The sequence below is a fragment of the Crocodylus siamensis genome, chromosome 5 (assembly GCF_052110815.1).
Source record: "Crocodylus siamensis isolate JL-2025a chromosome 5, ASM5211081v1, whole genome shotgun sequence".
Classification (NCBI taxonomy): domain Eukaryota; kingdom Metazoa; phylum Chordata; order Crocodylia; family Crocodylidae; genus Crocodylus; species Crocodylus siamensis.
The window spans coordinates 90,994,224-91,065,557 of record NC_143399.1 but is presented as its reverse complement, the minus strand read 5'-3'; the positions used below and the strand labels follow the sequence as shown (position 1 = coordinate 91,065,557).

The window sequence follows — 71,334 nt, the reverse complement described above, 5'->3', positions numbered from 1 at the left end:
GTTGAAATATTTTTGACAAAACTGTTTTCTATCAAAAAAGGCAGGTTCATTGAAATGGAATGTTTTGTAGAAATGTATCATTTTTGACAAAATGTTAGATAGGAGAATGGAGAAATGAACAGTCTTGACATTCTCATTTGTTTCAGGGCTAAAAGAAATACATTTTACTTGTAGGTGGGATGGGAAGACCCAATGGTTACAATGCCCAACCCTTCTTGGCTTGTGACCACACTTCCAGTCAGCTAATGACCCTACTTATGAGCTAGGGACAGACATTCAAAAAGCCTGAGCCTGAATTGATTCAATCCTTGCAGGTTAGTCTAACCTGGCTAGGATAAATCACTTTATAACTGGACAGACATCCCAGACATGCAGGCACATGCCTGCAGTGGCTTAGGCCAGAAGCCAGGGAGCACTAGAGCATCCCTCCCTTCTCTTTTGCAGGGCTGAGCTAAGTGGGGCATGGTCAGGCCCCAGCAGGATTAGGGAGGGGTTCTCCCCCTCCTTGATAACAGAGCGTTTATCAGCTCTGTTATCAGCATTTATCACCCCATCAGAAACAGCCTCGCTCAGTTCAAATTCTTCTTGAACAAAGAAGGAATAGAAGGACATTACCAGCTGAGCTGTTAATTAGCTCCAAAAGCCCAATTTGCCATAGCATGGACCACAGCCAGCATGTGGTCTGCTAGCTAATGCTGTTTGCCTGTGTAGGCAGAGGTGGATCCCTGCTTAGCAGGGAGTGGTGAGGGGAGGGGGAGAGCAAGAGGAAGCCAGGCAGACACTGCTGTGCCTGCAAGTCTCTGCCAGAGCTCCAGCCAGGGAGGAGAGGGGAGGGGCCAGCCCTGCTGTGGAGCAGAGAGACCTGCCCAGCTCAGAGAGCATGCTGGGATGATGGGGGTGTCTGTTTTATCTTAAAACAGCAAGGGGTCTGGGACAGACATTACACAAACCAGTTTCAGTGAAATCAATTAAGTCTGATATTATATTCAACCAGGTATATCTCAAACCGGTTTCAGTCATTTTCAAACCAGTTTATGTGCACTGAACATCTGTTCTGTTACAGCTTTAAACCAGTTTCTGATCACTTAAACCGGTTTATGTGTAATGTCTGTCCCCAGCCATGGAATCAACCTGGCTTTGCCAATTGAATTTCCATGGTATTTACACCCTCACTTGTAAGTGGCAAGACCCCATATGGCCAGAACCCCTAATCTGGGTGCTTCTGGGTTTATGGTATTACTCTGGGGTGTAAACTAGGGTTTATTTTTCTGCTCTGCTGTAGACTACTTTATGATCCATCTGTAAACATGGAGGTTTGATTTTGTGAAGATAAATGCTTTAATGTGTGTGAAATGGTCAGGTATACATTAAGTAGACTGGAAGGGGAAATATCCGGAACACCATAATTGTGAAGCCCCAGACTTCTTTCTACCATAATCAGTTTTTAGAATGGAACTCTAATGTTGGCCCACAGTGTATTTATTTTTTAATTAAATGAGGTTTCTTTTTTTCTTTTAATGATATATAAGGAAGACCTGAAAAGTTTTCTTGGTTTTTTTTTAAGGATTTTTTTCCTGCTTAGTTTTTACCTTAAAAATATCTAGAATAGGAACAAGCAGGACGAACTTGCCCTCCTGCTAGCTAACACAAGGCTGGACATAGTGCGGCTCATTGAAACCTGGTGGGATTCAACCCATGATTGGGCGGTAAACATTAGGGGCTACAGACTGTACAGGCGGGATAGAACAGGGAGGAAAGGCACTCTACAATAAGCAATACACATCCTCAACATACAGGACGGGGTCAGAGGAGGGGTAGACTGAAGTGCTCTGGGTAAGAATACAAGGGAGTCATGGGGAAAGGGCTTAATGGTGGGTGTCTACTACAGACCCCCCAGCCATGGGGAAGAGCTGGACCAGGAATTTTCAGGTCAGCTCACAGAGGCAAGGGATGTGGTCATCATGGGTGACCTAAACTACCCAGACATCAGTTGGGAGGAGCAGTCAGCCAGGTCTGACTGCTCACATAGGTTCCTAGCTGAGATACTGGACCTCCACCTAACCCAGGAGGTGCACAATCCCACCAGGGGAAATGCCTTGCTGGATATGGTCCTGGTGAAGGGACTGCGGATTCTCAACCACTTGGGCGATAGCGATCATTGCCTACTGGAATTCACTATCCAGCACCGGGTGCCTTGACTTCAGGAGGGCTGATTTCAATGAGTTAAGGAGATTAGTAGGGAGGCACTGAGGTCCCAGAGGGCAGGGAAGTGGTCATTCCTTAAGGAGACGATCCTCTGAGCCCAAAAGGTAACAGTCCCAATGTGAATCAAAGTGTACAAGAGTGCTCAAAAGTACTCACGACTCACCAAAGGCATTCAGGAACATCTGAAAGCCAGAAAGGAGGCATGCATCCGGTAGAAGGGAGGGGCTATCACAAAGGAGGATTATACCTCCATTGCTTGAGACCGTAAGGGGGCTGTTAGGAAGGCTAAGGAAGAGACGGAACTAGGACTAGCAACCAGGATCAAAGTTAACAAGAAGTCCTTTTTTTAATACATAGGGAGTAAAAAGAAGGCACAGGGTAACGTGGGGCGCCTGCAGGACACACTTGGCAATCTGGTGGTTGCATCAGATCGTAAAGCTGACCTCTTTAACAAATTTTTTGCCTCCATGTTTCTGAGAAGGGACCTGGACATCTCTCCTACTGGGATTCTGGAAGGACTCAGGATAGGCACCGCCAGGCCCAGGGTCAGGGAGGACCTAGTTAGGGAACTTCTGGTGGGGCTGGGTGTGTTTAAATCAGCAGGTCCAGATGATCTCCACCCCAGGGTGCTGAGGGAATTGGCAGGGGTCATTGCAGGACCCCTGGCACAGCTTTATGAGCACTCATAGTGCTCTGGCCAGGTGCCAGAGGACTGGAAAAAGGCCAATGTGGTCCCCGTTTTCCAAAAAGGGAGGAAAGAGGATGCAGGAAACTATAGGCCCATTAGTCTTACCTCAGTCCTGGGGAAGCTCTTTGAGAAAATTATCCAGGAGCACATCTGCGAGGGACCAGAAGGGGAGATGATGTTCAGGGGCAACCAACATGGGTTCATTAGGGGCAGGTTCTGTCAGACCAACCTGTTTGCCTTTTAGGAAGGCCTTTGACATTGTCTCTCCCTATTCTCATTAAAAAATTAGGCGACTGTTGCACTGATGTCTACACAGTCAGATGGGTCACAAATTGGCTAGAGGGCAATACCCAGAGAGCGGTGGTGGATGGGTCATTTTCAGCCTGGAGGGATGTGGTCAGTGGAGTTCCCCAGGGCTCAGTCCTTGGGCCCGCACTGTTCAACATCTTCATCAGTGACTTGGACGAGGGGGTGAAAAACACCTTGTTCAAATTCAAGGATGACACTAAGATGTGGGGAGAGGTGGGCATGACTGAAGGGAGGGACAGGCTACAACTAGATCTGGACAGGTTACAGGGGTGGGTAGATGAGAATAGGATGGAATTCAATACTGACAAGTGCAGGGTACTGCACCCAGGGAGAAAGAACCAGCAGCATACATATAGGCTGGGGAACTCCATTCTTGTCAGCACAGAGACAGAAAGGGATTGTGGTGTCATTATTGATTCCAAGATGAACATGGGCTGCCAGTGTGAGGACAGAGTCAGGAAGGCCAACCGCACCTTGTCATGCAACCACAGATGCATCATGAGCAGGTCCAAAGAGGTGATCCTTCCCCTCTATGCGACACTTGTCAGGCCGCAGTTGGAGTACTGTGTCCAGTTCTGGGCATCACACTTCAGGAGGGATGTGGACAACTTGGAAAGGGTCCAGAGAAGTGCCACTTGCATGATCAAGGGGCAGCAAGACAGGCCTTGCGAGGAGAGGCTAAGAGAAGCTGAGAGGGGATCTGGTGGCCGTCTATAAACTTACCAGGGGGGACCAGAGGGGAATGGGAGAGTCCCTGTTCTCCTGAGCACTACCAGGAATAACTAGGAATAATGGCCACAAGTTGATTGACAGTAGGTTCAGGCTATACATCAGGAGGCCACGGTCAGGGTGGCTAGGATCTGGAACCAACTTCCAAAGGAGGTGGTGCTGGCTCTTACCCTGGGGGTCTTCAAAAAGAGGCTAGATAATCACCTTGCCAGGGTCGTTTGACCCCAGCATTCTTTCCTGCCCATAGCAGGGGGTCAGACTTGATGATCTGCCAGGTCCCCTCTGACCCTACCAACTATGAAACTATGAATGCTCGATCTATATCTCCTCAGTTGTGCTAGCGGATTTCCATGTGGTGGAAGCCTGAAGAGGTTTACGCTGAATTCAGTTCTCACCCTTTTGAAAGAGCAAAGGATGTTGAATCCTAACAAAGATATCCTTTCTCTAGAGTGTTCACTAGACATTAGAATTAAATACATTATTTGTTCACCACACATACCACACTGGCTTTTTTCCCAAAAATTAGTGAATGAAAATTGGGTTGTGCATCTTAAACAAGGAAATTGAATATGAATGGTTAGGTTAAAAGGAAAAGTCCTTTTTTCTTCATTTTGTTTTACTAAAGCTCCGCAAGAGAAGGTTGAGAGGCGACCTGGTGGCTGCCTATAAGTTCATCAGGGGGGCACAGAAGGGAATTGGTGAGTATTTATTCACCAAGGCCCCCCTGGGCATTACAAGAAATAATGGCCACAAGCTAGAAGAGAGCAGATTTAGATTGGATATTAGGAGGAACTTCTTCACAGTTCGAGTGGCCAAGGTCTGGAACGGGCTCCCAAGGGAGGTGGTGCTCTCCCCTACCCTGGGGGTCTTCAAGCGAAGGCTAGATGTGTATCTAGCTGGGGTAATGTAGGCCCAGCACTCTTTCCTGCTTATGCAGGGGGTCGGACTTGATGATCTATTGAGGTCCCTTCCGACCCTAGCATCTATGAATCTATGAAAGCTGGGTATGTATCTTTTAGGGGGATTATGGGGACGAACAAACCAGGTTGACTCAGTTGCTCCCAGGCAAAACACTGAAAGTCCATTAGGAATGTAGTAACCCTAGGGCCTTCAGTGACAGAGAAGACCTGTATTCTAATGTAACAAACAAGCACCAAATGACTTTGATGAATACCTCTCAAGTCCTCTTCAGATACCTTAGAAAGAAAATAAAAGGCCATGTTGCCCAATTACTTCCCCCCTTCTTTTCTCTGCAAAACACCTGTAATGCTCTGGAATGTGAAAGATAATTACATTAATGAAAGAAAGTGCTATGTGATAAGTCTTTCCTCTGCAATTACGTCCTTTTCTAGTAATGTGTTTTTATGAGAACTAATCCCCAGGAAGTTCAAGGGGTCAGGAGCCCAAGAGCTGTATTTTTAATTAAATGCCCCAAGGACAGTTCTGCCAGTTGCGTTTATGGGTTTCAGTAAAACCTGAGGAATGTCTCCAGCCAATGAGCTGAAGTTGTGAAAAGATGGTCATTTATTCAGGGCTGAACCTGTTGTGAAGCAAATGAGGTCATAAATTGGGACAAACAGAGCTTGGTTTTCCATCTGCGTAAAATAAGAAAGGGGTTTTTCTATGAAGACAAGTGTAAAGTGAGAGTTAAAATATGCTGTTAGGTAGACAGAGATGTGCCTTCAGAGAAGAAAAAAAGTGTATGCAGGGCATTTGGGAATCCTGGCAGAGCCTGTTCCCAGGGACACTCTTACAGAATTTTGCGTATTCCTAATCTCCAGAGACACAGGTCACACTATGCTCTGTAGGACTGAGTGTCTAAAAGTGTCATCAAACTCATATTCCTCACCACAGAGCTATCCAATGACAAGAACAGAATCTTATTGGCTAGGGATCATGATGTGGTTATTTTATACTTCTATCTCATTTCAATTTCTTTACTACATTATAAAGGTATGTTCATTCAGCGTTGTCTTGAGACACTGTTCTAATCAGAGTATGTCCAACACAGATGGAGCTGTCTGAGTCCATTAGTTGTGGAGGCAGGAGACGTTTTGTAAAACAAGCTTCAGAGCATTGCAAAACCTTTGGCTTTTTCCAGCATAAAAAGAGGGACTTTATTACAGAAGTGTCACATGGAAGTATCATGCTATAGCACTTCATGTTGTGTTGTATGGACGGGTCCCAGACAGACTCAGTATTTGATCAAGGTACATGGAAGAATATCTAACAGAATCATTCCTGTACTTGTTAGCATTTGAAGTGAACTCAGCAGTTGGAAAAGTAAGGTATGCTATGATCAGCTAAATTGGTATTGGCATGCCAAGCTGCAAGTGCCAGCCCTCAAAACTGATGTGTCCATTGTCATGGTACAAAGGACATACTGGGGTATGGGAACAATAAATGGACTCAACAGTAAACGAAAGAAGCATTAGGTTAAGCCTGGAAACTGCATCTCACCTGGAAACTGCATCTCACATGGAAAGGAATTTGTAAAAACTGTGTTTCATAGATTCATAGATGTTAGGGTTGGAAGGGACCTCCAGTAGGTCATCGAATCTGACCCTCTGCCCTGGGCAGGAAAGAGCACTGGGATCAGACAACCCAAGCTACATGCTTCTCCAGTCTCCTCTTGAAGACTCCCAGCATAGGGGAGCGCACCACCTCCCTTGGAAGCCCATTCCAGATTCTGGCAACCCTTACTGTGAAGTTCTTTCTAATATCCAACCTAAATCTGCTCTCCGTCAATCTGTGGCTATTGTTCCTAGTTACTCCAGGCGGTGCCCTAGTAAATAGAGCATCTGCTACCCTCACCTGATGAATTTATAGGAAGCCAGAAAATCACCTCTCAGCCTTCTCTTGAGAAGGCTGAAGAGATCTAGGTCCCTCAGTCTCTCCTCATAGGGCCCTGCCTGCAGGCCTCTGATCATATGAATGACCTTCCTCTGAACCCTCTCAAGATTCTCCACATCCCTCTTGAAGCGTGGCACCCAAACCTGGATGCGGTACTCCAACTGTGGCCTGACCAGTGCTGCATAGAGGGGAAGCATCTCCTCCCTGGACCTGTTTGTCATGCATCTGCTAATGCAGGATAAAGTGCAGTTAGCCTTGTTGATCACTTTGTCTCATTGACAACCCATGTTCATCTTGGAGTCAACTATGACTCCACAACCACTTTATGCTGCTGTGCTGCTGAGAAGGTCCTCCCCCAGCTTGTAAGTGTGTTGGTGGGGTTTTTTTGCCCAGGTGCAGCACTTTGCATCCTGTTTTGTTCTGCCCATTTTTCCAACCTGTCCATATCTGCCTGGATTTGTTCCTTACCCTCTGCCATGTTAACTCTGCCCCATAATTTGGTATCATCTGCGAACTTGGACAGGGAGCTCTCTACACCCTTCTCCAAGTCACTGATGAAGACACTGAATAGCACCGGTCCAAGGACCAAGCCTTGTGGGACTCCACTGCCCACATCTTTCCAGGTTGATATCAACTCATCCACCATCACTCTCTGGGTGCAACCCCTAAGCCAATTTGCCACCCACCTGACCATGTAATCATCTACATCACCGCCTGTCAGTTTATTTACGAGAACAGAATGAGATACCATATCGAAGGCCTTCTTAAAGTCTAGGTAGATGACATCTGCCTATACTCCTGTGTTTAAGGATTTTGTGACCTGGTCATAAAAAAACCGAAGGTTAGTCAGGCAGGATTTACCTCCAATGAATCCATGCTGATTTCCTTTCAGCATTATTTCCTCTGCTGGGCTCCCACAAATGTGATCCTTAATGATTTTTTCCAGAGTTTTTCCAAGGATAGAGGCGAGACTAACTGGTCTATAGTTTCCTGGTTCATCCCTCCTCCCTTCTTGAAAATAGGGACCACATTGGCCCTTTTCCAATCCTCTGGGACCTGACCAGAGCACCATGAGTGCTTGACCAGCCATGCCAGTAGCTCTGCTATGACACTGGCCAATTACTTCAGCACCCTTGGATGAAGTTCATCTGGGCCCACTGATTTGAACATATCCAGCATTGTTTTAAATGGAGCTTTATACCAATGTGCTTAAAAAAAATTCCATCCAAAATAGAAATAATAATTTGTTCTTGTCTTTCATTGGAGAATTGCAGCACACTTCACAAATATTGATGAAATATTTTTCACATTAGCTTGTGAATGAGGAAAGTGAAAAAATGTTGTGGGTTTAGTGTCCACTAACCATGGGTTAAACACATAGAAGCAAAGCAGTAGGGCAAAATGAGGCAGTCAAGTAGTGAAATAACTTTTGCTTAGGTCACCTAGGAAACCTTTGGCCAAATTAGGAATAGGAATAAAAGTATGATTACTTGATTACCTGGCCTGTGCTCCAGCTGCCAATCCACCTTTCTTGAAAGTACCCTGTAAACATAACAGGATTAGAAACCAAGAAACTCCCTAGTGTGGATTTGCTGGTGCAGTTTCAACAAACTTTAGCTGCTAATAATAAACAAGCAGCAAAATTCCATTTCTCTTGGTGTTTCACATTAGGCCATCAATTTATACCATCTGATTACAGTGTGTGGATTAATCAAATCTGCTTGCATGTTATGAAACATGCAAAAATGTTTCTGATAATCAATTAGCATTTAATTACACTAAGACTGATGAGGTGCTGGGAGAAAGAAGGGCAAGGTCCCAAACCTGGCCACAGTTTCAGCTCCAGACCTGGCCCTATGCTCCTGAACCAGCAGAACCACAAGAACTCCCCAGGGACAAGTAAGGAGGCATGAGGGGCACTGTGTTCAGAGTGTTCGTTGTTTTCTATGTGACCTATATTTTCTTTTGCTTTAGTTTTTAATAAAGAGCAATTGTGTTGAAGCCTATTGCCTGCCCCTGAAGAAGTAAACGGTGATTTCAGAGTGTCCACAAACTCAGAGTTCTGGGAGAGTTGGTGTTTAAACTTCTGGAGTGCTCTGCAGCTCAACGCTGGCGCAGAGCAGTTGTCCTACAGTGCTCCATTTCCAAAAGGGGGTAACAGACCTGGGCCAGAAAATGTGCTAGGCCAAAGGAAGAAACTGTGCAGAAGCCTACTGGGATCCAAGGAAACGTAGAGCATATGGGCCCAGTGAATGGGACCAAACACTCCCCAGGGGTGTGTGTGTCAGGGGCAGCTAAACCAGATCTTGTTTGTTTTGTAGGTCCAGATAGGCTTGGGTAGTGTCTCCAGCTAGTGACTGGTTCCAGGACTTGTGGCATGGCATATGAAAGTTCCAATAATTCACTGGAGCTGTAGGATTAATAAGCATTGTTTCCTTGTGGCTAGATCAGTGAACTTGTCCTTCATTTGGAAAGAGTCATTTTTCATGACTCTTTCATTTCTTTTGTTATTTATCGCCTTACTGAGGACCTTTGGGAAGAGTGATTTCTGGGCAGGCGATATTCCAGGCTACCCTATCCATGGAAAGGTGAACCTATAAACAAATAGGTGGACCTATAAATACACAGGGGGTAAAAAGAAGGTACCGGGTAATGAGGGGCCTCTGCAGGACACCTCGACACAGGAATAGGGGTTGATATTGTTTACTTAGACTTCAGGAAGGCCTTCAATATGGTATCCCATCCCATACTGGTGAACAAGTTAAGAGGCTGATTACACAGTCTGGTGGGTGGCAAATTGGCTAGAGGGTCGTACCCAGAGAGTGGTAGTGGATGGGTCAGTATGGACCTGGAAGGGAGTGGGTAGTGGGGTCCTGCAGGGCTCAGTCCTTGGACCTATACTCTTCAATGTCTTCATCAGTGACTTGGACGAGGGAGTGAAGTGTATTCTGTCCAAGTTTGCAGATGATACAAAATTGTGGGGAGAAGTGGATATACCGGAGGGCAGGGAACAACTACAGGCAGACCTGGACAGGTTGGACAAATGGGCAGAAAACAATAGAATACAATTTAACAAGGAGAAATGCAAAGTGCTGGACCTAGGGAGGAAAAATGTCCAGCACACCTACTGCCTAGGAAATGACCTGCTCGGTAGCACAGAAGTGGAAAGGGATATTGGAATCCTAGTGGACTCCAAGATGAACATGAGTCGTCAGTGTGATGAAGTCATCAGAAAAGCTAACTGCACTTTATCATGCATCAGCAGATGCATGACAAACAGAACCAAGGAGGTGATACTTCCCTTCTATCGAGTGCTGGTCAGACTGCAGTTGGAATACTGCGTCCAGTTTTGGGTGCCACACTTTAAGAGAGATGTGGATAACCTGGAGAGGGTCCAGAGAAGGGCCACTCGTATGGTTAAGGGCTTGCATGCCAAGCCCTGTGAGGTGAGACTAGGTCACCTGGACCTTTTCAGCTTCCACAAGAGAAAGTTGAGAGGCAACCTTGTGGATGCCTATAAATTCATCATGGAGGTGCAGAAGGGAATTGGTGAGGTTCTACTCACCAAGGCACCCCTGGAAGTCACAAGAAATAATGGCCACAAGCTAGCAGAGAGCAGATTTAGGCTGGACATTAGGAGGAACCTCTCCACAGCTAGAGTGGCCAAGGTCTGGAATGGGCTCCCAAGGGAGGTGGTGCTCTCCGCTACCGTGGGGGTCTTCAAGAGGAGGTTGGACAGGCATCTGGCTGGGGTCATCTGAACCCAGCACTCTTTCCTGTCTATGTAGGAGGTCGGACTCGATCATCTATTGAGGTCCTTTCCGACCCTAACATCTATGAATCTATGAACCTACTTCCCTACAGTCATAATATGACATCAGGCTTATGGAGAAATACAGAATAGCCACACAAAGTGTACCACAGACTATAAGAAGGTGAGATGCTGCTGTATGTCAGCTGCTTAGTGGTAGCTGCCTGCATGCACACTTTTGTCCCATCATAAATAGAAAGGAACCCACAGAAGCTTCACCCTTTTTCATTGAACCCAATCCTGAAACCCTTACACCAACAAAGGCTTTCCACTGGTGCTTTGACAGAGCAAAGACTGTAGGACTGCAAGCCAAATAGTCACCATCCCCATCTTGTTTTGTGAAATGCACATATGTACAATTGCCATTACTGGTGTTCCAAGATGCACAGCTCAGCATATTCTGAAGTGGAGGACAAGCATGAACCCTAAATATTGTCACTGGTTCTGAGAATATGAGGGAAGGGTAAATAGAGCCTTCAGAAATCTCCCTGTCTTGTCACCCTTCTTCCCTAAGCCTTTAAAATAATGTGTTTGAACTTCCTTTGTGTTTGTAAGCTTGACAAGGCAGCTCAGTATTTCCACAGTATCAAGTGTTTGACGAGGCATGGTCTATTTGGGATCCAAATGAAAATGAGAAAGTAATGCCTTTTGCCCAGGAAGTCCGAACCAGTTTTGGATGTCCATATTTAAGGATAAAATGTGCAGGGATACAGTATGCACAAGGAAGAAGCATAACAAAGTAGAGACAAGGGCCTCGATGCGGTCTTATTTTTCCTTATTGTATACTAAATGGTATTCATAACGACTTACAGGTGGCTTAATGGTATGGCTCTTTTTCCCTCTCTAACTCCATTCCTTTTAGTATTGGGACTCAAAGGATCTTATTGTAAGTGGATTGCTACCAAGTGGGCTTATAACCCTGATTGGTGCTATGTTGTAAGGAAATAAATTCCCTATTGGGCATGGGTGTAGCCTGTGGAGCCATGGCAGACCTTCCTGTCTGTCCATCTGCCAACTGCCTCAGTTTCAATCTGCTGCCTCCCCAGCCAGGAAATACCGAGCTTCAAAACATTATGTCAGAATAGTCAAACTTGCTCACAAGTAGCAGATCCATTAAAAGAGTATTTTATAAAACTCATTCACATTGGCTATAACAGCTATGACATTCAATAACTGGTAAGGCAAGGCTGTTATTTAACATCAACATTGAAATGCGCATATCAATAAATGTTATAGCTTTACAAGCATAAGCATTTAAAAGACTGGGAATATAAAGTGAAGAGGAACAGGATAAACATTTAAAATAACTTTCATGCATCTTTAATAAATGTGTATACCTAAAACCAAGTTCAGTGCTGCTCCAGAATGCCTGTCTGCGTGTATAGGTACTCATATCTCCATCTTTGTTTTGTATGACATGTTCACATACTGTTTCTCAAAAAGGACATTACCAAACATTTTTTTCTAGAACCCTGGATATATGGTTTTGACATCTAAAAGTAATCCTAGCCAGCTTCTGAAATTATATAGCACAGGAGCCTACTGTTCCTCTTTGACAAACTTTAATATGTTAAACCTGACTTAACCTACCAAAATGACTTTTCTTTTAGTATCAGATAGTTGAATTGCTGCTGAAACATGGTTGCACAAGAGAAGGGTGTGAACATGTGATAGCATAACATAAGCCATACTAACTGGCAGAAATCATGTGATACTGTTGGGGTGATGTTGTATTCATGGTCCAGGAAAAACATGACAGCCAAGGATTTCTGTGGGTATAATATCTTAGCAAACTATTGGACATTTCTTGTCCATTGGACATTTCTGGATTTTGCAGAATAGTGGAAGAGTTATAGCTCTTGCATCAGTAGCTGCAGCTGAGGTCAGTGGGGACTTTTACTGCTTTGCAACAAAGGCAGTGCTATCTGCAAGTAGAAGCATTAGCTTGAGAAGTGGGAGAACCTGATTTCTTACCATTACTTTACTATACACCCTCCAGCCATCCACTTTTCTGGCCCAGTTCCCTACCTCTTAGAGGGGAATAATGATGATGTTCTGCCTTCTCCCACTGGAATTATAGAGGTAAGGCTGTGAATGTTTATGAAGTAAGATAATAATAGACAGTAAGATAGTAATAAACGATTCTTTTAAACCTAGTCTTTACGGGTAAAATAAATTGCCCAGTATTAATGTGTGGTACAGCTCAGTTACTTCTTTCATCTCCTGCAGTACTGCACAGTTGAAATCCTTTACCAAGTCAGGAGGCCAGGGGTCAATCCCACTAGTCTAGTAGAATTTGTGCTGCACATATATTGTAAAAATAATGGAATGTGGAACCACATTAAAGAGCACTTGCATTCATATCTTTGCTGAGAAGTAGGGAGGCTACCCAGTCTTATATGTGCACAGTAGAAAGTGTAACAGAGTGAAAAGTAAATTAACAGTGCCTACCACATTTGAATTAAAACCTCAATAGAACAATGGTCTAGAAATATGCCCGCATTATTGTAAGTGGCAACACCCAGGGTTCTGCAAATTCCTTTTCCATAGTGCTCTTCTTGGAGGCTGTTCCTGAGTTTCTTCAAGAAAACAGGAAATCTCTGCAAATTATACTCCCTTGTGTGCACATAGTATCCCTTTCTCTGTCTTACTCCCTCATTTTCCTCCCCACAACTAACCCCCCATATTTTTATTGTTAGTACTTTTAAAATGCAGACAGTGCTCCCAGTTACCTGTATGGTATTATTTTCTACAGGTACAAAAGTGAAAGGTACTATGCACATTCACTATAAAACATGGCACCAAGCAATTTCCAAGCTTATTATGTCTCACTGACTATATCAGGTTTGCTTCATATTCCCATTGATTTGAAGTTGACCGGACTTGAAATCAATGGAACTACTTAAAGACTTGAAGTTAGGTATGTATGTATGTACTTTACTGGTTCAGGGCATAAGTTTTTTCATTGCTGATTCTTGATTTACATGTTAGCAATGTAAATTGTGGGTAATCCTCTTTCTTTTCCTTGCTGTTTTAGCTCTTCAGGGCTAAAATAAATAAAAGCAGTAAAAGCCCACTTCTGGCACACATAAGGTAGATATAGTGAGCAAGGAAGTGTCATTTTCATACTCATTTTTTCAACAAGAATGAGTGTACATATATATCATACTTGTCGCTCATTTCAATATTTCATTTCCTTCTTCACAATTCTGCATTGCCTTGTTCAGTACTAAAATAATGACAGCTGTGTTGGTAAGTCCACCCTAATAGTTTTGAGAAAGATTTGTGGTTTTGACAGCCGTATTCAGCAATAGCAATGGTTCTCTGTTGTGTGCTTAGAGGCCACCAATATGGTAATTACATTGAGCTCCTTTCAGAGGGATTCCTTTAACCTCACACCCATCTGTTATCTACCTTCTGACTTTTATTCTCTTCCTTAGTTTCATGTGAGTTCTGATGTTCATTTTAACTAAGTTGAGCTGGGGAAAAATTATATTTACTGCCTGTGAAATGTGAAAAAATCCTTGTTAAAATATGCTCTAGAATGTAACTACGGTGAAACGAACAGGTTTCCTAGAAACCGAAATTGCAACATTTCCTTCAGCTGACATGCATCTCCACTTTTTAGCCACTGCTGGGCAAGCAGGTGGAAGTTCGGGTTGTTCAGAAGGTGTGTACTTGTATGATTAGAGTAAGATGCTGATCTGCTCCAGCAGCTGAGTCTCCTTATTGGCCAATAACCACTCAAGATTTCTTTAAAAGGTTGCTTTTCCCCTCTCATATTTTTAAATGTGCTAAAATGTACCTGAAAATGATCGAGTATATGAATGATGATAATGTAACTGGCAGATTTCAATGGGAGTGATGTATCTAAACCTGGACCTTTGCTCCCTAACTATCCTGACCATCACTTCTCAACTTGATGGAATTTCTAACTCATACATCACAGAAGGAAGCATCTAGGTCATCTAATGCAACCTGTATGGGGTCTCTAAGAGGGCAGACAGCTTTTTACTAAAACATCATAGCAGCTCTATCTTTGAAGTTGCTGTATGACTAGACTTCAAATTAGTGCACCACTGTGTTTAGGCAGACTCTTTCTTCCTATTTCATTTGGCCAGGCTATTCAATCTAAAAAAAGCTGGTGTGAATGTGGAAGAGAAGAATGAGTACAATCTGAAAAGACAATGGACATTTTGCTGAAGGAAAAAGTGTGCCTTCCTACGCCCATAAGAATAGCAAGTGTTGTGGGCATTGCTTTAGTCTGATCTAGCTCCACCTGGTGTCAAACCAAAGTATAGAAATGCAGCATTTGAGTGTTATCCACAGGCAGCAAAACTAGAGCATTTTTCCTCTCCAGGCTTGAAGGAAAGACAGCATTACAGCCAAGGTTCCTTTTCCTTGAAAATGTTGTAATATATCTTTTACAGTCATTGTCATGTAACTGGAGGATGCTAATTCAACTCTTTTTTTTTTGAGCAGAGGCTGACAGTACCTCCTCCAGAACCAAATGTGCTCAGTGTGAAAACAAGGGGAATTTGCCACTGACTTCAGTGGGGATTTGCATGCCAAAATTAGCCATTTTGTAGCTTAGTGTAGTTAATACAAGCAGCTGACATTTCCAGGTAAGTACCAATAAACCTCTGACTTGCACCAATTATGAAGAAGGAACAGCCCATTTGTTTAAGCACTGTGTTCTGACAGTTCCAAAATAAACTGTAAATTTTATATTTGAAACTGATGGTTAAAAATCAGCAGTCACGAGCCTTGAATACATGAAGCATGATTCTACTCTGAAAAGGGATGAGGTTAAAAATGGCACTTTCCTCACTCATCAGATCTTCTTCCTGTGCATGTTTGGAGTTACAGCTGCTTCTTGCAAGAGGCCACGCATTTCCTGTTAATTCCTCTGTTGTTTGAAAGAACCAGCACTACTTAAGGCAGCAGGATTCTCTTCTGCCTTATGCATCACCAACAGCATTGTTGATTTTCCAACTGCAGGTCCAGTCCTATGCTCAGGACTTCTATAACTGCACTGAAGGCAGTGGGCAATTCATAGGTGTCACCTTAGGAAGATTCTGCTAAGCAGACTTGTTCTTACTGATCTTTATTCACAGTGTCAGAAAATGCAGCTTGGCAAAGATAATGATCAGTACTTTCTTCCAGCACTGAACAAGGAGCTTTATGAGACTACAGCATTTTTACCCTTTGCACTGTCTGTCTCCCTTGGTCTGCTTCATGGCAGCATCTGGCTGAGATCTTCCCCTATTGCCAGGCTTCCCACTTTGTATGTAAGGACATTGGGCAAGTATTCTTATAGATGCCAGGCTGCAGGTGCCACCATCCTGATATTTGCAGGATAGGCTAAAATGAGGAGATCGGCTCATCTCTCTGGGCTGTGGAAGAGCCACAGTCTTTGTTTTTTCAGATGTATGATGGCTCACTCTGTCCTCTACAAAATGCCCTGGAGCCTACTAAAGACCATATCAGGAGAACTTAAGTACAAACACCCTCCCACCCCCCTGGTTCTGAGTGCTGCTAATACAGTGATTCTCAGCCTGGGTGCCATGGCAGCCCGGCTTGCCTTGAGATCCTTTCAAGGGTCCTACATAGCTCCACACTGTTAGCACTTCGGTGTGCAAACATGATTCACAAGATAAACCCAGAGGGCGTCTATACATGTGCTCTGAGGTGGAGGGGAGGTGCTTTAATTAGAGCAGCTCTGAGAGCCGCTTTAGTTAGAGCACCTCCAGTGTCATGTGTATACAGCTTCCCATGCTTCAAAATGGTGGTGGGGTGCTTTAAATAAAGCTTGTCAGACAAGCTTTAGTTAAAGTGCCCATGCTGCTAATTTGAAGCATGGGATGCTGAATACATGTGAAGTGGAGACTGCTGGAGCATGCTAGTTAGCATGCTCCAGCAGACTCAATTAACTGAGTCTGCTCCAAAGTGTTCTAATTAACACACATTGAAACAGAGGTCCTGTAACAAAACCCCGTTATTCTTTTTTTAAAATTTATTTTAAAATGCATTCCCTCCCCTTCCCCAACCATTTCTGACTTTTTTTCTTCCCCTCTCTATTCCCTATAGATAAGAATAAGTTAGCTCAGACTTAGGATAAGCTTTAAACAGTTTTATCTTGGTAGCAAGTTTTTGATTTTGGATATCCACTGTTTTATAGTGTATTATTATTAGTTTTGTATTGATTCTTACTGCTGTATATTGTATTATTATTTTCATATTGATTTTTGTTTCATATGGATATTGTATGGTTTAGGTCTGTGTTTGTAAGTGAACCAAAGTCATGTCAAGTTTCCATTTTATATGTCAAGCTTCCATCTTGTGTCCTCTGCCCGGGCACCCCCTGTGTTGCAACTGTGTGAGTCAGGTATCCCTCCCACATAAACTGGTTCCTGGATGAATGAGTGTGATTGGGACTGATTGAAATACAATGGTAGCAGGCCTCTACTGAATGGCCTGTAATGACTAGGCCATCACCTCACATTGATTCACCCAGGAACAGAGACAAGAACCCAGCATTTGAAAGACAAAAGCAACTCTCACCATTACAGACACCTGAAACTGCACATCCTGCATGGAGCACACATGCTCAGTATGCCAGGGGCTAACCCTTGCCTGGGCATGCCTCCTATCACTAGGGTCACACAAGGTCTGGCCCTATAAAAAAGGGGCAGTGAAGACAGACCCAGTGGGATGCCCTCTCCATCTGGACCAGCACCATGCCACACCATCTATCCACCCAGAGGCCCTGACAGCAACCCCACTCTGGACAACCCTTTCTGGACAAGGACCCCTTTCCAGCCCAGATAGGTAGATATTACCTACACACCTCCTCCTACAATTTGGACTCATTATCCCTCTCTCTCTCGCTCTCTCTCTCTCTTCCAGACTTCAGTGGACTTCAGCCCCTGCATCAAGCCTCTCTAATCCCTGCTGCCATTGTGTGTGGGGGGGGTGCAAGGGAACCAATAAGACATTGTGTCACCATCTCCCCTGTTCAATAAAACTGCTGTCATTTGCAACCCTGAGTTGGGTCATGTTTTACTAAACCCCAGTCCCTTCCTTATCTTAAATTCCAGCCTCATTCTCTCTCTCTCAGCTTTAGCTCCCACCCCTCCCCACTAGTTTCCCAATCTCTTCTCAATTCCTACTGCCTTTTCCCTGTGACTTTCTGCTGCCTTTCTCTGCTTTCCCATTGCCCCGCCACCTTTCAGTCTCTCCTGCCGATTTTCCTGTGATTTTTCTGCTGTCCCCCTGCTTCCACGCTCCTACTGCCTTGTCCCTGTGACTTTCTACTTTCTTTGCTTTCCTGCTGCCTTTCAGTCTCTCCTACTGCTTTTCCTGTTTTTCTGCTGTCCATCTCTCTGTTTTCAGGCTTCCCCCGCACCTTCTGTAGTCATCCCCCACCCAGCTTCCCAGCTCCTTGGAGAAAACTGCAGGACAGCCACATCTCCCAGCACCTACTACCACTCCCTGCAACTTCTCTGGCTCCCTGCATCCAGAGCCCCTTTTTAACACCAACACTTTCCCTTAGTCCCATTTTCCCTCTACCCACCTACCTTTTCAGCTCCCCATAGCTCTGGCTCTAGTCCCAGCCTCTGTGCCAGCATCACTTCCCTGTTTTGCAGGCTTTCGTGTTGTCTTTTAATCAATTAAGATCAATTAACCTAAAGTTACCCCCAGCCTCAGTTCTTCAGCCCAGGCCCCTGTAGTCTACCAGTTCTAATCCCAGTCCTGGTGACTTTCATTTCCAGCAACTTTCACTCCTTACACTTCTACTTTCTTACCTTAACCTTTCCCCAGGTATCCCACGTACACCAAGCACATACATACATATCACAATACACAACTTAGGAACTCACTTGTGTACATGTAGGTGGGTGGTATGTGTGTAAATTAGTGAATACACACATATATAGATATCATTGTGTGTGTGGTATATAAATTAAGTAATCCACATATGTGTATTGAATGTGCAGGTGTTGGTAACTGGTGACTGATTCTGTCTAAATTTGGTGTGTGTAGCGTGTATGGGCTTAAACTGGTGATAGGTGTGCATGAACCTAGTTATTTTGAACATGTATGTGTCTGAGTTGCTAGTGTGAGTGGTGTGTGTGCATTTTATTTATATATGGCATTGTGTTCATGATATACAAATTAGTGATCTGTGTCTAATTTTTGGGGTGTATATTGTATGTGCTTGAATTGGTGACAGGTATGCATGTGCCTAGGCTGGTTTGGATGTGTATGTCTGAGCTGGTAGTGTGCGTGTGTATGTACCTAATTGATTTGTGTGTTTGTATATGTGCAATTGTGTCACACCCTCCTGTCTAACAGCGAAATATTGTGATCCTGAGAGTTGGCCTGACCCCACAGGCCAACATTCCATCACATGTATAAGTGTCCAGAGATTTCAAATATGAATCCATAGTGTTAAAACAATTCTGACGTGTGTGTGGTCTTTCAGAATTGTTTGCAACAGAAGGATTGCTCTATTATTTTTCTGCAGTCAAAAAAGAGTAAAAATTAAGAGCTGGCGTATTTTGAGAGGTGCCTTGAACCTAATTAGGTTGAGACCCATTGTTCTAATGTTTCTATTGACTTCACAGTCCTCACTGAGCCAGGATTCATTTCCTGCAGGTAGGCAAGTATCTTTTCTTCTGTTTTACAGATAAGTTAGCTTTCTGCCAGCTTTCTCTCCCACAGTCAGTCATGCTGCCTATCAGAAAATGGGTGGTCTTGGCTATCCCCTCTGAAAACATTGCTTTTGTTGGGGACAGAATCCAGGGATCCTGATGCCAAACATTCTGTGGTTTCTTCTCAAGTAGTTATGTTGCCCAGGGGAACGTGCATGTTGTCTCTTGCTGTGGGTTGGTCTACACCTAAGCCAGAAGTCTGCTTCTACTAAGAGTTTCTCTTGCAGTTCAGGTGGAAGCAGCCTATGCTGTGGTTCTGGGTCTAAACCTGCTAAAATCCCCATTTCTTTTCTCTTCCTTGCATTTCCAAGTGAAGTCTGACAGGCTGCCAAAATACCCGCTTAATCCATGAACGTCCCAATGGGCTCAATACAGGAGCACATGTCATCTAAGGAACACCTAGGATCTACCACAGCAGCTGCAGCTGGAGTGTTGGGGAGGGAGGGGCAGTCACCTGGGTTAGGTTCCCTTCCCAATTTGCACCCAACCTCAGTGGTCCATCTCTCCCACCCTCCTAGGGCACCACAAGAGGCTAAAGGTTCCCCAGCTCCAGAAAGAAGGCGTCTGGCTAGGCTTCCCTGCAATTATGCCTAGGATTCAGCATCTGAAGCTGGCCAAGCCCCTCTAATGATATAGGACCCTTATGGACCACAAACAGTCTGGTCTGTCAAACATCTCAGTGGCAGACCATCTCTTCCAATAGCTTCCTGCACCTACTGCTCTGCTGCAGAGCTATTTCTGGACAGACTCAGATGAAAGAATGTCAGTGATCTTGAGTGATGAGTTAAAAGAGGAGCTGAAACCATGTTTTCCCTATGTCTTTCATTAAGCAAAATTTCTGTCCCTTCCCATTCAGCCTCCTCATGAGCTGTGGATAGATTACTAGTGAGACAACGTAACCCTCCAAGCATTGGCCAGTCTCTTTGAAGGGAAACTGTAATCCACTGAGTTAAACTTCCTGCCGGGGAGAAGATCCATGTAGGCAGCATTTTGGAATCCACACACAGAATATCAAGCTTGTTATAAAAGCTGGCCTGTCATTGTTCCTGCTGACTGTTTCCAGAGGCATTGTTGAGGATAAGTAAATTTCTCCTTCTCTTGAAAGGTTAGACTAGTTTTAAAATAATTGCTCTGGATATCACTTGCCTTATAAAAAGGGCTGGTAATACACAGTGACAGCTGCCTTGTTACTTAGTGTAATAATAGGGCCTTACACACTGGGCCACATTTTCTAAGTGCACTTTGTTTGTACATACCTGTGCATGCAGGAGGAGCTCACAGACCTATGCAGCTGGCATAGAGAGAAGTTACCCCTAGGTTTTATCATTTGTATCCCCATGGCACTTGAGGCTTCCTTGCACTAGCCACTGTACAAACAAAGGTGCCAAGCGTGAGCACAGCAAACACAAGATTGACCTGAGGAAGAAGCAGGAAGGTAGTAGGGCCTTGAGCACACAAATACATAGGTGAATTTTGTTTTCTTTCTTAGTACTTAGAGAAACAAATAAATCAAAGAGATGTTGGCATTCTCTGGCTCCAGGTTCGGAGTCTGCACACAGGTGCATGTGGAATGAATGCATATGTGGGTTCAGAGGCATGTTTGCAAATGTACCTGAATGGTTTCATTTACCACAGTGCTCCTGTGACTTGCACGCCTTGTGGACATCTGAGGGTTTGTTAATACTGCTGGGCTGTGGGGAGACATTAGGCTTTGGCTATCAGGAACTGCTTTTATTCCAAAACACTTTTGTGACAATTCATCTGCCAGAATTTGAAGGGGCCCTGGATTCATGCAGTGGGACCTCATAGCAGGGCATTGCTAGCCCATAGCCAGCTCCAGGGATTGCCTGCTTAGTGCATAATTAGTACTTTTACCAGTTGGCTTTGAGGAATTAAGCCTCTGTATTTAGTCTACAGGCTGTCATGCAGCACAAACTGAGCAGCTAGGCTGGCTTATGCTGAGGTGCATGAGAGGATATTGTTACTGTAAAAGGAACTGGAGCCTTGCTAAAGTTCACAAGTCTTTCCCTCACTGGGAAGCTCTTTCACACCTTGCTTTCAGGAGCAATTGTGCAGCTGACACCCAAGCTATCCTCCTGTGGGCAATTAGCTGCAGAGGTTCCCTGCGTGCAAGAAGTGAAGTGTGACTGATGTTCACTAGGTGCACGCAACAGGATGCAAGAGCTAAAGCCAATCCTGACAAAGCTGTCCGCACTTGGTGCTGCACTCACTGTGGTTACTGCAGGAGATTACACTCACATGGAGAAGGGAATGAAATCACACTCCTCATTAGTACAGCCTTTCTCATTACTACTGTACACTGAAACTTGCAGAACATCTCTGAGATAGGTGGGAAATCTTAGTGGAGAAATGGAGCATGGAGACCTGTGTTGCCAGTAGGATTCCATAATTCACATTTCCTGTATTTTCTACTGCTCAGCTTGACACTGTGGACTGGACCCTAAGATTTAGAGGTGCTGAGCACTCTCAAGAAGGCAGCCTGTTAAATAATCAGCCGCTTTTATAGAGGGTCTGAAATTTAGGCATCCAAATTTTAATGTGTTGGCCTGCGGGGTTGACACTGGGCACTTACCCTCACAGCAGAGTTGACTTAAGTTTGGCTCATAAATCTACACACAAACTTTTGAGCCACCCCTCAGGCTAGTCCTTTTTACATGCGCTGGCTGGCCTATGAGTGGTGCACACTTACATCCCAAATGAACATAACCCTTCAGGGGAGCTCGGGTTATCTTCCAGGTGGATCCGTTTGCTCAGGTGTTACAGAGTTAAGTCAAGGTATCTCAGCTGTGTGTTCCAGACATAGCCCAAGTTATAAACATTAAGCAACACAAGTCTCACTTAAAAGGTATGGAGTTGTTCATCTTCCCCAGGAAGGATTGCTCTAAAGAAATAGTAAGTAAATAGATGACTCATTGAGCTCTTCTTTTACCCCTTCTTGCAAAGAAGATAAGTATGTGCAGTATTTAGGTGGTTTCTAAACCAAACTACCAGCTAAGTCAGTCTCCAAAGCAAAAGAGCATCTTTGAGATGACAATATGAGTGGGTTAAAATGTGAAGTGCATTGGACTTTGGAGCAACTCAATAGGAAGGAAATGCTGAATCACAGAAGCTGCTAAGTTCTAAGGTTACTAAGTCTCAACGGCATTTTTGCTTAGTCATTTCCCATCTCCAAATGCCTAGTCATTTCCCATCTCCCTGGAATTTATGACACAAAATGTTTTATTTTTAGCCTCCCTCCTGTATACACACTGGCTTTTTACACCTTAAAAAAATCACTGACGTTTTCAAAGCCATTATCGCAAATCAAAACTGGTATCAAGCAAGTGCTAAGGTACTGGCAGCAGCCAGAAGCAGCTCTCTGCCAGGCTGTGCTGCCATGAACAATTCACGAGAAGCCAAAAAGTCTCAGCTCTAAAGAATCAGTTGATAGCACTGTATGAGACACCCTCACAAAAGGCTGTGAAGAATGGAGAAAGCAGACAAAAAGATCAAAGACCAGAGTAGGGTTACTACAGACAGAACAGACACAGGCTAAAAAGTCAGCTTGCATTGAAAAAAAACCACTCTGGGCTTTCAGCTTTATCAAAAATAGGGCATTGACAACTGACAGTGAATTTCCAACTCTACCTAATCTATGTTTTTACCTGCCATCAATACACCTGCCCTAATGCTTACTGTCTCATTCAAGCCTGGGCCATAGCATGCACCACATACAATAATGTCTCAATTACAGAGACAGGAATAAAAATCAGTTGATTTATGATGGTATATAGAGAATATTTGATATAGGCCGTTTCTAAATCTATTGAGGACTGTCCAGTGCACGGAGAGAAGCCTTCAACAGTGACTTCAGCAGTTGAATGATAAACCCTACTGCCAGTGGGGGTCAGTCACAAACAACAAATGGGGATATGATTTGTGAACGAGGTAGAAGAGCAAGACATGGCAGAGCCCTCCCTGCATTCTGCTATAAACTAGCACCAGACTGCCTCCTTACAGCCCATTACCTCTTGGGATGGCTAGAGACTAAAACCAAGAGCAATGAAAGCTGGAGCGCAACTGGAGGAGACGGGTTTGAGGAGGACAGACTGACACAAGGAACTCTGACAAAGCTCTGCTCCATGTAAAGGCTAGCCTTAACTGCACCCAGGAACGTTCCAGGAAATTCCCACTGGTTCCAGCACTGATTCAGCTGAACTTATGTTAGCAAAACCAGTGAGAGCCCTTGATTAGACTTAGTTTCAGCAGTTTAATTACCTCAGGTTTAGAAACAGGTCCGGCCACTGGAGTTGTTTCTAAAATAGAACAGCTTTTAATTTTCCTTTTGGGATTTTTCCTAGGCTACCTGAGGCAAAGGGGTTGCAAAGCTGTGAACTGTATAACTGCTCTGGTCTCCATGGGAAAGTGAGGGTTTCAGAGAAGGGATCACCACTCCCCAGGATGGGTCATCACAAAAAGTAAGCTGAGGGCAGAGCCAGGTAGGCTGGCCATCATAAAGGACAGTCTGGTTGTCCTTTGTCCTCTGTTGATACAAAACTGGACGCCTTTATGTCCTCTATTTTTTTCTTGTAGCAGAAAACTAGAATGTCCTCTATGATAGCCAGCCTAGAGCCAGGGCGCTGGGGAACCTGTGACCAGACAGAAGCCAGGCCCATAAACTAGTGCTCCTGAACTACAGCATGGAGATGGCACTGGAGGTTTCCGGAGAGAACCTTGTCTATGGGGTGAGGTGGGGAGCAGAGAACGCAGGAAGATGGTCTCCTGGCTTCAGGCCTGTCACTTATGGCTACATTTACATTAGAAGGGCCCATGCCTTGTCATAAGTCCTGCGGGGCTTCCAAGGCCCTTTCCTGGCTGGTTTAATTAATTCCTAGAACTTACATGGGTATAGGTTGTAGCTGTGTTGGTCTAAGGACATAGGCAGACAAGGTTCTTTGGGTAAATCTGTTATCTTTTATTAGAACTCAAATAGTTGGAAAAATTCTTCTTTGCAAGCTTTAGATCTTACAGCAACCTCTACTGGTTGCTATGTTGGCTGCTCCTCAAAGCTTTCAAAGCCAGCAGATGCTCCATAGAGGCAAGGCTAACGTAATGTGCGAATTGCCGGTTTCTCTAGCATCTTCCCCACCAAAACATCCTGTATTATTTGGGGTCAACTAGATTGATAAAATCATGTTTCATTCCCAATTTGTATTTTTAAACAATTCCATCTAGAAATGTGTTTCATGCTGTGAGTCTTTTCAAAAAGGAAAATGTTCTGTTAGACCTTATCCAAACATTTCATTCTGGGAGTTTTTTATTGCCAAAAATGTTGCTGAAATGGGCCAGTTCCTGCATGTCCTAATGCTGATGACATGGTACTTTCTACGGGATAAATGTTCTTTCAGAAAATTCTGGCCTGCTCCACTCTTCTCTGGATCAAAAGTACATGTGGTGGTACTAGTGCTCTGCAGATTATATGGCAACTGGCAGCTAGAAAGCAAGAAAGATTACTACTGAACACAAAATGAAGCAGGATAAGACAAAGGTGCCCATGCTCTGTTAGAGACAGGAAATGTCTATTGGGAGACCTGTAATCCCAGCTCAGGCACAAATTTACTATGCAAGGGAAAAGAGGCTCTAGTGTATTAGCCAAAACAAATGAACAAGTCATTCTGTCAGCTGTATCTGCCCCTTTTCCCACACCTCTTGTTAAAGTGACTTTTCCTGCAGGTCACATGAGCCCAGTACTGTGGCAAGGAAGTTTTGGTGCCTGGGGGCAAAGCCCACAGAGGCAGGTCACCCTTGCCCTGTACAGATCCAGGGGGCACCCCTCCCCCCATATTTGCCCAGGAGCACACACACAAGCAGAAGCCACCCTCCTCCGTTCCCCCCGCCCCCCCAAATGAGCTGCTTGTAGCACCATTGCACACCCTGCCCCAGCTGGGCAGCGCCTGTTGACACCCCTTCACTTTGGTCCCTGGGATGGTCACCCCACTTGCCTCCCCCTTGCTATGACACTGTATGAGCCTTTCAGTTGACGAAAGTTGGCAACCACAAATCATAGAATGACAGAAAATGTCAGCGTAAAAAACTCAACTCTTTACCACAGCTGTTCCTTCTCCTAAACCCTAAGTCCCAGGTTTCCTTGGCCTTGCCGTAGTCCTAAAATCCCTCTCTGCAGCTCCTCAATTTAAATATTTTTTCCTGGAGGAAGCAGTTCCCAGATGCCAGGGGTCTGGCCAAAAAGCAAAGTGCTTGCTTGGGGCATCATCTCTGTCCCACACCCAATACAGGGGTCTAGGCAAGTGACTCTAAACCAGGGTGTTGGGACACCTGGGATGCCACGAGATCCTTTGAAGGGTGTATGAAAATAAACAGATAAGCTAAGCCCATAAGCCAGGCTTAGGTTCATCCCTGCCTGGACAATCTACCACGCATACTGAGTACGCCCTGTGTAAGGGGGGTAAGCACTTGTAATATGCAGTGTTTGATATTGGGTTCTCTGTTCACAAACAGCATGAAGGGGTATCTCAAGTCCAGAATTTGACAACCACACATCTAGGCAGACCCAAACGCTTAGCAGAAGACTGGGATTGTCCCCATCTGCTCTGCTCCAATGCAACACAGCAAGGACCATTTCTGCCACAATTGCCAGTCTGCCCCAGAAACTTCTCTGCCCTCCCAAATTTGTTTCTGGCTACATGCCTGCAAAGGAACAGGAAAAAATCCCAGTGGAAGAAGGCTGCTGCTTGTGCATGCACTTCTGCAAGACTAGAAAGAGGCCACTCCTTTAATGGGGCTTGCAGCTGTTTTGAGCCAGACTAATTCTAAGGTGACCCCTGACCCTTAAGTGATATGGCAGGATGTAGTACTCAGGATCTGCGTACAAGTCGACAGCCCCAGAACAGAGATACCATGTCTTGTGTGACTTGACTTTGCATCAACGTAACTTATCTTCTGCTCCTCATCCTCACAATGCTGCAGACCACAAAAGGGCAAAGGTTCAGGAGTCCTACAAGTGCCATCTGATTAACGCTGATGGCAAAGGACACTGGGTCCCAGCCCGCAAAGTAGCCAGACAACAGTTGGTTTCAATCCTTCTAGGATGACTGCCTTCCCCCAAGACAGGCCTGTATTCATATCATCCCCCTGCCACTATTCTCAGTGGCTGAATATTCACACCAGGGCGGGTGTCATGTCCTTCCCTCTGCCTGCTGACACACTCTCTTGTGCGTGTCAGAGTGCCCTCAAGAGAAGGAGCTGACATCGCACTCGCAGACTGCCCTGGGATGACAGCGGCAGGAGCACAGGCTGCAACTGCCCAAAGGGTCTGCACAATGCCGGTGTGCTCAGAAATGCCTCCCAGCCTCCTACACCAAACAAGCATGATACTTCTTTACATGTGTACAGCTCCTTTCATTCCCAGGTACTAAGTTGCTCTTCAAAAGACAAGTGAATCCCATGAAGCCCTGGAGAAAGTGAGGCCTGCAGCCCCGCCCCCGCTCTCCCTACAGCTCGCCTCACTGCTGGACTCCCAGAGCGGCCGCTCTCGCCAGCGCTCCCTCCTCTATGGTCCAACCGTGTCCCTGCCCTTACTGCAGGCATCCCCCGGGGTTGCCCAGGCCAGTGCCTGTCCAGAAATGTCTCCCCTCTCCCCGCGCCGCCACGGGCTGCACTAAGACACCTCCTCTCTCCGCAGAGCTGGTCCCACCCTGCGCAGTGGCTTCTCGCCCATAACAAACATGGCCGCCAACGAGGCCCCGAGCTGACAAAAGGGTGCCCTCATCTAAAGTGGACGCCGCTTTCCGCTCCGCCCTCCCCAGAGAGCTCCTGCCAGCCGGGGCAGGGGTGCCCGTAGCAGACATGGCCGCTCCTGCAGCCGAGACCGACGCTGCCGTGCCCTCACTGGCGGTGGCGGCGCCCTGCGCGGTTTGGTTCGGACCCGAGGTGCCGCCTGGGCGCCCGGGGGGGCCGGAGCCGCGGCTGGGGGCGGAGCGGGAGCCGCGGGTCGGGGCGGGCCGGGGCACGGCGGTGCCGAGCCCGCTCGGGCAGTACGTGGGGGTGAGACAGAGCAACGCGGGGAGAGGCGGCCGCGGGCTGCGCGAGCCACCACTGCCCCGAGGGCATACACACCCCAGCATGTCCTGCTGCCCCCACACACAGCCATCTCTCCCCCCTCCTTCCCCTTTCTGAAATGGGTTGGGGTTGTTTTGTACTTGTTTTAAAGGCAATTTTTTTCTCGGGAGACTTGGCAACACTGCTGGAACCTCCTCCCTGCTGAAGCCCCGCCCCCACAGCACGCAAATGCATGCACACCTGTCCGTGCGTGTGCATCTGCTGATGTGCGAGTATGCCACATGCATGCTTGGTATGCGCATCCATATGCTACATGCACATGTGCATGTGCACGCACTTGCACTTGTTCAGAATCTCTTCTGTTTTGCTGACAGGCTTGGGTTTGGGTGCCTTGTGTGTTTTCTGCTCACGATGTGTTTTGCTGCCTAAACGCCCCCTCCCACCTAGGGATGCCCAAGCTGTGTGGCGTCCACCAGCACCCGTGAAAGGATCTTGTGGTGCTGCAACACCCTGGTTGAGAACCATTGCTTTACCCTGTGTCCACTGACTACAGGCCCCTGCTGTGCATGTGCTGCAGCGTATCACTTGGCAGGGGTGGGGGTTTGGTGGCATCCTGTTAGTCTGATGTTTTAAAGTATTAACATAGCCACAGTGTTGGGTGCAGAGTCGGCATCGGTAGGCAGTGACCTGCTCTTTGCCCCCACAATGACTAACCCCGGCAGAGTGCCCTGGCTAGCACGTGGAGAGAGGGCGAGCTTAAGACTGGGAAGGAGTGTTAAACCTCTGCTCTTCAGCCGCTCTCCTGAGGCTCTTTGCTTGTCATAGCCTCTGCTGATTGTTGTTTGCTTTTGCCAGGATGATAAAGTCGTGTGTCCCTATGATGCTAATCATCAGATGCCGAAGTCCTCTCTGGAAAAGCATATGGTTTCCTGCAGGCTGAGGAAATTGGATTACTCAAAAGAAGAGGAGGTAGCTTCTATTTTTTCTTTAAGTTTGTTGCTTCTCTGACTTTTTTGTTTGCTTTATTGGAAAACAATGCAACTTGTCTCTTTCCTTCATGCCGAAAGGAGGTAGCTTGTGATGGCCTTGACTTCAGTTACACAAAATGTGAAAAAGTTTCCAGTACTGAAATCCTAGCCATCTAAACAATCTCACGCAGCTATGCCGATCTTTCTGAACTCCATGACACTTAACATGGATGCAAGGGTCCCGTCATATTTATGCAAATACTGGGTTGGGACAATCATTTCTGGGTGAGAGAGTTTGAGTCTGCTCTGTAAAACACCTCTCACTTCAGAGAAAGACTTCATTTTGTTTTTCAGGCAGAGATGTATGACTCGAGTGTTTTCTATGAGAAAGTAAATATTCCCACCGTTGTCATGGGTAAGTGTGACTTTGGTCATGGAAAAGAAGCTTCAAGTAAAGATGCCATTCTTCTTTGGGCTTTGGCACTTTCTTTATTTCTGTTGCTGTTGCACGCGCCTCGTTTTCTTAGCATGACGTTTGGCAGGTGTTCTCTCTCATGCTCATTTTCAGGATCCTTAGAGGAAATTATCATTCACCTCTTGCTAGTTATCAGGGCATTTTAAAACAGATTGATATTAGGGGTGCACCGATAGACATTTTGGGGGCTGATACAGACAGCCAATTTTTAAGGAGGCATATCAGCCTATACTGATCCAATTTCTGATACAGCTGTGTCCAGCTGGTAAGTCTGTTGTGGTGGAAGGGGTTGGAGGGAAGAGGTGTGAGGGCGCAGATCAATGCCTCCCATGGGGAGGGAGGGAGTGGGGTTGGGGCTGGGATAGGCACTGCCCACCTAGGGTGGAGTGGGCTGGGGTGCGGGGCAGAGCCAAGGCTTGTGTGGGGAGGGGGAGCAGCTTCCGCTGCTGTGTGCACCCCTGGAGGGCACGGAGGGCTGTGTGCCCCTCTGGATATGTGCAGGGTGGGGTGGGTTGCAGGTGTTGGCAGGGGGCTGCACCGGTCTTTTCCAACTGGGGGTGGGGTGGGGACTGCACTGCACTGCACTCGGGGCATGCAACAGCAGTGCTGGGAGGGGGCTATGGGGCAGGCTGTAGCACCCTCCCTTGCAGTCCCCATCCCGGTGCCACCACCCACCCTGAGCACAGCACAGCCTGACCCCTGCCCACACTGGGGAAGAGCCTGGTGTAGTTCTCGCCCCAGCATGAAGCTGCAGCCCAGCCCACCCCACCCCGTGCAGATCTGGAGGGAACACCCCTTCCCAGTGCCCTCTTGGGCTTCATGCAGTGGCGGGACTTCCCCCTCTCCATGCCCCCTGGATGAACCACAGCTCCAACCCGCCCCACCCCCTCCCTTGGCTGGGTAGTGCCTACTCCAGCCCCACTCCCTCCCTCACAATGGGGGGTGTTGATCTGCCTGCCCCCCCCCCCCCCGGTCTTCCATTTTTTTTCAGATTTTTCTATTATGGTGCAAGTGTTCCTGAGAGGCAGGTGTATTTTGTTAAATACTAGTAATGTAGCCTGAGAATATCCACTGCCTGCACATCCAATAAACCTCATCAGCAATGCTGCATGCCTGTATGTGCTTATCTCAGGGGGGACTTGGCACAGATGTAGAACCTCATTGAAATGCTGTTCTCCATTTCTACAGATAAAGATCTACAGTTCCATGTTATGAAACAAGCTAGAATTTTAAGTGCAAAAGAAGGTGGTACTTACAGCCAAGGTAAGTGGAATATCCAAGCCAAGCCAGAGATTCTCTAGCTTCCCTACTGTATGAACTCTCTCCTTCAATTCTGGATTGTGCAGACTGTCTCTGTCTCTTTTCCAGCCTTCCCAGTTGCTATGTTTTTATTTGCTGTCACGATATACACTTGCTGCTTTATCTATTGTTTCCTCCTTTCATTCAGCTGGGCTAGGAACCCTTCATGCTCAACTTGAGCTCTCTGGGCTTGAACAATCCAGCCTGCAGTGTTCAGGAGGCTTCCAGCCACAATCCCCAGTGTTTAGGACCCTTCATTCATTCCTGCTTCCTGAGCTTCCCATGCTTCTGCCTCACATGTCCCAGAACCATGTCAGGCTCCCTTTGGACCACCTCCTCATAACCACTGCTGGGAATCCTTTTCCTGGATAGGAAATCCTCCCTCCTGCTTTTATTTCTTCCCCTGCCTCTCCAAACAATACATATGTGTTATCAGGTATGTGGTGTGTAGTAATCTTTCATTTTTCCCAAGAGACAGGAAGCCTTCAGTTTCCATTTTTTTTCAAGGCATTAGAGAAATAATATTGACTTAGGTGTACATGCCTGCTTCTCTATAGGTTTGAGGCTGGTTTTTTTTCACCTTGTGGAAAGGTGGCTACATCTTGTCAAACTATTGGAAAACTCCATCTTGTTTTTCTTTGGGTTTTTATGCTCTCTGATTACCAGGTGGGAGCCCAGGAAAAGAAAGACGGGTTTCCCAACAGATTGAGAGCTGTGATCAAGACGAACCTTGAAAGACTAGAGGTGTGTGGCAGGAAGATAATACAGCCACAGTGTACCCGAGTGTACTAGAACAGTGTACGACTGTGGCACCCGAGGGTACTGTGTTAACCTGTTGATCCTGTTGTTAAAATATGTGTACCCAAGGGTGGAGGAGAAGTGTGCATGTCGCTCTTGTAACCTGCAACCTCAGCAGTTGACTACAGCGGCACAGTTGTCGTTCACAGACTTTTCTGGTTTCATTTTGTTTCTCCACTGTTGAAACTGCAGCACTTAGAATTAGTCCTTTGGAATGGAGGCACCAGGAAACTTCCATAACATTTATACAGTGCTTGGAGAAAGTGAGCGAGTTTCCCATAGAAGAGAAGTTGTATTGGCATTAATATAAAAACTTAATCTACATAAATGCATGTGAAATTGGCTGTTCCTAAGAAAAGCTCAAAACCCAAAACTAGTTACAGTACAAAGAAAATAAGTGAATACTGAAATTTGTCCCACATGCTGCACCACACAATATTTCAGTCACTAGATGTCACTGTTACATCTCTGAAGCCTGCTCTAGTATGGCCACCTTGCCTGTATTGAAGTGATCTAAAGCAGTGCTTCTCAAACTATCTGATGTGGCAGACCGGCAATATTTTTTCCAGCAGGCCAGGGACTGGTGTCTGGTTCAGCCGGTGGCAGCAACTGTGTGTAACAACACTACACAAATGTGCGACTGGCTGTTTCTTTCTTTCCTCACCTCACACAACGTGACGTCACGTGGAGCGTTGGAACGTATGAACGGTGGTGCTATGACATAACAGTGTTATGCTTCTGAAAATATATTTTCTTCTTTCTTGGCAACTTGCTGTGGACCAGTGACCGGTGGCTCGCAGACTGGCACTGGTTCACAGTCCACCACTTTGAGAAGCACTGATCTAAAGGGAAAAAAAAACAATATTGCAGAAACTGTTTTCATTCACCAAAAAACTCCTAAACCTGTTATGAAGTTGTATTTTGGAAACACATAGATGCCTTTTTCACTTAGAATGATATTTATTTCAATTCTGTCTTTTTATTGTTTTATATGGAAGGCAGTGATAGTAAATTGTGCTAATTACATTATGTTATGTTTTACTCCTGTTCATTTAGAAACTTTAATAATATTAGATGGACATGATTTAGAATAAGGGGCTTAGCTGAGTGAGAAGGCTGGCACAGTAATGTGTGGCTTTTTTTTTTACACTCAAAGATATGAGTTTTAATATAACATCTTGTTAGATGAACATCTTGCTGGGGTCATTTGACCCCAGTATTCTTTCCTGCCATGGCAGGGGATCAGACTAGATGATCTGCTCGGGTCCCTTCCGACCCTACAAACTACGAAACTATCTTAAAGTATTAGAGTATTTGTATAGGCAGCTTAACTGTGTGCACCTTCTTCTATAAAGCACTTCATGGTAATCAAAGAAGGGTGAACGAATTCAATACAAGAGTCATAAATGTAAAATCGTAGGGTTTATTTTTAAGTACCGAATCATCAAAGAAAGTGACATGAAGGGTAGGGATAGATTGAAGCACTTCAGAAACTGAGTACTTCAGCTCTACATAGGTGTACAGCCCCCACCCCCCACCTTGGGAACACTTCAAAGTTCCCATGACGGTACACAGTAGCCTGCTCTCCAGCCAGGAGGTACAGTAGGGAGTTGCTTTGTGCTAAAACTCCACTCCTGGCAAAGGGATGAAGTGGGACAGGCAGCCAGTGAGTGCTCCAATTGTGTGCACTTGGTTTCTGGTCTCCAATCTCCTGGAGCATACCCTCCTACCTTTCTTTCCCTGCCCCCATCCTTTTCTGGAACTGGGAGACCAAAGGCAGAGAGATATGTAGGGATTTCTTCTCTCCACCCCTGATGACAGTTGAGTTCCCAGGAAAGTGATTGTTGGCATTCTGCCCCATCACCCATCTGCCTAGGGGTGGGGATGGATGCTGGAGTACAGATGTAATAGGTAACACTGCAGAATGCAGCAGTTCAGAGAAGTTAAATGTTTTTCCAGGTTCTTTTTATGTCTGTTTACTTGCCCTTTGAAGTACTTCAGATATTATGTCTATCTGTGTCTGGACATATTTGTATATGTCCAGTTCAGTGCAGGATCTGCAGAGCCAGCTGAGCCAGTTTAGGTACTGGAAATAGCACAGCTACATCAGTGTGGTGCTTTTCTGAGATAATTATAGCAGGTGACCAGCAGGGTACAGCAACTTTGACTGAGCCCTAGTACAGCTGTAATGCCACCAGTGTCATTTCTGAAGTGGGATCCTAGAAGACCCTGTTTTTTCAATTTCGGGACATTCACTTCGAGATGTTCCTGTGATTTGGAAGGGAATTAAATCTTTATCCAGGAAATAGGAAGGTTTCCACTGATAGCAATGTTAATACATTGGGGGAACAAGAGCCAGAAATGAATCTAGCTCTTGTTAATTTTATAGCTAATGAGCAGTGTAGATCCACTGAGAACAGCTTGGCAGTGCTTTTAGTTCTATCATTGCTTTTGTCCATATGTTACTTCTTACCAGGGTTTTAAGCGACTTACCCATGCGAGTGGTTTAGATCCTCCCTTAAAATCCTCTGATCACATGGATGATACTGAGTTGTCTAGGCCATTAGAGACTCCGGTTCCAGGTTTTGATAACAATGGCAACTAACTTGTTTCCAAAATATGAATCACAAACAAGTGTATAAATGTGGACCCTTGAACTGCTGCAAAATGTTTTTCTGTTGTGCATGCTAATTGGGACAGTTAGCATGAAAATGCTCTCTAATTGCAGTTGGCAACTGTAGGGCTGTCACTGATAGTGTAACACAAGCAACTCTGAACAGCTAGATTCTAGTCTCTGGACATTCTCGGCCTCTTTCCCCCAAATAATCCCTGGAGGAGAGCCCTCTTGGCTACCCAGGTAAATGGCTAAGGAAAAACCACCGAAAGAGAAGCTTCGAGGCCTTTTGATGGCAGTTTATGAATCAATTGAACCTAAATCAGGGAAGCCTGATACTACATCCATCCAGGTTTATCTTAAACCAGTTTGGGACATTCTGAAAGTGGTTTATGTGCACTGAACTTCTGTTGTGTTACAGATTTGAACCAGTTTCTGATCACTTTACACTGGTGTATGGGCATGTATAGATGAAACAAGGGGCATGTGTGCATGGCACTTTAAAGTGGGTTAAACACTTTTGCACTGCTTTAATGGTGTTGGTGTTTGCATGCATCGGTGGCATATTGCACGTTAATTCCAGCTGCTATAGCACATTCAGCGGCATAATGCACCTTAAATGACTTTGGGGCGTAGCAAACTAAAACACCTCCAAGGAGTTTTATTTTGCTGCCCTACAGCCACGGAGCGAAGCACCGGGTTCCGTGTGGCTCAGGGACTGTGTAGGCAGCCCATGCAGGCAGCCTGGCAGTAGTCGGGGAACACAGACTCCACCAAAGGGGGTGTGGGGGGAAAAGCAGTGAGCCTGATCTTTTTCTTCTTTTTTTTTCCCCCTTGGAGCATACTTGCTTGCATGAGCTGTGCAGGGACCCGGTCTTTCCCTCCACGGATGCGGTACCCCCCTGGGGCTGCCTGAGCTGGGTGCCTGTGGACAGGTGCCTCCTGGCAGGGGGCTGCCGCTGCCGCAGAGGGAAGCACCAGCCTTCCTCCCCACCACAGCCCAGGGACTGCTCTGCCCGCTGGCAACTTGCACTTCCCTCCCAACTGCTGGAGAGGCAGGTAAGACACGGATGTACATGACACAGGGATTTACTTCACCCTAAATTGAAGCGGTGTTTTAAAAACCCACCGCTTCCATTTAGGGCCCACATTTCATCTACACACACCCTATGTGTAACTTTTGTCCCTAGCCCACGTCAATGATGTCATAAAGTAGATACCACTTACCTCCTAGAATTAGATACCCTGAGATACCCTAACTTTTTAAGCCACCAACATACAGAGAGACTAGAGAAGTCCATCTTACAGCTGCGTGGGGAGAGGACATGATTAGAGTTCAGATTCATGGTGTTGCTCTTCCCCACAATGTATCTTTCTGAAGTACTGTTGAGCTGGATAGTAACTTACATTATCTTTTTGCTTACAATCTTTAGGTGCTAGTTCTTTGCTGCCAGTTGAAGTTCCCCAAAATCATAAACGTTTCATCTGTGACCTGTCTCAAGTTGATCGTCTTGCACTCTATGATTATGTTGTCGAAGAGACAAAGAAACAGAGGTCCAGGTCGCAGTTCACAGAAAATGACAGCGAACTTTTTGTGGATTTGGCAGCTAAAATCAGTCAAGGTTTGAGAAGTCATCCAGCTCTGGAGTCTGTCATCTTAAAATGTTGCTTTGTGCAGGCGGGTGGATTTGGTTGAAATCGTTTTAACGTTTGAATGTGTACAACAATGACCAAAAGTGTAGGTTTGGTCATTGTGGTATAGCGAAAGGACAAAAAAGGTGGCAAAGTATCCCAGAAAAGAGTTTGCAAATACTCTGTACTTTCTACTTTTAAAAGAAAATGATGGCATTTAAAAAATCAAGAAGATGCCCTCAACTTCCTGCAATGCAGTGTTCTGTGAATACCCATCTGTTGGCTTTCATTTTGCAATTTCCTCCTTCCTCTGCTCTTTTGTGGTCCAAGCAGTTCTATGGCTCTTCTCTGCCTACTGCCTTCATCTTGGCAAGAGGAGGGATCCTGCATGGAACAGCGATATTTAGAATTTGAATGTAAGAATAATGTATGGCCTTTTGGTACAAAGGAAATTCTTGAGGAAGAAATAAACCAGCAATGCAGCTCACAACTTCCTCAGTTATTATTGGGTCACACCGGTATATGTTTCTGCTCAAACGCATAGACTGTCTCTGCACGTGTATTGTATGTGCTTCTGGATTACCATGCACAGATCCCATTGTAGGACTCTACCCTTTGACTTCTGTTTGCAGGCTTCCACACTTCAGTAATGCAGGAATTGAAAATAAGGCTGTATTTAAGAGTTACTTTCTTACTGCAAGCTGCTATAATGGACTGGCTCAGAGATCACATTTTAAAGAGTTGTATAGTTGCTTTGGTGTTTTGTGTTTCATCCCTCTTGTGGAATTGCATCATCTCCCTAAACAGGTTGCCATGATATAAATCACTGGTGGCCAGCCTTTTTGACAAGTACTCTGGGCTTAACTTGGGGCACACAAGTGCCACTCGAGTAATTGGTCACCTGCATTGCTTAGTGCTGTCAAATCCTATTGCCCCTGTGGCAACACTGTATTTGGTGCCACCTTCCCTTGCAGGTCCTTGATCCAACAGATTTCTGCCCTTTCCCAGAGTGCTGCTCTAATGCCCTTCCCTTCTCTGAGTGCTACTCCAGCCCCAACTCCTGTCACTGGTACCCTCTTTAACTCTGCACCTGGATTTAAAGCCTACTGCACCAGGTTCCTGTACTATTTGTAGCATGTGTGCTGCAGGTGGCCCACCAATGGTATAAGGGGTAATACTGGAGAAACTTCTTTTTACAAGAACTCTGCACAAACTTACCTGTTGTGGCTCAGAGCAGTATTCTAAGACACAAGGGCTACACTGTCATAAGCTCTGATGTGTTGCACCAAAGGTTGGTTTTGTCTTGAAGATGTCTAACCATTTCTTTTATCCTGCCTTTGTTTCAGATGATAGTCAGAAAGGTCCAAAGTCTCATCTGGAAATCCTGGCAGAAATGAGGGACTATAAAAGACGCCGGCAGTCATACAGAGCCAAGAATGTTCATATAACAAAGAAATCGTATACAGAGGTGTGTCCAGTAGGGGACTGAGTGCTCCTATGGACTTTGGAGTGTTTGTTCCAGCATAGTATGTACCCCCAGCATGCCTCATTTGGATGGGTTTGAGCTGTTTTAATTATACTGCTGAGGCAGAAAAGGCTAATCTTTAAAAGGAACTTGTTTAACCCAACTAAATATTTATATAAATATGCTGGCAGTGGCATAAATCTTGAGAGGAACAGCTAATGTTGTAAAGTATCTCTCCCTCATTGGTGGTTGGTCTGTAATTTGTTCATTTGCCAACTTTGAAAAAAAGCCATTAGAGACTTAAAATAGTTGAGGCTTAAAACTCTGTTTTTCTTTTCTCAACTTCATCACCTAATGTTTGAGGATTTTAAAAGTGAAAGAATTAAAAAATTCCAAGCCCCTTATGCAGAGAGACCTACTTAATCCGCTGTTTTGCAGAAACCAAATCCGCAACTGTCCACAAAATCAACTTAAAAAGAAAAACTTAAAATGCTGACTTCCCAGTGGGGGGAGCGTAAAGGGCCACCAGCATGTTAAGATGGTGGCCACCCCCTTCTCCCTCCTCATCCTGGGGCCTCTCTGCCAGTCAGCAGCTTGGGGTGGGGCTGCCGGCAAATGTCCATGAAATCGGCTCTTCATGCCACAAATCAGACTGAAGAAATTCCTATGTCTAGCCATAAATTAGGTCCTTCCTTTCTTGTGTCCCTGTGACAAAGTATTTAGCAGAATTCACAGATTTGTTGGAGTCTGACATGGTCATGCCATTAGCGCTTTTGCTATGGCCTCAAACTCTCAACCTCGGGGCTTCTAACCCCTTACCCCAGTGTCCACACCAGAGTGTGGTACGAATTAAGTAGGTGCCTTGTGGGGTGGGATGCTGATCGAGGCCCCTGTGGTGAGGGAGAGAGTGGGGCTGAGGCAGGTGCTACACAGTTGGGGCAGGGCACAGTTCGTCCAGGGGGTTGGGGGAAGGGGGTGACTCCCTCGGCTGCATGCACCCCGAGAATGTATGGGAGGCATGGGGCTTGGGTGGGCTGCCACTGGGTTGTGGCTTCACTGGGCTCTTCCCACTGTGGGGTTGGGCCAGGTTGTTTTCGGGGCAGGTGGTGGCAGCAATGAGAGGGGGCTACAGCAAATTTTGGAGTGGCTGTAGCCACCCCGTAGCCCCCTTCCATCACTGCTTTCACTTCGAGCACAGCCTGGTCTAGCCCTGCCCTGCCAGGAAGAGCCCAGCGTAGCCCTGGCCCCAGCCTGCAGCAGCAACCCACCCTTACCCCACACGCAGATCTGGGGTTACATGCTGCCCAGGCCCTTCCAGGGTACATGCAGCACAGGAACCCCTCCCTTTGCTCCCAGATGAGCTATGGGTTCATTCCATGTAGCCCCTGCCCCAGCTGCAGCTCCACTTCTTCCCTCTCTGCAGGGACCTTGATCTTCCCCCACAGCCCCATACCCCTTTTCCCGCAACACTCTTACAAGCTGGATGCTGCTCTCCAAGATGCCAGGCCACATATTGGCAATCAAATAGGTATTGGCCAGTATGGCTGCTTAAAAATCGGCCATCGGTATTGGCCCAAAAAATCTCTATCAGTCCACCCCTAATTATTACAGCTATTTTGAACCTTTAATTTTTTTTATACAGGAAAGTCCTAGCAACCTTCATATGAGATCTCTTTCAAATGCTTTTACTAGATTGGTTTTCGGCAAATGACTTTTTCCCCTCTTGTAATCATTTAGCCTGAGAACCGGAAGGGACAGCTCATCTTGTGTCAAGATTATCCCCAGCTCTTGTCATTTTTCTAACTGCAAGTTTTCTTCACTTTTACTTTGGTCTTTTTCTAATCTCTTCCCAGGTGATTCGAGATGTGATTGCTGTGCACATGGAGGAACTCAGCAGCCACTGGCAGGAAGAGAGTAGGTTGGACAATGCAGAGGTGTGTGAAGGAGGAAAATCTTCCATTCCGGCAAAATCTTCAGGAAGGTAAAAGCGCCTCAGATCACACAGCCAAATACTTTCTCTACAATACTGCAATAGTACAATAGATACTGAGTTGGGGGAGAGACCTGGTGGCACAGTAGACTGTACAAACGCATACCGTGACAGCCCTTGCCTAAAAAGGTTACAGACAGGAGGTGGGAGAAATCCAGGGTGCTTTACAGAGGGGGAGTTGTGGAAATTGACTGACTTTCCTAATGTAACGTAGGCAGTTTGCAGCAAAGTCAGAAGTGAACATTACTTTTTTGAGTCTCAGTCCAGACCCTTAAGTGTGAGACTCTTATAGAACAGTTGCAGAGAACAACATTCAAAAACGTTTGTAAAACCCCCTTCAAATTGCAGGGTGATTACAGAGCTGATGTGGCACCTAAACCTACATTTTATATTTTATTTTTTTTCCTCACAACCTGTAAAGTCCTTTTTAGTTCCAGACTCTCATGTTCTCCAGGTGAGGGGAGCACATTTTAATTAGGGTGGCTCTTGGGACCAACATGCAACATCTTGTGTATTCAGTGTCCCACAGTTCAAAATGGCAGGGATGCTTTAACTAAAGCTTGTTTAATCAAGTCTGCTCCGACACATTCTAATCAGAATATGCTGGAGCTTGTGTAAAAGTACCCTTAGGCACTTTGCCCTACTATTGCATTTGTGTATACTGGAGAAATACTGACAAGTAAGGAGGTTTAAAAAAAGAAAACAGGAATTCTACTGCATGCTTTATGTATGTACATCACTGTCAGTGTCACTGTCCAAGACTTCACATTATTCCCAACGTGGATTTTGTAATTGGCAACATACGTCTGATTTGTTTGCCTTCTGCAGCAGAATGAACTTACGGAAAATAAATGTGGCTTGTCATGTTAGAGAAACCAAAACTAAAAACAAAATGTTTTATTTTCAAGCTTTTTAATAGTACAAACATTATAATATTTTTATAAAAGTCTCCTGCACACTGAAATGCTGCCTCTCCTTGCTCAGCAGAAACAGATTAGATGGAGTTGATAAGTATTACAATAGCCACAGTGATTCTGAAGCTTTTTGTTACAGCTGACAGCTTTTTTTTCCCCTGTCAGAAAGGAAGAGAGGAGGTCAGCATCAGTAGACTCTCGACAATCCTGCGGAAGCTCTAAGGATACTGATCGATGTAGACAGAGGAGAGATGCCAGCAGAAGCCCTGAAAAACGAAGGAGAAGTCGAGAGAGGGGGAAGGAGAGAGAATCCAGAAGAAAAAGAGAGAGGCAAGTCCTACCTGATTCTGGCCAACTGGTTTGCATGTCACTGACTGGGAATAACATAGAAGAGTGGAACTAGTACTTCTGTTCCTGCAGAATTTTGCTGTAGGAATTTGAATAACTAGCTAGTATAGGTGTTAGGGTATAATCTTGAATGCAAAGATGGCACCTCCAACTACATCATGTCCCTACCAGGATGCTGGTGTACTGGCTCACTACTAACCCAGAGAAAAGAGTGTCACTTATTCCTCACCAGCAGCACTGGGGGTTCTCTGCTGTTTTAATGTGAGCTGTATATTATGGATTAACCGCACCTTGTACTGATTGTCAAGGCAGTGCAATTTAAGTTGTAATACAGTCTCCGTATGGTTTGCAGAGCAATCTACTAAGTTAGACTGGTCATCACTTCTATCCTTTGTTTTACTTGGTGGTTTTCAAACTTCTTCCAGTCACAGAACTGTTTCATACAACTTCTGCAGATGTCTTACCCCTGGCTCCATGGGCTGTGTCAGTTGATGTGGAGCCAAGCGACACAGCATGGCAATGGTGGCTCACTGCCTCCCAGCCTGCTTGGCCTTTAACCCCAATCTCTTTGTGGAACCCCTAAGGACCTGTCATGGAACTCCTGGTTTCCATGGAACAGTTTGAAAACCACTTGCTTTACTGGTAGTTCTGTCATGTCTGATTCATCCGTATCTTTTCCCAGTTGAATGGTGTGCTTCAAAACACCATTGGTCTTTACTTAATATGTGAGGCCAAAACAACTGGCAGAAATAAAGAATGAGAAGCTCATAGTACTAAACCAAAGGGAGGACTGTAACCCACATGTTGCAGCCTCTTGCACTTCCATGGAGTCCCAGACAATCCCCTGGGACATGGCACTGGGGCAGTTGTCAGTGCCAGCGTGGCCTACATCAAGATCTGGGATTAAGCACTGTTTGATAACAGGAACTTCATCAAAACATGTTTGTGTATATTCTTGCCAGGTTCTCTGGCTTTTGTATAAAGTGCCTGTGGGTATGGGTTCCTAAAACAGAAATAATTTGATGATGCACTTTGGGAAAGGAGTTAGGGGGCCTTCTTGTCTCATAGGTTTGAGTTTTTTACACAAAGGTTGGATAAGCAGTAGCACAGGCAGTCTGTGTGTGGCACATGACAGCCTGGGGAGGGGACAAGCAGTATAGTAACAGATAGGGTAAGGGGCAGAAAGCAGAAGAGCAATGAGGGAGGGGCAGGAGATGAGTCGCCTTCAGGCGATGCATTCATACAAGATGCTTACTATGCAGTTGACTAATTAGCTACAGAGTAATGTTGCACATTGCCACGTGTGCCCCTCTTAGGCTGAAGTCAAGTAATTTACTGTGCAGCAGGATAGTATGTGTAAGTACAAGTACTGTCCCACTATGGAGTAAAAAACTGGCTGGTTGGGGCATGAGGGTGCTTCAGTGTGGGGGCTACCTGCAGGCTAGCCCTGCACTGAAGCACCCTTGTGCCCCAGCCAGCCCTTCCACCATTGGTAATGTGTAGGGCGTGCACGCAGGTGCATGTGCACCCCCTGAGATTGGCTTTGCACCCCCTGGAAGCACAAGCCGTAAAACTGGAAGTGCATTTCTAGTTTTGTCACTGGTGGTTCCTGGCTTGGCAGTCGGCCACTGGTGGGGCCCCCCCGCCCCCCCCCGTGTCGGTGATCTGGTGCCCCCCCAGACTCAGGAGGCACCAGTCGCCCATGCGGTCTACAACATGTTGAGTGGAGGGGAGCAGCCCTGGGCTATCAGGCTGACCTCTCAGCCCTCTGCCAGTCAGGGCTGTTCTGACCCAGCTCAGCATGCCTGCAGTGCTAGGCATGTATGTTAATGCACATCCAGGAACAATAAACTTTGGCGCGATAAGCACCAAACCTTATTGCATCACATTAATATGTGTGTGTAGACGTGCCCAGAGAGAGTGCAGGGCTAACTTATGGCTCACCTGCCAAAAAGGTTGGCCCCCCACTGCTTTTATACCATTGGTTCTGCAAGATGGACAGACAGTTGCTTATGTCAGAATGGAGTATTGCATGACAAGCTTTTGATAATTTGCTGGAAATGTACTCTACTTTAAATTTAAGAAGAGAATAGTTCCTAAAGGATGTGATTAAATGGAAAGAGCATTAGTCAATCTTGTAAGACTTCAGGCTTCAAATGCAATGAAAACGTAAGGAACAAATGCTGTCTCTTAATTTTGGATGTAATGTTTGTATTGAGATCCCAGCAAGACATCAAATGTAATGTCTTACTGTTGTTTAATTTTAGGGATGAAGACAAACATCTGAGTCACAAAAGAAGAAAATAGGAAAAGGCAGCTGTAAAGGCAATGTCCATTGTGTCCACTGTTTGTTTAATGGAACAGACTGAAATTGTACAAGTCAGAAGACCTTTGCCTATCAGCAGCATGCTGTCAAGAGTGGTGGCACCTTTGTTACACTGGACTCGCCACAACTGTGAGTCTACCAGCGTTATGCTTCTGAGAAAACATGGCTGTAGTCTCATGTTTTGGAGTTTATATCAGAAGTTGATATGTAATCTGTTGCATGACGTGATTAATAAATATAATTTATTACACTGTTTCTAACTCAGTTGAGGTTAGTCTGCTAAGTGGAGTAAAGCAATCAGGATAAAGAAATGGTGCAGATTCACTTGCTTTGTGAGGATCTTCTCTCATCCGGGGCTTCAGTCATCCCAGCAGAAACTGAATGAAACTTGGAAAAAGAGTGCAAGTCAGGGGCAGGGGCAGCCCAGAGTTAGCATACTGGCTTTGGAGGCCTGGGTCCCAGTTTGAGTCACAAGTGACAGCATGTGGACTGCTCTCATTCTACTTCAGCAGCCTTGTATTGAGTGCCAATGTCTCATCTGGCGCATGGGCAAAGACTCTGGAGCAAGCATGGGGAAGGGGAATACAGCTCTATCCTGACTCAGTTTTCAGTAGAAAGCCAAGGGGACAGCCACAACATCTGGTTGGCTCCAGTGAATTCCTGAAATGCTACAAGAGTGACATGAGGCAGGCACACACAAGCAAAGGTGTCTGGTAGAGTGTCTTGGAGCTGGCATAACTTTGGATTGTGGCTCAGACAATCGCACTGTGGGATTACCAAGAGACTGGTAGTCCTCAATGGCACATTCAGTAGCAGAGAGTGCTGACAACCTTATTTTAAGTTTTGCAACATGAGCTAGCTGTACGCTGAGACGGTCTTGGCCTAAAGGGGCTGGAGAAACTACCACAGAGATTTGTGAAATGCAAGGGAGTGCCTGTTGATCTTGGAATGAAGTTCTCAGAACCTCATGTTGCACAATTTTACTGAGTACTGATTTTTACAATCAAAATGTTCATTTAATGTTTTTTTTTTCCTTCCCACTTAGTTTCAGTGAAGATGACCTGAGTCTCTTTTATTTCAGAAAGGTGATAACTGGTCTAATAACAATGTTCTGAACTACAAAATACAAAACACAAACAGTATTCCACAGCCAGAGCTCTGCAGTGTGATTGTATAAATTTCATACTACCTGAAATCAAGAGAGAATTTGCACGTGATTTATTCCAGAACAGCTGGCCAAGTATACAAATTGCAACAATATGAAGATACGGCAAAACCAAATCAATACATATTTCAAACTAAATTTGGAGTGAAATGCTGGGAGCTAAAATGAGCCCCCAAAAGCACAGGAAAAGACTTGTCTGTACTGCCTCAGCAACAGAGCCAGGAGGACTCCTCCTATTCTCAAAATCCAGGATGTGAGGCAACAGAGGCCCTAGCCTGTGCCAAGGAGTCTGCCCATGGCAGAACAGAGCCAAAGCACACCCTTTTCTCTCTCTCTTGTATGGTGGTAGATATCAACCTTCAAATCTATGAGCCACTGTCTGGTATTGTCGCTCAGTTTGCAGATTCCACCTGCCCAGTCTGGGCATTTGTAGAAATTGCAACTTCTTGAGTAAGGGCTGTGCTGTTTGCTGGAGACCTTCTGCAGCCAGCTATTCCTGAAGGTGGGGTGTTTTTTCACTCCAAACAGCCCGGCCTGGCTCTATGATCTGGCACTGGGGTGTCCTCAGTAATTTCCCAGACGCTATCTCCCCTTCCTTCAGGAGCCCCCAGTGTCTGGTCTGGGGTGGAGGTTTTCCCAGCTTGGCCTCCTCTGGACCCTCCACGTTCCCCTGTCTGTGTCCCCAGTGCCTCTTCCTGGGAGCTGGAGCACGGGGAGAGCTCCCGTCAGGTGGACCGTACCTGCTGCTGTGTTGGGGATCCTGCTTCATTGCAGAGGAATCCTAGAGCCCAGAGCCCGTTGTCAAGATGGGTAACATCACACTCCAGGAGCTGAGCCAGAAGTCAGGGGAACTGGGCCTGGAAGGCCTGGGTCAGAGCCCAAAGGACTAGGGTCCCCTGACTCCAGATGCAATGCCTAAACATTTTAAGGCAGAGAACTCCCCAAAAAGGCCCTGTGGACACTCTGTGACACCCATCCAGCACCAGACACCATGAGGAAGGGGTCTGTGGAGATGAGCCTGGCAGGATCCCCTGACTAAGCCAGCTCTGGGAAGCATAGACAGTCTGTGTGTGGCTTAGCTCAGCAGCGTCCTTCCAGCACAGACATTGCCAAGGCAGCCTCATGAACAGGCAGTTTGCAAGGCCTAAGCAGTGTGCCTGACTGCTAGAGAAAAATCCTGTGTGAAGAATGCAGAAGGAAGTTAAATGAATCCCAGTCCCCTGGCACCAGTTTCTGACTGTGCACACCTCCAGAGCAGATGCTATAAGGAGAACCCACCTCCACGTCTGCAGGGATGACCTGGGCCGAGGGAACCTGGACACTGTGATTCCAGGAGCTGTAATATTGTGGTTTCTGTGCATGCAGGTGGAATGAGTCACTCCCCTTTTCTCCTGTTTCCAGGTTGATTTTCTGCAGAGTCAAGCCTCTACCAACTAATCCCAGGCCATTGAGGATCCACATCCTCTGCTTCCTGCCACTTTGCTCCTTTCCCTGCCCTTCACTTCCCCTCCTCTGCAAAACACAGCCAGCATGGTTGCAGAACCCCCAGCTTGGGTATGGCCTCAGCATGTCCCTCTGTCATGCTGTGGCAGATTCTGGCCTTTCAGAGGTCCTCACCCCAGAACCATGCACAGGGAGACTCCTGACACCACTTTTCAAGGCTCCAGGGCTCCCGTAGAGGCATATGAGAAACAAAGATGAATTCCTGGGATGGGGCTCTCCCTGTGAATCACTGTCAAGGAAAACAGCTTCCTCAAGGAAGGATGATGACAGAAGTGTTCCCTACTATGGACACAGCCTGTGCCAAGAGAAGGAAGAGTTGCCTTACCTCCCCAGATGGGTAAAAAACCCATGTGCCTTGTTAGCAGAGCCATGCCCAGTTCTGGTCCCCACACTTCAGAAAGGAGATAGAAGATCTAGAGAAGGGCAATGAGGATCATTAGAGGCAGGAAGATGCTCCCATGTGAGGAGAGATTAGAGGCCAGGCCAATTCAGCTAAGAAAAGAGATGCTTGAGGGGGAGCATGAGAAGGGTTTACAAAATACTAAATGGTGAAGAGAAAGTCTGTAGTGATTTACTATTGCCTGTTCTTCACCAGACAAGAACTAGGGGTCACAACATGAAATTGCTAGGCAGTAAGTTTAAAATGAACACAAGGAAGTTACTTTTCACCCAGCATGTCATTAAAGGGTGGGGACTCATTGCCACCAGATGCAGGGGAAGCTGCAAGTTTAGCCAGATTCACCAAGGGATCAGGCACATTCATGGAGGAAAGGGGCATTCAAAACTATTGAGTACACAAATTCGGGGTCCAGCCTTTTACTCAGAACTTCTTAGACTTTAAATGCTGGAGGCTGCAAGTGAGAGAACAGTGCTTAGACCCAGTTCACTGTCCCTTTCAACCTGCTACAGTGTGACACAGGAGGCTGGGCAGGATGGACCTCTGGTCTGACCTAGTCAATGGCTGTGCTTATGTTCCTATGTGTCCACAAGAGGCACTTTGCTAGAATAACTGTGTCAGCTGAAGGGCTAGAAGTGTTGCATCTCTCTGAAGCAGCCAGGCTGGCAAATCTGTCATTCAGAGTAAAGCTCTGAGCTGTGCAGGTCCTGCAGATCCCTGGGGAGGTGTCTGGTGGAGAAAGATAAATACCCAAGATCATAAGTGTTGGTTTAGTTATGACAGTGGTACTTCCCACTGCAGACTCACCTCATGCTGTGTCCACCCAAGGGCTTTGTAGAGGCAGCTGTCAGCTTACAGGTGGGAAGTTTCACATTCATGTTCAGGACAGCCAAGCTGGCAAATCTTTCCAGTGCAGCGTAAGACTGTGTGCACTGGCATTTAAATCTTTCCCCTCGCTGTTCTGTCACTTATCAGACCTGTGCTGTTTCATATTTGCACATTCTAAGGACCAGGTTGTAGATGGTCTGGCCTAGCAGTTTGGCTACTGGGAGAGAGCAGGACCTGAGGCAGAGTCCAAAACAAGGCTCAGGCAAGGTTCAAAGACCAAATTACCAAAGAGGAATGGACTTAACAAAAACCAGAGCCCAAAAGCAGAGCTGAGCATAGTCAGAAGCCAGAAAACCAGAGAGCACAGGATCCACTCATGAAAGCAAAACTTTTGGCTGATCTGCAGCCTGCTGCCATGGGTGAAGAGATTGCTCTCACCACAATGGGCTTTGCTAAGGCCAGGATTTCTCTCCATGAGCTTAGCCAGTGCCAGGTAATTCACAGGCAGGTATAAAACCCCTGAATGCCCCTGTGCCAGACCACAGAGAAAAGGGGAGTAGCCATCCCTTGCTTTTTCTTCCACATTTTTTTCAAAGCAGCTTTGAGACCTCCTGCTCTATATCCTTATTGCTAGGCCTTCTCAGGACGGCCAAGTCCAGGGATGTGTCAAGTGACCCAGAAACCACCAGACTGTCTCAAAATCGTTGAGGGTGGGGCAGAACAGGGAAGGAAGCCATACAAGGTAATAAAACAAGCCCTGATGCCTGTTCTTTTCTCCTGGTATCAAAGCATGCAGCGTGTGCTCAGGGCACATTGGGGAGCGTTTCCCTGCCTGCGGGCTAGAAAAGCCCTTTTTGTTCTCGAAGGAAACCTCAGGGTGTCACGTCCCCCAGGCCTGGGCTGGGAGTGCTCTTCTCACCCCAGGGACGGGGCAGCCCCGCACGCACTGCTCGGCTGCGCCACCCATCCTAGTGCAGCGCCTGCCGCCTGCCCCCCGGCCCGCTCCCTCCTTTGCAGAGCAGCAGAGGGGTGGGAGTGGTGCACGCGCCTCCCCGTCTGCAGTCTCAGAGTGGGTGTATGTGTGGCTCTCTCTCAATTGCCAACTCCCCCACCCGCCCGGACAGGGAAGCACCGAGCATGCCCGGAGCGCTTCCGGCTCTGGAGGCCGAGGACCATAGAGTTCCCCAGGGTGCAGGAAGAGCGGAATGCCTATTCACTTCCTGTAGCAGCTGCCGCTCTGCGGCGGGGCCATATCTCTGGTCAAGCATTGTCTCGGCGCCGGAAGGGGGGTGCCGGTTCAGCGTTGCGCGGGAGGGGCGGAGCGGAGGTATATAAGGATGGGTGGGGCCAGTGGCAATTGGTTGCTGGGGTGGAGGACGGGGTGGGAGGTTTGGAGAACAGCGGAGTGCAGGTCTCCTCTTGCGCTGGAGCATGGGCGGGAAGGCCTAGGTGTGTGGAGCCGGGGCTCAAGCTTTCTAGGGCTGGTTCCGCTCCCTCTGAAGAAGATTTCTGAGCTCATTCCTGTTCTTTGTGCTAAGCAGAGCATGGAAGTTCCCAGGCCATGGTGATCATAGCTTTTTAAAAGCCCTCGAGAGAGATCCTATCATTTTACAGCAAACACTAAAAACTTTTTAAATGTTCTGAATCATACTCTTCAATTAGGATTGAATCTTGGACTTCTTTGTCTTGACTAAGCCATATTTTTTTAAGTTCTCCAACTTTTCCTGTATGCCTTTCAAATACTGAACAGCAGTGATGTACTCTTAAATGCTACTTCCGTGTTGAGTGAAAGCCTGCCAAGTGCTATCCAAGGCAAAGCTACAGTATTACTCTGATCTCTCCTTTCAAATGTGTATTGCTAATTAACAAAAGTTGACTGTATATATCTAAAGAAAGCCTAAATTTCTAGAAGGTACCACTACAGTTGAACCTAAAACAGGCTGGTAAGGGTGATTACTTTCTGAAACACTGAGCTACTTGCAGTGGCAAAATTTGCAAAATCTTCAAAAGTTCATAATTTCTTTTACAGACATACAGGAAACCATTGTTTTATAACTTCTACACTTTTCTTGGCTGGATCCTTCTATGAGCACAGAAAGATTGAAATAGATTAAATGTCAGCCCATAATTTTCTAGACATTTCAAGAATAACATCATATTACTGTTCTTGTACAGATTGTTACTGTATATTTACGGGAATTATTTTTGCCATTAGTAAGGCCATATTAGTTTGAGCCAAGTTTTGGAGCTTGCTTGGAGGGGGAGAGAAACATATTTTCATTCTAAACAGCTGGGAAGTTTACCATTGTTTTAAGTAGATGGGGTAAACCGAAGCTTCAACAAACCCACACAAGCCATCAAAATATGCACCTTAAAACAGCTGGCTTTTTATTTACAGGCCACTGGAGAGAGTGCTTGCGCATGCACAAATGCATTCTATAGAGATGAAAGTTTACCACAGAAATGACATTGGCGTTTAATGAATTCGTTATTAGCACTAGCTTCAAATATTTCATCTGCTCTTAAATGTTGAGTATAAAATGCTCCCGCCCTGCCCCTCCAAGGCTCAGTATAAAGTTGCAGTGAAATGGCAGCTAGTGTAGGATGAATCATGGAACAGCTGAATATTAAGACTGAGTAGAGCAAATGACTTGTAGGAAATGAAGTTTCTATTCCTACAAAGGGAATTGTTTTTCAAAAGTCCAGCAGGCTTCAGGATTCATAAAGGGGTGGTGGGACTTGCTCATGAATGACTGCAGGACCTACAGTTCTGAGCTTAAACGTGTATTTAAGGAAAGTCATTTGGTGAAAACCAACATTACATAAATAACTTTGAAGTAATCTCCTTTTTGATGCAATATTTATGTTCTTTCATGGTAGAATGAAACATGAGACTATATGAAATTGGTGCTGGGAAAAGAAGCTTGGTTGCATTTTACCAATACAATTGTACTTTGTATTTTAAGGACGCCTGTTTCATTTCATGCTAAGGTACATTTTTAACCTTAAGAAAGAGCTATTTGCACATAAAAATCCAGGCTTAATTTATTAAACAGTAATAGTTGGTAATGGGAGACAAATAGCTAATTAGTATCTTTAGAAATTTCCAGAGTTGAGGGTACAGTACCTGTATGTGAAATCTTTTCTATTGGCACACACTGGAGCATATGCGGAGAGAATATTGTCAATCGAGGAGTTCACGTGAAACCAAATGAAGGTCTGCCTTAATACCTACCAGTCACGTCTACATGTGCAATTAGTGCTATATGGGTTTACTGTGTAGTAATTTTCTGCAGAGTAAGCCTACCCTGGGCAAGTGTCTACATGTGTGGCCACTTGGGAGCAGATTTGCTGCTCATAGCGCTAGCCTGCTCCCAGCCTCCTCTGTCCCTGCGTTGCCCCCTGCAGTAGCCAGAGTGTTGGGAAGGGGAAATCTCAAGGGCGCGTGTACACGTTATAGGCTCACATCATGAAACTGCGCCAAAAACTCAGTGTTTTGCTAGGATAGTCGTGTCTGAAAACACATTGATATTTTTTATCGTGGTAGATTTTGATTTATCATGGTAAATTAGACCACCTCCATCCAGCATGTTTTATTTTTAGCATGGCCAGTTCCAGCAGGATTATTTTTATCATCATACTTTTGTGATGTGTATTCTCTCATACAGTTAAAATTGCCATTTTCCCAGTTCTGACGTGATTTGTCCAGTAGGCGCCGCTTGGGTTCACTGAAAAATGTACGTAATTTCTGTTCTAATGCAGCTGTTACATGTCAGGTGGAAAAGATCAAAATTGTTCTTACTACATAGTTGGGCTGTTCATCTTCTGATTGAAGAATCAGGTTAATTGCAATTGAATTTTATTGGGCTGAAACCTTTTCTTGCTAGTAAATTGTAATTGCAATGTATTGTATTAATCTGTGCTGACTTCCAGTTCTGCTTTTTTCATAGGCGCTACATTCACCCTGCCATATGCCATATCCTCAGATCATGTAAATGAGTGGCCTGTTTACCACACTCGCTCACAGCACATTGCTTCAGGGCACTGTTGGGGGAAACATGCAACACTCAGGCACTGGGGGGACTTTGAGGGGTGGCCAGGGAACTACCAAGTTCCCAGCAAGACAAGACTTTCGCTCCCCCACCCTGCTCCTAGACGTGTAGTAAATGGAAATATTTGTTCTAAATCAGGGGTTCTTAACCTTTTTTGTGCCATGGACCCCTTTGGCAGTCTGGTGAAGCCTATGGACCCCCTCTCAGAATAATGTTTTTAAATGTATAAAATAAAATACATAGAATTACAAAGGAAACCAATTATATTGAAATACAGTTATCAAAATATTAAAAAAACAAATCTGTGATATAGTAATATGTGCTTCTTTATTAACGCATTAAAAAACAAGACAATACATTTAAAATATAGGCAAGTTCAAGTTAAATTTTATTTTTTAAAGACAGTGTGTGAAGGCTGTTGTTGCTTAGTTTGAATAAGAACATTAAACTGTGGGGTGGTCTTTGACAAGGCAACACGCATGTTATGTTGGACATCCAATCGATTTTTTGTTTTGATGGTTACAAGTGTTGAAAATCCCGATTCGCAAAGATACATTGTTGCAAATGGAATTAAAGCTTCCATAGCTCGCTTTACGAAGCAAGGATAGGCTTCTCTCAAGGAACACCAGAATTCTCCAGGGCTTTTTGAGTTAAACTCCAATTGTAGTAAGTTTTTTGTTCTAAGATCAATGAGTTCATCTTTGGCTAGGTCGACATCTTCGATACAGTTTATATCAGAAAGAAAAGCATTGCGGATCCATGGTTCAACTTTAATGCCATCAAGATAGAAATAACGTTTGAAAGAGTTCTGAAGTGTTTCCAGGTGTTTCCATATTTTTCTTTTCAAAGAATTTGACAGTGAATTTTGTATCTCAACTCCATCTTGGTAAAGCAGTTCCTCCAGCATTTGAAAGTTTGCAAGGAAGTTGGCTTCTACTCTCTTCTTCCATATCGGCAGCTTAGCCAAGAAAGCTTGTAATTTTTCAGTAGCATCCGTAATGGTGACTTCAGGACCTTGAATTCAAAGATTTATCTCATTCATATGGTTAAAAATATCTGCCAGGTAAGCCAACCCATGGATAAAATCCTTTCTTTCAAAGTGTTCCAAGAGTGGGTTTCCTTTTTCTTTCAGAAAAAGTGAAACTTCTGCCCTTAGTTGGAACAAGCGCTTCAAGACTTGTCCTCTTGAAAGCCAGCAAACTTCTGTGTGGTAGAAAAGCACTTCTGCTCCCACTTCTTGACAAAATCTTTTAAAAATGTGATTCGGAGACCTGCTTCTGATAAAGTTGATGACTTTTATGGCTGTTGACAAAACTGTCCCACACTGTGCGAGGGGCCTTGTGGCACCCTCCGGTTCTTGGCAGATCCGGATTTACGGGATGAGGAAGGCTCGGATGCATAATGGTTTCAAATAACGTTTATTTACTCATGTCCCTGTAACTAGTTGGCAGACAACAGAGGCGAGGACACCAGAATTCGCTTGCGTTATGCATTGTGAATCAAAGATGAGACGGTCCAGAACAAGCGGGGGTACGCCTGAGGGAATGGCAGCGGGAGACAGTTGGGGTGATCAGCCCTAAAGAACCATGAGGCCAGCTCGGGTTGCGGTGGAATGGCGGTCTCTCTGAGCAACTGCTGGGCAGGGCTTAAATACCTTGCCATTCCGCCAGGATTTCTCTTGAGCCAATTAGAGGCCGTCGTTCAAGGAACTTTCCAGGCGATCGTGCATCGTTCGCATGATCAGGGCATGTCTGATTACATCACAGCGCATGATTGGGGGGGTGGGAATCTCAGGCTTGACCATGCTCATAACAGCGTGTGTGGCACAGATGCCAATTTGATCTTTACAAAAACCTCTTTCAGGGTTGTTGGAAGAGTCTTTGTTGCCAGTGCACGTCTGTGTAAAAAGCAAGGAGTGACGACGTGAGGAACTTCCTTTTTCACTAAAGTAACAAAACCAGATGTATTACCAGGCATCGCAGGAGCTCCATCTGTGCAAAGAGTATGAAGCTTTTCTTTCCAGTCAAAGTTTTGTGTAGCAAAAAAACTTTTTACCGTTTCCAAAACATTGACGGCCTTTGTAGTTTCCAAAAGGGACTCACAAAATACGAATTCTTTGATGGTGTCAGGATGCACATAGTGAACAAAAACAAGGAGCTGGCTACATTGAGAGATGTCTGTAGTTTCATCCAGTTGCATACTGAAGGGGAATGGTGAGGCTGCCAATTCCTCGATGACCTGCTTCAAAATGTTAAAAGAAATATCAACTATCCTAGAATGTATCACATCATTTGACAAGGAAACTGCTTCCAGTTTTTTCTTCTGTTCCAGTCAACAAACCAGCTTGATCATTTCCAGTGCACATGGGTTTACTAAAGTCTCTCCAATAGTGTGGGGCTTCTTATGTTTGGCAATCCAGTAAGCAACTTTATAGGATGCTTCAAGGAAAAGTTTTTGTGAAATGGCAAATCCAAGTTTTGGAAGTGTCCCAGCTTTTTCTAATTGAGCTTCTCAGGAAAAAGACCCACATCTTTAGATGCATTTTCAGGATGGATAGATGTGAGGTGCTGTAGCAGGGCACTAGGGCGCCTGCTACTGATAATAGTAATATGGGCTCAGCTACCACTCACCAGGGCAGCACAGGTGTGGATTGCTGAGACAACCAGTTGGGTCAGCTGACCAGAAGGGGGCAGGGCCTGGCCTTTCATAGATTCATAGATGCTAGGGTCGGAAGGGACCTCAATAGATCATCGAGTCCGACCCCTTCATAATTATGAGCCTTCATAAACAGTGAGGCTGAGGCCAGAGTTAGTTCCCCTCTGGCAGCCTAAGAAGCAGGAGCCCTGCTGGAGCAAGCAGGGCGGGCATAGTAAGGAAGCCGGATGGCTTGAGCAGTGTTGGCATGATGATACGGGGTGGAGAGAACCCTGACAAGGATATGGACGAAGGATAGCCAGGTTGGCCTAGGATTTACGTTATAGCCAAGGGGCTTCGTGTTTTCTGTTTTCGTTATTGTTACACCGGAGGACCGGGCGAGGCTGTACGGGTGGAGGAGGCCTCAGGGGAGCTCCCCAGCAGTGTGGGGGGGTTCCTAGTGCTGGAGAGAGTGCTGCGTTTTGGGGTGTCCTGACCCTGGCCCCAGCGTGGGCAATATCGGGAGGAGCCCAGTGTGGGCGTAGGCAAGAAGCCCAGTGGGCATAAGACCCAAGAAGACGGGTCTGGGGCCCAGGTAAGGCTGAGGCCGCCTGAGCCCCAATTGGGAGAAGCCCAGTGGGCGTAGGACCCGAGGAAGGGGTCTGGGGGCCAGGTAAGGCCAAGGCCGCCTGATCCCCGATTACGGGAGTCGCGAGTAAGGCCCCAGCGCGGGGAGCGCGAGGCAGAGGCCCTGGTTGGGGGTGAGAGCACGGGGAGTGCGAGGCAGAGGCAGGGCCCCGGTGTGGGCGATGATACAGAGGCAGGGCCCCAGTGCGGGCTACGAGAGCTGCGGGAGACAGGCCCCGGTGCAGCAAGGGCCATGAGGGAAGCGAGGGGACACCCGCGAGGGCGCAGGCGGGCAATTGGACAGAGCCCCGGTACAGCAAGGCACCGTGCCAAGGAGGGGCAACAAGGCAGCCTCCCATTAATGATATTTACCAGCAAGAAGTGGCGGGCGAGATGGAGGGTGCATTCGAGACCTGATTTGGCACGGTAGGTAGGGGTGCTAGGGGAGGTGACAGCACCCCTAAGGTTGCCCTGTCACAGGTGCTCTTTCATTTTTGCTGGTTTCATACTTCCATTCACAGGAATTTTTCCACACAAAAAACACTGGCTTTTGTGTCCTGTCACGTTCATTAATGCAAGTGAAACCATATAATACATAGTCTTCATCAGACTTCCTTTTCTTAGACATTTCAACTTAAATTGGGTCTGGGTCACCAACGTGAGAACACGCAACTTAACTGTTTGGTGGCTGAATGACTACTAGGCACAGAGTTGCCCAATAGTTGGCCAGCTACGTCGCAGGAGCATCTGTAAACAGGAAGACTGCGATCACGTGCGATCTAGCGGTGGGTCAAATAACTACCGTAATTTCGAAGTACTGATGAGCGTAAATGATATTTCGAGATACCTGCAACACCTGTAACGTGATATGAAAGTATCTGTGATTTCTATTGGTGACAAAGTCACAGGTACTGCTAATACTACTGTGGTTTGTTGCCTACATTCATAATTTAAGGAAATGCTAAATTTCAGTTAGAGGTTAGTGAAAATAAAGATGTAATTTTTTTCCCATCCAAGTTCATGGACCCCCTGAAATCTATTCACAGACCCCTTGGGGGTCTGTGGATCCCAGGTTAAGAACCCCTGTCCTAAATTGTCCACACTTCCAATTACAAAACTGTCTCAACCTAGCGCCCCACATGCTTGTGCCACAGCCCCCATGGCATTATGGAGAAAGGAGAGTCCAGGTCTCCTGGGGGTGCTGTCAGGGGTTTTGGGGGGCTGTTATATGTGGCTGGTACACCCCAGAGCTGGGCGCATCACAAGACCCCCACCACTAGTCTCTTAATTAAATTTTCTGTAATTCTCTTGCAGGAAAACAGTTGGCTTTTCTGTACTGTCCACTGTGTTCTCCGTGTTCATGGCACAGCTAGGCACCCCTATGGGTGCACCTGACCTTGGCTGGCCCACAAACTGGTGTGACCCCTGTGGTCCATGTTGCCCTTGCCTGCCCACACCTCTAGCAGTTCTCCTTTGGGCACTGCACCATTGCACCAGCACCCAAGGGTGTCCTGATTTGCAGCTTTCACACAACTGTACAGTACCAAAACTTATTTTTACAGAACTTAAGTTACGACAACCAAATGAACAATGGTCATGAAATAACCCACCCAAAAATAGTCCTGCATCCAGTAACTGAAGAGCATTGTTCTTCACTTCTGTGAAAAATAAGTGCAAATTGTGATGATGCCTCCTCAGTAGTAGTGTGCTGCTTTCTGTGAAAGGAAGGAAGAAAGAAAGGAATTTTGCTTTTTTTTTCACCCTTGCTGATGGCATAATTGAGATTTACATAACACTTTAATGTAAAATACCTAATCAAGCACTGTTCTGATTGACAGTATTGTGCTGCAGTCTGTCACTGCAGCACATGTTGACAGGAGGGGAAATGATTTTTAGTTATTAGCTGAGAAATGACATTCAGTACTTAGGTAAGTCTAAAATCTCAACTAAAAGTCAGTGGGTTTTAAGACTTTAAAAGTACCCTACAACTGGGAAACTTACCAAGGTCTGGCACTCTGTCTCTCAGTATTGGTCCTGAAACAGCGGCTGGCAGTTGGGGGATTTGAACTGGTGTAGTGCTAGCAAAGGGGATGGGGTGTAGGACAATGTACATAGTGAGAGTATTCACTATAACCACTCTGGGTGGCATTAGCCCTACCACTCTTTGAATGGCTGTGGATAGAGGAGTGGGTGACCATGTATGTGGCAGTGGCAAATGCGTTCTGTTTACGAGATGGCTTGAGTGAATTAGGGGTTGGGGGCAGTTTGGCTGAATTGCACACCCTGCACTCTTACCTGTGTTGGAAGCCATGACGTAGGTGGGTGGTTTTGTAGGTGGGCAGGTGGATGCCTGGTTTTTGTGTGGCATGGTGTTGTTATGTGGGCTTTATGCTCATTTATATAGGGTGTCCTGCCCTGCCTTTCTCAAGAGATTTCATAGATTTCAATTAATAGATTTCATAGACATTAGGCCTGGAAAGGACCTCAGAAGATCCAGACCCCTGCCCCAGGGACAGATAGTCAGCAGGGGTCATAGGATCCCAGCAAGATAAACATCCAAATTTCTTTTGAAGGCGTTCAAAGTAGGTGCTTGAACCACCTCCGGCGGCAGTCTATTTCAGACCCTGGGGGCTCGGACAGTAAGGAAGTTCTTCCTTATGTCTAGCCTGAAACCATCATGGAGGAGTTTATGACCATCTGATCTTGTCATCCCTTGGGGTGCTCTGGTGAACAAAAGGATAATGGCTGGTGATCAGTGACCATTCATTATAGTCCTCTGAGATGAGAAATGCCCCTGAGCAAAAGGCACAAAAGTTCCATGGAGATACTTTGCAAGAAGACCCCAAGGTGACTGTCACCCTCAGTAACATCCATGCTCGTGATGCCAATTAAGGGGTTGCTCCCTGGTTCCCCCACCCAGCCTGAGATTACATGCTTCCACAGTGCTCTCACAGGTGTCAGGGTCTGTGAGCCTGTAGCCTTTCTAGCATGGGGGTGAAACCCAGGTTCTTCCCTCCTTGCCATGTTCCTCCTCGCTGTGTTGCTGGCTGGGACTTCCTTTCCTAGGACCCCACACCAGGGTCTTCTCTTCTCTTTGGACCTTGAGGCTCCCCTGGCCACCCCCACAGTCCCCAAGATATGGAAGGGACTGTTTGCCACACCTATGGGTGCACCTGGCCATGGCAAGCCAGCAAAACTATGCAGACACCTGAAGTTAGGTGTTTTTAGCCTTTCCTGACTACCAGCCTTTTGCCACATGTCTCTTTGAAAGCACAAAAACAGGCTTCTCTCAACACTAGATGATTTTTCTCCCTCTCCAATGTAGGGTGACCCATGGGTCCCTACAACATTGGGTGCTTGGCAAGCTGCCCCTGCACGGCCTTGCATACTGCCACCTCTTAGCACCACCAAGGACTAGCCAAGGGATGTGCACCCTAGGGGTTCATACCTTGTCTGTCATCCCAAGGGATGTGCACCCTAGGGGTTCATACCTTGTCTGTCATCCCTGCTTGGATGCTAGTTTCAGGGTGTTCCCAGTGTTTCCCCAGACAGTTCCTGCGTTGGCATAACAGCTCCCCTGACACTGAGCCCTAAGGAATCTTACTCTATCCCTGCCTCCCCCCACGTGCCATGCTGTTGCCACTTGGGGATTCCTTGGGTTTCCCAGTACTGGTTAAATGGCCTTTCCTGCTGTTTAAAAAATAATTGCAATTGATGATAGCAGAGGTGAAAGAAAAGGAGAGAGATTTGTTGTTTATGTAAGTAATCTTTAATGATTTATTCACCGTAACTCACATAAAAAACAACTGTTACAGGATTTTCAAGGTAAACAATTTTCAAGACAGTTCAGCTTATTGAACCAAGTTAAACAGTTACGTTTGTAGAAAACAGGCAGAGGGGACACCCCAAGGCAATTCAGGGAGCCGGTAAAAATCAGCACTTAAAACATGCTCTATTCATATTACAAATTGTCAGCGACATGGGCACATGATCACTTAATTAGGAATATTCCAGCAAAGATTGCTGAGGGGTGACAGTTGGGTGTAGGAGAAAAATGTTTCTTTCAGTCCATCTTTTCTTTCTGTTCTGAAGCAGATCATTTCACTTTGTTATTTGGGCAGAGGCTGTTAGGAGACCATAGCCCAGTGCCATGTCTCCCAGCACGTGGGCACTTAAAAAATGCAATATTTATATATAACAAGATGCGAATGGAGAACTGTTTGATTCAGATTTGTCTGATTCAGATGCCAGCGATTTGACTCTGAGATTTGGATTGCTTCTCTGATTTGTTTTTGCCAAATCGGCTTCGGCAGATTTGGTGCTGATTCAGAGACTTGGTCATAGAGTATAATAGGGAATCAATGAAATATCTATAACTTTGTCATTTTTTGGCTGATTCAGATGAAACACAGGGATAGTAACCACTGCTGAGGCCGTGAAGCTGGCCAAGTTTCAGGGAGATAGGTGTAGGGGTTTCTGGGAAACTGCACCTTAAAGTCTTGAAATCAAAACTCATGTTACATATGTGTGTTAAGGCACAGCAGAGTGGAATCTACAGGGGTGGTAGCCCCTGCTGAGGCCACAAAGCCTGCCAAGTTTCAAGGAGATAGGTGCAGGGGGGTTCTGGAGCCTTGCACCTCTGGCCACAGGCAGGCAAAACTCATGACATAGGTGCTTATGCAACTGTGTCTATCTTGGGACACGGGGGTGAAAACTACTGCAGGCCTGGCTGCTAGGCCCTCCTGCAGCCGCAAAGCCTGGTAGCTGTCAAGGAGATAGGTGCAGGGGAGTTCTGGGGCCCTGCACCTCTGGCTGCTGACAGGCAAAACTCATGACATGGGTGGGTGACACGGTGTGTGTGTTCAGGTGCACCCTTACTGGTGCTGCGGCATCTACATGACATGTTAGTGTGTTCCAGTGAGGTCTCCTCCTCTCCTACAGCCGCAGTCCAGTCCACTATAAATGGCAGCAGGTAAAGTAACTTAGTGACTCAGCAGTCAGAACCTGTAGCATGAGCAGCATCTCAGGTAGCCAAACTGAACTGTCAGGCCCTTCTTTCCTCTCAAGTAGGAGTACCTGTGTGTCTGTTAAGGTACACCCTTACTGTGTGATTCGTGTGTGTGTGTGTGTGTAAGTATTTGTGTTCAGGTGCACCCTTCCTGGTGTTAGGGCCTGTGCACAACATGGCAGTGTGCTCTAGTGAGGTCTCCTCCTCCGCTACAGCCTCAGGCTGGTCCACCACTTTACATGGCAACAGATAAGACAATCTGGCATCTTTTTTTAGTAGGGCAACTGTATAAGTAGAGAACTGTATTTTATCAGGCTTTTGGGTTGAAAAACCCTTTCTCAGGTTGAGGAAGCACCAGTAGTTGGTGTGTCTGCTGGTCCTGGATTAAAGGAATAGTAAAGAAGTCAGAGGTTGGCCTGGCATGCAATACAGGCAAGAAAGCCAGTCAGTGAAAATGGAAATGGAGGCATCAGGGGGTGAGGGACAGGCTGGGGTTGGGGGGGAGGGAGGGAGGGAGATGTAGCAGCGCAGGTAAAATTGCAGAGGTACCTGGGGAGTCAGATGTTCTTTTCTTCTGCAACCTGTCAGACAAGTCAAGGAGTCTTCTGTCTACAGTTACCCTCCTTGATGGGTTTGAGAAGGAACTGATGCTGAATTATGGGAAACTGAACTGGAACTCATGTGTCTGACTATTATTTTCTTAACCAAGATCATCAATTCACAAATTACAAACTCAGCAACCAATTGTTACGTGGGAATTAACAAACTTTGTCTACAATCAATGCATTCACTCTTTCACCAGTTGCTTCATCCTTTTATAAATCGTAGCCCATACATACCACATGATTAGCATTCCTAATAATATCAGAATCCTGCATACCAATACTACGATGGGATGCAACATCAAATTTAGAAAAAAATCAAATTTAGAAACCCACCTCAGTGGGCAAGTAACCAGACAAAGATTCCCACCACGCATGCTTGCCAGCCACTCCAACTGTGTTTAAAACCTTAACAATCTTCAAATTCCTATGAGCTATCTAAGCAGTTAACCTATTGGAATTCGCTTCATTCTGTTGAAGCAACATATTCAGCTCTAGATGAACCAGCAACCGCCTAATTACTTCTAAATCCATACCCAAAGGCACTACAGGTGACAGTTGAAATATTGACAGATCTATGGTATTAGTCATAAACTTCCACTCATGCACTGTAATTTCAAAGTCAACGTATAACATTGGTAATATTACATATGCACATACTACTATTATACCATTCCATTGGATATTTAAATCAATTGTTTACAACTACATGGAAACATACTGTGTTGAGGCAGACACAATCCTTTCTTATTTGATATACGAGGGTAAAATTAAACTCGGTTTTGGGCATGATTCAATACTTACAAGTTGACCAATCTGCACTTAAACAGGCAGATTCTAAATGCACACTATGACTAGGACAAATGAATCCCACACTTCCCTCCTTGAAACACTCCCGAGTCTCCATCGAATACCAGTTTTCCGGATTGAAAACTATGTGGTCCAAATCTGGTAATGTCATTAATCCACTTACACTTATTCCTAAATTTATTACAGGGAAAGACTGAACTATTGTTGTTGAATGAGCCACAGTCAACAGAAAACTGGAAATTACATTTTCCTGTGGGTTGAAAACAAAATGGATCAATTTCCACCACTACCTGAAGGACTGTTCTGTGGCGGATGCCCCTTCTAAAATGACCTTAATCACTTCTAAGGGAATCAAGCCACTGTACCCTTGCCTCAGAATACCTCTGACAAACCCCCGAATCCAAGACTGCACTTGAATACGTGGCAGAGATATTGCCATGTCTTTCTGCAACCTCAGCACTATTTTCAATAATAATAAATGGTCTAATGAAGTGGTTCTCAAACTTTTTTTTTCGTGGACCACTTGAAAATTGCTGAGGGTCTTGGCGGACCACTTAATAAATTAACAAAAAAAGTGCAGGGCCAAGTACCAATATTCTCGATTGTTCCACAACCTTTCTTCAGACCACCTGAATGGAGCTTGCGGACTAGTGGTGGTCCACAGATCACAATTTGAGAACTTCTGGTCCAGTGTATTCAACTGTTGGCATTTAGGCATCAACTTAGCTCTAAACCACTGTTGCCACGTAATATTTAATAGCAATGAGGTAATGAGAGTTTTTAACTATTTAAGCTTAAGGGAGAGAGTAGACAGTTTATTTGCTATAAATTCTACTTCCATGGAATTTACAATCCCAGCTGCCAAAACTTCCTCCCATTACTTCAGCAACATCTCGTCCTTTCCTGTTATGAATTCCAATGGGAATCGTCTTCTCCCAACCTTGCCAACCTAATGTCAATGGATAAACCATTGACCCATGTGTCTCATTTAACCATTTCATGTCCATCTGATCCAACTTCAAATTAACCTGTCTTAAAGCTAGCACAGATTCAACAACTACAACTCTGGGCTTATTAAACCTCACATGTGCAATACCTGCTGGCTGTATCTGTGGTATTTTGACCATCTGCATTTCCAACACTTCAGCTACCATCCCACCATTGTCAATGTTATATTCACATTAACCATTCCAAAAAGAGTAGCATTACTGGCATTCTTGCATCATCCCACAGTCTGATTATGGATGATCCGTTCAGTTGATTCGTTCAATGACAATTTGTCGAGGAGCTAGAAAGCAAACTGCTTTCCCTCTGGAGAATCCAACTTCACTGTATCTTCTACAACATCTACAGATAAAATTATTTTGGGTAAATACCATACTAAAATAATACAGTTCCTGATAACTGCAGATGCCGACTCCACTTCCTGAGCTCTGATCATACCCACGGTTTCCAAAGTGGGATGATTGCAGAGGATGTTGATTTGTCTAAAGATTGCTGCTTGCATAGAACAATCTAAGTTTACTGAACACGATACAAATGGACCCAGGACCCGTGTCCTTCTGGTCATTTTGACCAATGTCACAGACTCTGTCCTGATTCCTGGGTCTGGGTTTATGGCTCCAGGTTGATACTGCAGTCCCACATCCACATCAGCTCTCTGAGCAGCTGTAGAGCCTTTCACAGTATCAGCTGCTGAGACAAGATGCTCCAACCATGAAATTAAATTAAAAACAGTGTTGAACGCTTTGTGTACTTTGTGTTTCTGGGACCATAAAAGTTCCAGTGCTGTCACCAGGTGTCCACAGTTATCTGTACAGTTCAACATACTTCACATCATGCAGGTCTGCTACTGCTAACAGGCTGGCTAGTTCCTGTAGAACAGATGCATCCCCTTGTTCTGTTTGCTCATGTTTCACAAATCCATGGTAGAGACAGGAGTACTGTGTGTGGTACTTGACACAATGGAACCATGTGCCCCACTTGGTCACAAATGGTTCTGGTGCAAGTGCTGGTGCATCGGTACTGTTCCTCCAGGTATCTCAAGAACCATGCACGATGAGCTGGAGCTTTCACTAAAAGTGACTTCATTAAAACAACACAGCAATCAACTAGCCTGAATGTATCTCACCATTTATTTCCTGCCAAAGCAGCTATATGTGCATAGCAATGAGTATATACACAGTTTGACTGCAAACCATAAGCGTTTACCACGTAGCTCACAGTGTCTGTTATAAATCCAATATTCACTAAAGTGGGATGGTGAATTTCATCAGACAAAAAAATCAAGGCTTGTGCAATGGTAGCATGATTAACTTTCCTCAGACGCACTGTCTTTCCTAGCTGCCTTTACCAGCTGTGGTGCAGGAATGTCATCATGCTTAGGAGGCTGCACGTTCAGCACCTGAAATAAAATATTGAAAACTGGTCTATTTTGGAAGTTGGTTGCTTCGTTGGCCATCACGGCAATGAAGTTTCCCTCAAAGTCATGAAGAAGGCGCTATTTTTCTTCTTTAAAAAGAGCTGGTTGGTGGGAGTATGTTACACAAATAGACTTTTTGCCCATTGCTTTTAATTTTATGTATTTTCTTGAGTTGTATTGCCTTAAGAAACTCCAAAACTTTGTATTGCTCTGCAGCTTGAAATAAGTGTTCAAGCTTTGTTTGCTGTATGGGTGAGAGTGTGTCTGTGGAAAAAGAAAACATCAGTTAGCGACTAGCTGAAGAATGCAGACAGATAAAAGACCAAAACAAGAAAAATCCGCCCCAGAACAGCAAGAGAACAATGGCAATCAACTTTCAAGGTAGAACAAACACAGTGATAACACAGCAAAGCCCAGAGGACTGAGTGAATTGACAACGCTATAAAAGATGGGGGGCAAGGCATATTGATTTTGGGTGTTGTTCTGCATGTCATCCTGGAGTATCAGTTTGTCTGATGAGATGGACCAGCATGAGCCTGGTTCCTACTCATGATCAACTTGGCTGGCCATTAAGTTGATCCGAGTACTGATAAGACTGGTAATGTAAAACTAGGGTATGAATGTGGTGCGTGTGTGTGTGTATTAAACACTTAATAAATGTGGCATCTTGCCTTATCTTCCCTCATAAGATCTTGCTCATGATTTGAGCAATTGGCAATTTGTATAACATTTAAATGATGGAGAATGTGAAAGGGGGATACAGAGGAAGCTCCATGTTTATTGTTCCTCTGGTGTGCATCCTCAGGATCGTAGAATTCCCCAAGCCTATGGGAGAAGCTAGATTCTCACCAATTAGGAGATTCAGAGATGCTTTTGTTAGGAGAAAGAAGGAATGAGTTATAAACAAATTTATGGAAACAAGTTTAGGGATGTCTCTCAGCTGTAGATTACCCGAGAAACTAGGGAGGGAATTTAGGATCTCTGCTCCTACCACTAATCCTTGGCTATAGCTGTCCCTGAGGGTTAGAAGGGGAAATTGAAGTGTTGTGCAGTTGGTGACTGCAGATTTTAAGATATATTGTGTGATTTAAGGCAAGTGAACTTTAAAGCGTGGAAACAGGCGGTATCTGAATAGAAGGTTGTAGGAAGTATAGGAATTTATTAATTAACATCTAGAGAAACAGGTTAAGCAGTTGAAAAATCCTTAGTGTCAGCCGTCTGTTGAAACTTTGCAGATGACTGTTATGCAAAAGACAAAAGCAAAGATTTGAGCGTCCCCGTTGCCATCCCTTGGGGAGGGTTCCCAAGGCTGCCATGGACAGAGGGCATACCAGTAGATCATCTCATGCACCCCACTAGAGGAGGGGCTGTGGGCCTCAGCATCCCACCTCCAGACTGCTGACAGCTGATAGACTTTGACTCTGATAACAGCCTAGGATTGGTAGATATAAAATTGTTTGTTTGTATTGTTGCTTTTTGTTATTGCTCTGTATCAATAAACTCATCTATTATCAGCTGGCAGGTATTGTGATCGGTTTGAGGGTTATGCTTACCCGGAACAAAGGTATAGGGGCCGGTTCCTAAAATTCAGTCCAACAATTGGTCATTTTGCTGGGACACAAGGGCCGTAATCTGACCGATCAGGGAATTTGTTGGTACAGAGCGACCCTTTCTAGAGAGGTTAGCTAAGACTTGTATGGTAAAGTTATATGGTAATTGTGACTAGGGTTGTAAGTTTTGTGCAGGAGAGGTGGTTTGTTACTGCTGACCAGGAGACTTTGTTTGCCTAGGGCAGGCAGAGTAGTAGACATGCTTATATGCTGTGGTCCACTCCTGTTGTGTTTGCAGTAGGAAGCTAGAGAGCAGAGAAAGTCATCTCTGCTGGAAAGGCTGTGTTAATGAACAGGGGCACAGAGTCTTTTGGTTCTAGGGTCTTTGGGAAGGGTTACAGCCTTTTGTGGATGGTTACAAGAGCAGTCGTGTGTTTTCTGTGGAGTCTGTAAGGTGTAGGTTACAAGTGCAGGTTATGGCAAGGCAGAGTGTTATCCAGGCGGTGCAGCTTCAGAGAAATCAGAGACAGATACTCTGGAATCCTGTGTGCACCAGAGAATCGAGGCAGCAGGTGGCACAGAAAGAGACAAGGTATGTTACTGCACATCTACTCGGGCAGTGGCAGAGAATTTGTGATTGGAAAGTGAGGGAGAAACTTGTTTCCCCCCCGCCCATCCCCACCCCCAGCACCTCTCCAGGAACAGTGAAGAGCCTAGAAGAAATAGAAATTGTTATAGGAGTGTAATACCTTGTTTTGGGAAACATCAGGGTACAGCTGTGTAAACAGAGATCAGTACCCAGAGTTACTCTGGGCAGAGAAAGAGAAGCGAGCTTGTAATTGTGAAGAGCCTAAAGAGTAAGCAGCTTTGCAAAGACTGTTAAGGTGTTGGTGCAAAACAGAGTGTGAGCAGTGTGATATGTTTGCTCTGTGTGTGTATTGCAAGGCAGAAAAAGTGCTGAAAGTGTAACTATCTGCAATCTCATTGGTAAAGGGGATGAGAAAAATTTTTTTTACCTCCCCTCACTTTCCAAAAATAGTGTAAATCTTTTAGAGAGAAAAGTTTTAGCAGCTTATTAAAACAAACAAAAAATGGTTCTGAAAACTTGGTATCGGCTATTAAGGCTCTTACTGTAATTGATAGAGTTAATCAAAGCAGGTAACTGAAGGCAATTTGTGTAACATGTACAATTGGTCTGACTTGGGAATGGCACTGCTTCCATTAATGTACTTGCTCAAAAAATCCCTGACAACAGGTAAATTCATTTTATGTAGAGGGATGTCTGCTTTTAAACACATTCAAATAAAATCCAAAGTGATGGTGTCATGGTGGGCTTTGGCAGCTGTAGAACGCTGAAATGCTCGAGTCACAGTGCATTGTTTCTTTACTGTTAATGGTCCTGCTTTTTCAGTATTTTCTCTTTGTCTCTTTTCATTCTGTTTATGTTTAGCACTTTCTATGTGTTCCGTAATCGTCTGCCTTCGAACTACAGCCTTGTTGCATGTAGTGCAGAACAGCACGGTGTACCATCCATGTGAAATTTATCTTTGCTAAACTGAGCAACATGGTCTTTAGGTGTGAGTTTCATAGTCCTTGGCACCTTTTCTAGACTTGAATGCAGTCTGGAGGCTGAAGTAAAATTTGAGATGCATCAACACATGAGCCCACCCATGTACATAGGGACCAACTCAATTTGCAGTTGCACTTTTTTCACAGAAAGCATGAAATCAAGTATTTTTCATGGAAAAATGAAGCAAGCCTTGCATTTTTGTTGGGGTTGGGGGAAAAAAGGACTCCCTTGTTCCAAGCAGAAAAGGTGGGAAGAGCAAATTTCCCCCCCAGAGCAAATTCTGGCGAGCCCTACTGGAGCTTTGAAATGTGGGGGTGGTCGTCTGGGGGCAACACAGGACTGCTGGGCTGCCAGGTGCTAGCTGGCACTGCCTGTGGGGCTCACCCCAGTGCAGCCACTCAGCAGCTTCTGTGAGATTCCAAGCAGAGGCCATGCCCCTGCTGCAGAGGAAGGCAACCCCCCCCACTTTCTATACCAATCTGATCAGGGGAAAATTCATTCCTGAACCCAGTGCAGCATCAGTCTGACCCTGAGCCAGAGGGGCAAGACCAGGGTCTAGGACTGTCCAGGGCTGAGTCTCAGCAGGAGCATTGGCACATCCCTGAATGGTGGCTGACGAACCTCTTCTTAAACATCTCCAGTGCAGGAGAGTTCACAGTTTCCCTGGGTGTCTGTTCCACTGCCCCCTGCTTCAACTAGGAGATGAACTAGAATTGAACCAAAACCTAAGAACTGGTTAGAACTGGTGTTTTGATTTGACCCTGAACTAAAACCGAACTATCATTTGCCCTGTCCTGTTGAACCACAATGGGAATCATGCCACAAAAAATCCCTGGGGTCACCAGTTAGACTTGTGTCACTGGTTAGAGTGGGGTTACTGGTTAAATGGGGGTCACCAGTTACCCCACCAGTCAGATTAAGGTAACCAGTTCAGTTTACATTAAAGTATCTATAACAATTTATTTAAACTATAAAAACCACTGGATCACATGAAAACACACAAAGATAAAATGCCATACTAACTGCTACCACAAAGACCCGTCTCACTGCTTTATTGCGAATCCTGGGATTTTCTCTGATTTTTGCAATTTCTATCACACCATTTTTTTTCTTTCACTCCTTTAATCTGTATGCTTAACAGAGAATGAAGTTAAATGTATGTAAACAGCTGTGAATAACATTGCATAATGTCGGAACCAAATGAAGGCCCCAAGGTCACGGTGGGCCGTGCGGTGGCTTGGAACGGAACAGGCGGGATTATTGGCGAGGAGTTATGAGGCACGAGACTCGTATGGTTTCAAAACAAGGTGGATTTATTAACTTACGCTTTGAGGCGTAGGTGATGATGCTTTCTTCAGTTACAGTAAAACGGACAACAGGGGCGTCTGTTGGCCCATGAGGTTCACTAGAAAGCCCTTGCGTTCTACCCCCCAGAGGGATAGGTGCGGCTGCCCACTAGCTAGTCCCAGGGCTGGTCAACAGCTTATAGTTGGAATACAAACAAACAAAATCTGTAACTCGTAGAATGATGAACAATGTCGTGACGCCAGTCCAAAGGTGGACAACGGATGGTCGAAGAACGGAGTTGATGAAAAGCGATGCCGAGGTCAATGCCAGGTAGGAGGAGACGAAGCCGTGGTTGAAATAAGTAGGGATGATCCAAATCGCAGTCAGAAGTCGGTGCCGAAAAATCAGTCGAATGACCAGAAGATCAATACGGAGAAACGGAATCGAAAACTAATACGAAGTGTGGAGTCAAAAGGAGAAGACCTGGGGCCTGAGACCCAATCTCTCCCTCTCTCACAGTCCCTGCTAATAGCAGTCTCTGTTTACAGGTTGAGCAGCTTTCTCGTAAACCCTCACACACCAAATGCCCACGCCAATCACCAACGCCCACACCACGGTGGCAGCTCACAAGCCTTTATAAGAATTTGGTGGCCAATCAAATCGTTCCCTTCAAAGAAATTTCTAGTCCAGTTACGTCATGCCGTTACTGTATTGAGCGTGTGTCTAGTTAGGTTCTGCGTATGACTGAGCATGTGCAAACTGAAAACTAGGTCATGTTTGAGTGACAGGCCCAGGGGTCAAGCAGGGAGCAGGCTCTGACCATGCTATGGAATTTTCCACTAGCCTAGGTTGTCTGCACATGTCAGAGCCAACTCTCTGTATTGACAGCACACATATCCAAGATTTTACTTTGACATGCACCCTTGCTGTCAGTACAGGAGTACTGACTTTGGATCTAGCAATTATCTTCACATTCAGCCTTGTCTTTGACCTTTACATACGTAGGTAATTTTGTATATACTAAAACGGATAACACTGATACCTTACGCGTTAGGATTCGAAAAACACAACTGGCAACGGTAACACTTATCATTAAAACTAGTAAGATTAATAACAGTGGTGTTAACAAATTTGACAGCCATGAGGAAACGTCCCAGCCTAGCCACTTGAAAATTCTAGATAAGCAGCCCTGCCCGATGCCAGAGATGGCATTCACGTCTTCTGCAATCTTTTTGATTTTGGTTACTTGGTTTTGCAAGGGGATTGAGACATTCGGGATGGCTATACAGCACATATCACATGAGAGGTTCAGGTATTGGCATAGCCTCCCCTGCTGGATAAGTAGGGCATCTAGGGCCAACTGATTTTGCATGGTTATTCTCGATGCAGCCCGCAGTTGCTCGTTTATTAACTCGAAGCCTGCTACGGTGCTGTTGGCTAGGATCTCAGCTTGTTCCAATAACTGGGCAAGAGCTATTCGGGCTTTTGCAATAGCAAGGCCCCAAAGAAAAAATCCCTCAAGACCCCAGTTGAGGCCCTGTGTGATTTTTTCTCCTTTTGTGAGGGAACTCCAAACCAGGGTAGTGGATCAGGTGTGTCGAAGTAGTATAGTTGGGCTAGGCGGGTGAGCAGCTGAAGCTGCTAATGGGGGACAAAACATAACAGAACCTAAGTAACATTGAACCCCGCCCGGACAAGGTAGCCGGTAGGGTCGTATATAATCTCCCATCTGAGTATGCCCAGGCTAGGCCAAATGGTGCCGGCGTGCTTAACTCAGAACATTTGCCTGGGTGTGGGAAGGCGTGTCTGGATCGCATCGGTTGTCCTGTTGGCCTGATAGGTGCCTCTCTATCATGGCATGCAGCGCTCAGTAGTGTGGCCCGAAGGATGGGATCCATACCAGGAATCCTTCCCACAGGGGCCCGTCTTGGTTAAATTGATGGCTGTCGATTGACTCCATCGGACCCGAGGAGTGGTCTCTCTGAGGGGTGATAGGATAAAGTCTGATGGAACCTTTCTACCGCTGGGGCTCAGGTTGATATACTACTCTGGACTGATGGAATTTGGATCCCACCGCAAAAATAAGTCTGGTTGGGTCCAATCAACACCCTGGGGCTGTATCTCCCAGGGGATCTTGGAACAGGTGCATGGGACTTTTTGTTTGCGGCATTCTTGTCGAGGGGGCCATGTGGTGTCAGAAAGGGTTGCTAGGGTGAATTAACAGGGCCAGGTGTAAATAGCTGAGGCATAACCTCCACCCTTCAACAGAATGGAAATATTAATGGAGGTTTTCTGGCCTCTAGAGATCTTATTAAACCATTCATCAATATTTATCGGAGCGGGATAAGGGTCGAGAACTGAGTCCTCAACTGATGTGGGTACCTGCAAGCATGCGGTTAATCCATCCCCCATTTCTTCATCCCCTGTGGCATTAGCCCATAATGATAATAATTGTAATACCATGTTCTTAGAATGGTTAAACTCGGACGCCTTTACAATACATATGCAATACATACAACATAGAACAAAAGTCATTTTAGAGTCTTTTGATCTTGTTGCCATAGTGTCTGTTGTTTCGGTCTGCAAGTTCCAGTTGTTTGGTCAGTAAATGCTTCTCGAGGTCTTCAGCTGGATAGGATGTAGTTGGAATGCTCTTTTCTAGTATGCCTCCATGTGGATCAGCGCTCAGTACTGGAAAACAAAACAAAGTGGGACAGAACGGGAACTAATATGCTATAACTATATACACAACTAGATCATGAGCCTATTTTACAGTGTCCTTGGTTGCTCGTCGGGCCAGCCAATTATGGTGAGCCAGTATGGTTCGCTCACTATCTTCCAGTTCAACGAGATAGGTGTTTGGGTTTTTCTCAGCAGATTTTATCGTCCCTTTCAAGACTTTTCAATGACGGTTCTTTGGGTCTGGTAGGGTGACCCGAACAAGTTTGGACGATTTAAATTTTGACTTCCAAGGTCCCGTAGACTCAACATTTCGTCGGTTCCATAGTTCTTTTCCTGCGTTCAGGTTCATTAGGACCTCATGATTTAACTTTACCCAGTGTTCGTACGTTCCCTGACCTTTCAATCGTAGGGCTTCTTTATATAATCCTACAGCCCTTTCCACCACCCCATTTGACTGGGGGTGGTACGGCAGGTGGTGGTGCCACTTTATACTATGAAGGTTCGCAAATCTCTCGATCGCCGTGTATGTAAAAAGTGGTCCCCCGTCAGACTGGATGACTTGAAGGACCTGCCAGACTGCAAAGATGCTGATTAAGGCAGTGATTACCGCAGTTGCGTGGGTCTTTCGCAAGGGAACGACAGAAATTTGACGTGTCCCGAGATCTATTACAATCAGTCCTTTATTAGGGACTGCTGCTCCGGGCAGAGGACCTAACAAGTCCACCTGCCACGAACTCCCAGATGCAAATGTATTAGGATTTTGGGCTCCTTTGAGGTTACTTGTCGGATGGTTTTTTTCCTTGGCACAGGCTTCACAGGCCTGTGTTACCCTTTTCCAGTCTGTGTGGGTCCCGTACTTCGAGTCACCTCCAGATTCCTTGTGCCATTTCTGTTGACATATCCGGGGACCTGGATGCCCCCAATGTTCATGGAGCCATCCCAGGTACGGGTCCATGCATACTTCGCCTCCAACGCCTTTCACGGCTAACATGCAGTCGGTTTGATTTGGGTCTTCCAACAACCTATTGATTGTCTCATGGATTGGATCTATGTCTGTCCGGTGTGACCTTGTGTGTCTTATTTCCTGCCAAAGGTTGACTTTTCAGACGGCGAAGCGATAAATGTATTGTGAATCGATAGCAATGATCGGTACGGGAAGTGTCCCGTCATGATGTTGTAGACAGTGTCGTATCACTTCTCGGAATCCTAATAATTCATTCTTTTGGGCCGATTTCCAGCCAGGGTGGATTTGGTGGATGTGGCATGGATGGCAATAAAATCCATACTTCCCGTTCTCATGGGTGGTGCCATCTGATGCCATTCACGCTGGCTGGGTCATTCCGTAGAGAGTTACCTTCGACGTTTCAGTGGTGATAACTGGAGGTGGGATGTCCTCGTGCTTCCAGTGGTGCCACTGGTATAGGTGGTTCAACACCAGGGCACTCCAGGTGGATAGTTCTCCCTGGAAGCACAGGTCCGGTCGATCATGAGACAATCAAGCAAGTAGGGTTGCCCCACCAATCTTAATTTTCCGTGTCCGGTAGATAATGATTCAGCCAACTGAGCAGCCAGGAGACTCTTTCCCACCGTGCTATAGCAATGCTGTGCCGATTGGATAGTGCGGTGTGCGACATATACGAGACTCCCCTCGGAATCCCTCGCAGTGGCATAGAGATGTTCCTCGGAGAAGCCGACCGTCACCACCAATGGCGTGGCAAGGTCAGTGGCACTTAGGGAGGTATTCTCCATGGTGGTCAGTAACTTATTCAGCGCCCTCGTGTCCTTGGGCGCCCACAGAGCCTTTTGACGGGTTTTCTCCCTGATCCATTGGATTCTCAATAAGATTGGTAGGAGTTCAGGAGTTACATAATGGTGGAACCAATTTAACTTTCCGAGAAGTGACTGAAAGCCCATTTTCGTTTTTGGGATTTTGTCTCCCTCGACGGCGATGCTAAACTTTCCATGGGCCGTCCCACA

The 71,334-nt window shown here is 45.7% G+C and overlaps 2 protein-coding genes across 3 annotated transcripts; one reads left to right on the top strand and one right to left on the bottom strand.

Moving 5' to 3' along the window:
• Positions 1–27,021: 27,021 nt before the first annotated feature.
• Positions 27,022–42,480, top strand: SNRNP48 (small nuclear ribonucleoprotein U11/U12 subunit 48). 2 transcript variants are annotated; one of them, XM_090049701.1, is made up of 9 exons: positions 27,022–27,376; positions 28,247–28,360; positions 28,714–28,774; positions 30,023–30,097; positions 34,979–35,167; positions 36,524–36,645; positions 38,496–38,623; positions 39,712–39,876; positions 42,162–42,480. In XM_090049701.1, exons 1-9 carry the CDS (start codon positions 27,179–27,181, stop codon positions 42,199–42,201), a joined length of 1,092 nt encoding a protein of 363 aa, XP_089905827.1. In that variant the 5' UTR covers positions 27,022–27,178; the 3' UTR covers positions 42,202–42,480. The 2 variants fall into 2 exon arrangements, with proteins under 2 accessions (XP_089905827.1, XP_089905828.1); XM_090049702.1 differs by having other exon boundaries at positions 27,025–27,262.
• Positions 42,481–50,553: 8,073 nt separating this feature from the next.
• LOC149864399 (protein ZBED8-like) lies at positions 50,554–62,307 on the bottom strand. Its single transcript, XM_090049782.1, has 4 exons — positions 62,200–62,307; positions 54,229–54,363; positions 52,136–52,403; positions 50,554–51,179 (listed from the first exon to the last, which is right to left on the bottom strand). The coding sequence occupies exons 1-4, from the start codon at positions 62,305–62,307 to the stop codon at positions 50,554–50,556; spliced, it is 1,137 nt and encodes a 378-aa protein (XP_089905908.1).
• Between the last annotated feature and the right edge of the window lie 9,027 nt (positions 62,308–71,334).

Bases quoted from the DNA above. Each gene is read 5' to 3' on its own strand.
- LOC149864399 (XM_090049782.1), bottom strand. From the start codon at position 62,307: ATGGCCAACGAAGCAACCAACTTCCAAAATAGACCAGTTTTCAATATT. The intron at 54,364-62,199 runs GTAAAGGCAGCT...TTATGAATGTAG, and splicing joins ACATTCCTGCACCACAGCTG to GCAACAAACCACAGTAGTAT. The intron at 52,404-54,228 runs GTAGTTATTTGA...ATTTTGAAGCAG, and splicing joins ATCAGTACTTCGAAATTACG to GTCATCGAGGAATTGGCAGC.
- SNRNP48 (XM_090049701.1), top strand. From the start codon at position 27,179: ATGGCCGCTCCTGCAGCCGAGACCGACGCTGCCGTGCCCTCACTGGCG. The intron at 27,377-28,246 runs GTGAGACAGAGC...TGCTTTTGCCAG, and splicing joins CGCTCGGGCAGTACGTGGGG to GATGATAAAGTCGTGTGTCC. The intron at 28,361-28,713 runs GTAGCTTCTATT...TTTGTTTTTCAG, and splicing joins ATTACTCAAAAGAAGAGGAG to GCAGAGATGTATGACTCGAG.